This window comes from Euprymna scolopes, chromosome 9 (assembly GCF_053919585.1).
Source record: "Euprymna scolopes isolate OS-2025 chromosome 9, ASM5391958v1, whole genome shotgun sequence".
Classification (NCBI taxonomy): domain Eukaryota; kingdom Metazoa; phylum Mollusca; class Cephalopoda; order Sepiida; family Sepiolidae; genus Euprymna; species Euprymna scolopes.
The window spans coordinates 168,534,020-168,606,108 of record NC_136490.1 but is presented as its reverse complement, the minus strand read 5'-3'; the positions used below and the strand labels follow the sequence as shown (position 1 = coordinate 168,606,108).

General features: G+C 37.8%; 2 protein-coding genes and 1 long non-coding RNA gene across 3 annotated transcripts; 1 reads left to right on the top strand and 2 right to left on the bottom strand.

Moving 5' to 3' along the window:
- Positions 1-13,890: 13,890 nt before the first annotated feature.
- Positions 13,891-45,963, bottom strand: LOC145284978 (uncharacterized). Its single transcript, XR_013868915.1, has 3 exons — positions 45,341-45,963; positions 16,740-16,764; positions 13,891-14,257 (listed from the first exon to the last, which is right to left on the bottom strand). It is a non-coding gene; the product is annotated as an uncharacterized LOC145284978 (long non-coding RNA).
- Positions 45,964-49,884: 3,921 nt separating this feature from the next.
- LOC145284701 (uncharacterized) lies at positions 49,885-50,655 on the bottom strand. The gene has a single exon (XM_080133593.1). The coding sequence runs from the start codon at positions 50,653-50,655 to the stop codon at positions 49,885-49,887; it is 771 nt and encodes a 256-aa protein (XP_079989719.1).
- A 16,660-nt stretch (positions 50,656-67,315) lies between these two features.
- Positions 67,316-67,645, top strand: LOC145284700 (uncharacterized). The gene has a single exon (XM_080133592.1). The coding sequence runs from the start codon at positions 67,316-67,318 to the stop codon at positions 67,643-67,645; it is 330 nt and encodes a 109-aa protein (XP_079989718.1).
- The last annotated feature ends 4,444 nt before the right edge of the window (positions 67,646-72,089 follow it).

The following is a 72,089-nucleotide window of genomic DNA, read 5'->3' as shown; positions in this document are numbered from 1 at the left end:
AGGGTGACTAGCCCTAATTCTCTTGATGTTTGGAGTCCTATTAGTATAGGGTCTCTTGATTTCACCACGTGAAAGGTCGCTTTAACGAACTTGTCGCGGGATCTGACCCCTAAACGACAGGTCCCTTCTTGGTCTATCGTTGAGCCTCCAAACGCAATTAGCCTTATAGCTGATTTTTCCAGTGGTACTCCTTTCAGTTCCTTGAATACCTGTTTAGGTAACAGGTTGCTCATTGCACCTGTGTCGATTTTCGCGTCAACCTCTATTTGGGCTTTGCTGTTGCCTATCTTCAGTTTTGTGAAAGCTTCTGTGGTCGCTAACGGTAATTCCTTTACTGTGTGAAAGTACAGCTCCTCTGTGGAACTGTCGTCGTTGCTACCCATATGTGCTGCTGCCATGTGGATTTTATTCTTATTATATTTCCTCTGTGGCTGGAATGACTGTCTGCGTGTGTGCCCCTCGTCTCCCATTTTAGAGTGGCAAACTTTAGCAAAGTGTCCCTTTTTATTGCATTTTAGGCAGTATTTGCCTTTAGCTGGGCATTTATATTGATGGTGTTTTGTGCCACAATTACCACATGTGGTAGGTCCACTGGGCTGTCTGGCTCTAACTGCGAGTGTAGAGCTGTCTTCTACTGCTGTTGTACGTAATGCTTCCATTTGTTTACACGTGGCTTCTTCTGTCTCGACGATTCCGAGTGCTTTCTCGATCGTGAGATCGCTTCCTTCTCTTATTAGGGACTTTTGTGCAGACTGTAAATAAATACCGAATATGAATAGGTCCAACACAATGGTCTCTTCCACCGTCCGACCGTATTCACACTGTTTGGCTGTCTGACGCAGCCGACTTAGAAATGCGTGTGCCGATTCATCCGCGTTTTGTTTACATTTTAGTAGGTTGTGTCTAGCTACACGAAAGTTCGATCGCGGATTCGCATATTCCTTAAAAAATTGGATATATTTATCCAATGTCCTTTCTTCTCCCTGTCAAAAGGGAAAAGTGTCACTTATTTCCTGGCCCTCGATACCAGACCATATTAGCAAGTAATTTAACTTTGTGTCTGAATCTACGTCTTTCATTGGGCCGTCGAAATATAAATGAACTTGCCTGATAAATCGGTCCATTGATTTGGCCAAATTTGAAGTGTTCCAATCGATTGTTGGAGGTGGTAGTTGCGAATATGTATTCATCGTCGATTGCGAGAAAAATACCGACACCACGTGTGTTTTTGTATTATTTTTTTTTAGATCCCGAAAATGTTCGTTTTTTTTTTTTTTTTTTTTTTTTTTAGGGTAATATTGTTACTATTCCTTTGATTCTTTAGAGGATCCCACTTCAGACACCATGTCGTGATAATACATACTTTGGAAGCATTGATAAACAGACTCGAAGGTGGTGTAAAATGCGTTCTTTATTGTCTAGTAGTAAACGTTGCACTGAGAAACAATGGCGGACGAGATTCATACGTCACGGGCCAAGGGGCATAACTCTAGGCGACTAATAGTCTCTTAGCCTATATTATGACACCCTTTTCTTTAATTTGTTTCTTTCACAAAAGAAATTCCTGTTCGTTTAATTCAATTTAACACGTTCGTTTCTTCCACGAGACAATTCATTTTCCCTAATTTGCACCACCACCACAAAATGGTGACAACCAAACGCGAGACGAACAAGCATTGCCTCCTATACCACAAGTTCACAACAAACTGGCATCCGACTGACGCGAAACGAACAAGCATGGTGACCCTACCTTTTTTTAAATTAATTGTTTTGAGCGAGACGCGCGTTTTATTTCATAAAGAAAAAACGAACTTTTCAACAAAGAAAAACAAGTGAACCACTACCGACAGGAATCACTACTACAAACAACAATGACGAAACCCCTCGTCAGACTCGGCAGAAAAATAAACACGGAGCTGTCGACTTCATAGCGAATTTTTAAAAAACATTTGAGCTCGACAAACATTTTCACGGTTTCCTGACATTACCCTGCAACAAACGCGAGGAGTAAAATCACATGGGCCTATACACATTCTCTCCCGCACAGCAGACGCAACTACAAAGAAACAATTACAGGACATCCCTATCAACACATAGGAAGAAGTTGAATCAACAATACGAGTTGAGATGCACCACGAACGCTGATAAACTCACAACTTGGAAGTTTCGTTGACAGCCGGCAACCACGAACGAATGCTCAACTAGCGCCCATCCAAACAATGCACACATTACCGCAGACTCACTTGCGAAGACACCCTCACCACGAAACAAAAAATTTTCCTTCAAACGAACAATTCACTTCTCTGTCCAAGCAACTCGTTCCACATGTCAGCACACAACAAAAACCAAACAAACAAATGTCAGCCTAAAAAAAAGAAAAAAAACAGTAAACGCATTTTCCACGCGTAAATAAATACTTTTTTTTACGAACACACTCCGTTTTTGACGTTTTGTTTTAAACAACCACACCAACAGCAAAAAACAGGACAAAAAGTCGATTGCCGAAAACATTACTTACATATATATATATATATATATATATATATATATATATATATATATATATATATATATATATATATACTGCATATATTTTTTTTTCCTAGGACGGGGGAGTATTGCGCGAGCCTTTTCTAGTCTCACACAAAAACACACGTTCACATTTCAAGCTATATTACTTGTCATATACATATGCGCACACAAACATACGCGCCCACGTCCACACATGTACATATATTCACGTTCGCGTACATACACTCACATTCACGTGTATATACACGCATGTACTCACATACACGCACGCATGGACAACGTCACTTCCCATTTCAAAGGAAATCCACACATGCGCAAAAGAGACACCGGAAACACATATAAAAGGAAGAGACAAGCTGTTTTCAGCCTTTTTCAGCCCAGCTTTCGACCGCATGCCTCACACCACTTGCTACTATGTGGGGCAAAAAGACCGTACGTACACATTCTCACTCTTTCTCTCTCTATCTACTACTGGTCCCTGAGAACACTTTCGCATAGCTGACTACTAACTGACGTCAACTCTCTATCCTTTTCTTTGTCTACACGATGGACTGCCATTTCTCGTTCTCACTACTCACTTCTCTTCGCACGTGTGAACAAACGATAGTGACCCGAACTTGAGATGAACACACATTTCCTTTTTCTTTCTACACCACCAGTCTCGCAACAAACGATGGTTACACCCGCGCGGACATGAACACATGTTATATCTAAAACATTCATTCTTTCAACAGTAAATAAACGACACGTTTATCTTATCCAACAATTGAGTTTTTGTTTCCTCTAATTCCATTCGTTTCATTATTTTCTTGTGGCGAGTTAGAGTATTATTATATACTGGTCCGCAACAATGTCTACTCATTGAATAAAAACTCCTAAAAAACTCTAGGCCTATGCACTAATGACTGTAACGCAACCAGTCTTTTAACAAAGGATTACCTAGAACCCCATATGAAACTTTTTGCGGTAGAAAGCCAAATTTAAGCAGAATGCATGTATTTGGTTCAACTTGCTTCGCATTTATAGATACGAAAAGCAAGTTATATATCAAAGCTGGTTGAGATTCCTTCAATACGACAAAAAACAGCCCAGGCTACTTTCTATTCTTTCCAGTCAAAACTAAAATAAAAAGAATCCAATGTGTAAAATTCACAGACACATTCAATTTCAAAGACGAAAATTCATGATATGAATGGGATGAATTAATATTTCCTCAAATTCATAAAACATGAAGTCGCCGTTGAGGAGGACAAGAGTATTAATAACGATGACAGCGATGATACTGATGTTAAATTTGAAAATCCACCAGAACATTACTCAAAAAGAAAACGACGACCCAAATTTTTGTGGTAGACAATTTGGAAGATTATTAGGTCAACTATTGCTATACCATGTCAAAAAGCCTTAATGAGGAATTAATTCAGAATGTTGTCAGCAATGGGAAATAGCAATGGAAAGCAAAACAGATGCTTTAACAGAAATTATTATCTATCTGATAGTGCCTCTCCCAAAGGATAAATATGTCATTTCCTCTCAATGGGTCTTTACGTTGGGCAGTACAAGGCAAGGTTTATTGTTAAATGATATTATCAGAATATTTTCCTATATTTACACCAACTACAAATTTAACCACAATCAAAATTTTACTGCAAATCACATCGCAATATGACAACATCCATGAAATCAACATAAAATATGCTTATTTAAATGTCCCGATACACTGTGAAATCTATATGAAAAATAAAAATTGCGCATGGAAACAAGAAATCACTGTACAGTCTAAGACAGAGCGATCGAATTTGGAATAAAGTATTTCATGATCATATGACTGAACAGCAATTCAAACAATGCCTAGTGGACCCCTGTTTGAATATCCAAAACAAAGACAATAAATTACTGATTTTAGTTTTATGGATCGATGACATTTAAAACGCATCAAATTGTGACAGAACAGATTTAATAAAAAATTTAAAAGGACCGATTTTACAAGATATGGTTTCTGGGCATACAATTTACTCATGAAAATGGAATTATTTAAATGGACCAATTGAGGTACATTGATAAAATCCTATTAAAGTTTGAAATGACAGAGTGCAAGAAACGTTCTACACTAGTAAAAAATGATATCAATAAAAATACAGACACAGAATCTGAAATAACTGACAATAAAATATACCGAGAGATAATAGAAAGCCTTACATACTTAATGACTGCTACGAGACCTGACATATCTTATACTGTAATAAAACTATCACAAAAATTAGTAAAACCGACAATGAAGGATTTAAACAAGTCATTTGTAATTGAAAAAGGAACAAAAGAACAGCATTTAGTATCTAGAAAATCAACAAATCCCCTAAAACTAGGGAGGTCTTCAGATTCAAATTGGGGAAACGATGAATATAGAAAACATATAATTGGATATTGTTTCAGACTATCAAAAATAAGGACGGAATTTTGGGTTTGTAACCAAAATCCATTTTTCATGGTAACAAAAATGAATGAAAAAAAAGTAAAACATTTCTGGAGAAGGGAAACTAATGGAAATGAGCAAAAGAAATACAGGCCCGAATGTGTTTAAAATGATCCAAGTTTATTAAAACAAAAAGTTATCAATTGCCTTTATTTCCACAGGCTGGGGTTTAAAAACATTAAGAAACATTTAAAATACATAAAAAAAATAATACAAAAAAGACGACAATCCTTACTTATAAGAAAGGCTGAAAGAAAAGAACATATAAAAAACGGAAAACAGTTCTTGTTTTAAATTCAGTCCTTCTCAAAAAAATGTTCAGTCTTCCATAAAATTTTTTTTGTCTTTTCCGAAAGGAATCATAACAAACAAAATTTCTTTGACCTTAAATTGGGAGAAAGAATTAAAATGGTTTCCCTTTGTGAAGGCTCAGGTATCTTTTAATTCAAAGGGGGGAAACAGGAAACCATAAATCCGCTTTGGTAGGCTTTATGTGTACAAATACGGAATAAATTCTTGTATTATGGAAGATTTCCTTTCTGAAGGAAACGTCGGTCGAATAATCTTTCAAGTTCCTAGAACAAAGAGTGAATTTTCTTTCTAGGGCCGATATTCTGTTCGTCTTGTCGGCGAAATTAATTTTTGTTCTTTACAGAAAAGAACTCCTCAAAACACGGCGATTTCCTTCGTTAGTCCTTTGAGACTAATAATTTACCAGTTGTAAGACTCTTGTTTGCCTTTTAATAACAGGTACTAATTTTCCAGTCGTTAGACCTTGTTGTCTTTTAATGACTGTGAATAAAATAACATTAAAAGTTTAGTAACCCCCAATGGAGTTCTAAACAAACGTCTTTCTCCAAAGGAGGAGAGAAAAAACACGTAAGAATTTAACGTAAAAAATCAGCCTCCTGTTCTTAGGCCGCTAGGCTCGAACTGATGAAAATGAGCAACCCCCCCCCTTCAGAGGATAGGAGAGAGTAGCGGACAGCTGGAAGAGAATTATAACGATGATGATGATGATGATGATGATGATGATGGAGTGACCTGCAAACGGCCGGTCAAAGTGTGCGTTCCTTTCCCTAAATACTGAGATGTTTAATGTGTGTAAATAAAAAAAATATTTCTTTATTAAAATTTCCACAATAAGCCTATTATTTCATGGAAATCTAAAAGGCAGCAGATGGTATCTCTTATATGTGAGACAGAATTCATTGCGCTTACAGCTACTGCACAAGATCCAATATACTTAAAAGTTATTCTAAAGATTGTTTTAGAATCGGAATTAACTGAAAGTAAACGTAGTAATTTATTGTGACAATCAAGCCAGCATAGTCTTAGCGCAAAACACAGTAATTCACCAAAGATGTAAGCATATAGATATTAAATATCACTTCATAAGAAATGAAGTAAAAATGAATCCATTATTGTAAATTACATAGTATCACAACAAAATATCTATTTACAAAACCGGCGACAAATATAAAATTGAAACGTTTTGCCTTTAAACTTGTCGGAATTCACTTTAAATAACTTTTCACAAGCTCTGATATCTATTAAAAATGTTAAACCGTCTTGAGCAAGACATTAAACTGCATCCATTTTGTTTGTATTAAACATTTCAACATACTAATGCATAAGCATTTACTAAAAAATAAAATAAAATAAAAAACAAATGTAAAAACAATATGAAAAAATCATTTTTTGAAAACATTTTCGTTGTATTTTTTACAAATACTTTTTACATGATTATTTTAAGGCTCATGAATTAAAGCTGACATTTTTTAACTTTTATTTTTTGCCCAATACTAATATACTGAGATTTTATTTATAAACGCTGCTGATAAGAACTGACGAATCAAATTCACATTCAGTTAGCAACCAATCAGATAACAGAATTGCCCCATAAAATTGAATTTTTGTGCATTCCAGCACATAATTTTTTCTTGTCAGACCAAGAAGGATTATTTGCTTGCAAAATTATAAAGTTCAGAACCTGTACAGTATAGCAACCCACTGAAAATTCTTCATCTCCAGGACTTGTATAAAATAACTACCCATCATAAACTCTTCCGAAATTAAACATGACTTCAATTCAAGATGATTCTGTTGGTGTACGAAGTGACTAGAGCACTAGTTTCCCAATTGACAGGAAGAATGTACAAGGAAAATATGGGGGTGTCCATTATTAAGATCTGCTTTGTGAATGAGTAGTCCAGTGAGTGGACAATGGTAGAGGCTGTAAAAGAATTACTTGCCAACTGGTTCGTATTTAGGGCTGGCCGGACATCCCTCACATGGCATGGGATACCATCGACTAGCATGGCCTGATCACCGATGATGCCAGTGATTCGTCCTCTTTGAAAACTGGTGGTACATCGGCTATTGGGAGGCCTCACACAGATGGTGTCCTCCAACTCAAATGACCCTCATGTTCCCTGTTGATCAGGCAGATGGGTGTCAACGTCCTTAATGCGCATTGAATAGCAATGGATCGCATTGGCGGGTTGCCTTGCAGCAGTGCAGCAGTCACAGCATCCTTTAATGTTGCATTATATCTATAGACCCATCTCTGTGATTGTGAATTATTTTCTAACCACGATCCTCTTCATGCTCTGGTGGCACCACTTTGCTATACCGTTACCACCCAGCAAATATGCACATCGGTGTCTGAGCTGGTATCTCCCACTCGTCTACAAAACGCCTGAACTCCCAACTGCAAAAGGTCATATCGGTGTCTATGAGGATCTCTTCAAGCGGCCCTCTTGTTATATAGGGGTTTCATTAAAAGAGAGAGAGAGAGTCTTAGTGAGAGATGCTTAGAAAGAGTCTTATTACAGTGAGGGATGTTGTAAGACTCAGAGAGAGAGAGAGAGAGAGAGAGAGAGAGAGATTTTTGTTGTAAGAGACTTAGAGAGATTGTTCATGTTAGGAGAGATTCTTATATATTAAATGTTCATTCCTTAATTGTGTTGAATGGAAGAAGAAGCTCTTTGAGTGAAGACATAGTGTTCACTGTTCAGACATTGTGTTCAGACAGTTCGGACATGATGATGTTGAGACGTGTATGTAAAGACATATAACACAAATATATAATACAATTCCACTTTACCTTTCTGTAAGAATCATTAGACACAAGACGAGCTTTACAAAAACACATAATGGTTTATTTCGTCACACGGCCGTGTTCCATCACCAAGAATTCAAAGTCTCACATTTTTTTCTTGAAGTGACGTCTCGCTCCTAGACGCCTGACAGTCTCTCTCCGAGTTTTCTCACTGACTAACTCTAAAGTTTTTTCTCTATTCCTAGAACTTTCTATTTTTCCGTGACGTCATACACATGTTAAAACATGTGCCTTCTTTCACGTGTCCTGGACATACGTGTCCAAAACTTTTCCTATTTCTCAGTAACCTATTTATCCAATATGTTAAAAACATTATCTTATAAGCTGCATTCTTTCAGTTTAAAATTTCATAACAAACTTGATAGTTAACATTCTTTCCTTGAAATATTTATTTATATTCTAAACAAATGTTTGTTTTACATTTTTAAATTCTCACACGTAATCTATTTCTAAACCTAGATTACGAGGTTCGAATTTCGCCTATGCTATTTCATTTTCATTTTAAACTAAATTCTCCATTTTTATACTTACATGAAAAGGGGACAGCCCTTATCATGTAACACTCTTTTGTAAAATATAAACTCCAATTCACGGATGACACTGGATGGGCGCCAGACTGCGAACCTCGTCGGCCCAGAATCAATCAGGGTGAGGAAGTGCTGGCTGTCATAATAGGTTATGTCCATACCCAGTCGGCTCCAAGTCATGCCTACTCCCAGCCGACCTTTCCACCATCTAGCTGGGGCGGGGTCGATTGACTAAACATGTTTGGCATTCCTTTACCACTGCACTTTTGGACACCGACAGATTGGTCAACAGCACAAAATAATATTGTCCATCTCACTCCAAGGTGCTCACTAACATGATGTATCTCTCTGATTTTGTCTGCTGCCACAATAGAGGCAGCAACTAGTAATGTTACTGGTACAGCATCTTTTTTCATGACGTTATACCATTTCTGCAGCACCTGAGTGAGCCTATCAGCAAGATCGCAATTTGAAGTAACCAATACAGCATCCACAGACAGGTTGTACTCTGTTACCAGCTTTCTTATAGTCTCCAACCTCCATCTGATCAGCATCTCAGTGGCTGCCTTGATATGCACCCTGGTCTTTCCTGCCAGATAGCCAGTGGTACATGCTTAGTGAATCAGCATGAATGTGTAATTTCCTGACTTTTCACTGGAGTGCCAGGTTGATGTCTTTTATCACTGCATCGATCTCTGCCAGGTTGATATGAGCAGTGTCATTCGCTGGTCGCTACCAGCAGGCATCCTCAATTGCAGCTCGTTGCTTCTCCAACAGCAAACCAATCGCCAGAGTTCTCACATCCACCCACACGTTCAGTTCATCTCCCTGCACCCACCAATCTCCTTTTGAAAGGTCATCCTGTGTTACCCTTGTGATGGTCTCTTTCATTATGCAAACCAACAGATAATCTGCTGTTTCATCATCCCAGCCTTTAGTGACTGAGCTTGCCCTCCTTCGTATGGTGCCTATTGCTGCACAAGTCCATCCACACACTGGTAGGTGCCCCACAAGTCTTTCACACAGGGAATATACGGCTTGCCTCATGGAGACACCAGGCACATCAGGAACTGCAGTTTCGCATCCCCACTTCAACATCCCCCACTCCTGTTGAACGTTCAGGCTCAAGACACGGGCACCATCCTCCAAACGTTCTGAGTCCTTGCAAATCAAACCAAACTCAGCCAGTTTGGACCTTACATATGATTATGACACAACATCTTCATTCACATATATATCATCAAGTTATGCCGATGTCCCCACTTTTATTGTTTTTTCCTGTGACAACACAGCTTCATTATTTGGGGGTGCTACGTTCAGCCCAAAGCCCAGTTTGGTAAGGCAATACCTCCTACCGGCAAACATCACTGTCTAAAATTGCCACATCGTCTTGCTGATCCGAACCTGCAGGTATGCTTTTCTTAGATCCAGCATTGGAATATTGGAACCCTGCTGGCGCCAATCTTGTAGCTTACTGGTGCAAACATCAGCATTTGCCGTGAATGCATCAACATGCGTGTTTAGTTTGCAGTAGTCCATCACTGGCCTCATCTTTGCTTTGCTGTGTTGAACAACCGCCACCAGCAGGATCAGGCCTTTGGGAGGTCCAAGTTTCTCATAGGAGTAGGGAATTCATCAGCAATCCTTGATCCATTTGCGCAGTTCCTCTTAATATGCAGGCCTTATTTGATACATGGTACTCAGCTACTCCATTCTGCAGTTTGGCTGGTTTCTGGTTTTCCGACCACTTCCATGAGGTGGTCCAAGCCTTCTGCTACTGGTCAAATTCGGCACTGATCAATCTTCAGTGCAGCGCACACTGGAGCTTCGCATTATCTGAACATCATCTAGGGCTCTGATGGCATCATAGTACCTCAGTTAGCCAAATTTCCAGTTCTTATGCAAATGTTCACAGCACTCACCCCGCAACATGTTCGTGTCTCTCCACTGATGGTGGTAACCCTAACATTCTTCTTCCAAGTGTGGCAGAAGTTCACACCCACTATGGTGTGAGAGCATCCAGAATCAAGGAGTGCTCAGCACAATTCTCAATTGATATAGACCTGAATTGTCAGAAGTGCCTTGTCTAATTTCTGTTTTGTCCCCAACCCTGTTTCCCGTACAATCCTGAGTCTCATTACACCAGTAGCAGCAAACAGCTGTCAGTCACTGCCGGCAGTTCCTCGCAATGTGGCCCTGGTCATTGCACCTATAACACATAACATCACCATGTGGACTAGGCCCCTGAGAAAATTTATCATCACACGGTGTGGATTGCACAGCAGCAACTACTGGTTCTCTCACATAAGTATTCTTCATCATGGTCCTGGCTCAGTATACCAGGTCATTAAGGGACAACGAAGCTATGCTGGAGCTAGCTCGCAGGAGTTGCTTTGTTCCAGTTGGGAGCTCTGACAGAAATTTGCATGCCAAGGCCCACTCAGACAGCCCACCGAACAACATCGTCAACTTTGTCAGCTCGGCCAGATACATGTTGACAGTTGGGTATAAGTTTCTTGCCTCAAATTATTTGACTATTACATTCAACTCCACATTCTACAAAACGTATTCATCAGTTTCTTTCATAACTTAAACTATCATACCGTTGATACCAAGTAGGTTGAATGTTTTTTTGTATATGACATAGATTTTTGCTTTGAATGTTTTAGCATCAAATGACATATTTGAGTAAAATTCCTCTTTAAATTTTAATCTATTTCTAGAAACATACCTGGTAATTTTCTCATTGTTTTGGAGGTTTGGTTGTTGGAATTTTTCCATGTTACTTCATTAATTTTGATGTCTATATATTTTCTTTTTTTTCAAAGTTTTCAGATCTTTTTAAACCGAATTGTATTCTTCCTTTAAGGCTTTCGGTTTTTTCTTTTCTTCACATTTATCACATATTTTATATTTGAAATAACAGTTACTTGTAAAACTGACATTTTCCATCACATGCTTTGCAGTATTTAATTTTAAGTAGACTGGTTGTTTTAATCTTTGCACTTGTGCAGTATTTTCCTCTCCTGTGTTTGAATTAAAGCATTGTTCATCAAGCTTTGATCTGGAGAAGACATATTAATCCTCTTCTGATCATAGTGGAACATTCTTTTTTAGTCAGTCAATAGACTTACTTATTTATATAGTGCTAGGTGAATTCATATAGAAAGTACTTGGCATGATGTTGGTTAGCCCATTCTTTCAGTATTTTGCAATGGAAGTTCTTAGTACATTTTTCCGACTCTTCTCTGATTATTTTCATAGCTAGGTAGTCTTGGTATTCTGCCTTGTTTCTAAAACAATCTTGTCAAAAATACTTGTCCAGTTTCGTGATTCTCTTGCTTTGTTACACTTTATTTGTCATGGCTGGATTGACATATCAAGAGATAGGAAGTTTATATCATGGTTTTCTTTTTCCTGCCTTGAATACAAATATATGGAGGGACTCTTTTTATCCTTGGGGCTGGCATACCAGTATTCCTTTTGTTTAATATTTATATTTTCATAGAAGTTCCTTATTGTCTACAATTTATATTTTTGTTTATTAAAATCTCCGTTTACAACGCAAGGGATGTGTTGATTTGCTTGAGGAGACAACATACCATTCTTAAAATATTTGGTTAGTGTTCATATGTGATGAGAAGTAAACTTTGGTCAGAGTCTCTGACAAACTCCTGTAAAGAGAGACCGAAAACACCTGAGGATGGTGTCTAGATAACATTTAAGTTTTTTCTACATAGCATTCAAGTTCTCTCCAGTAGGTTTTCACATATGCAGCACTACATAAGTCTTAGGTGTAAGATAACCATAGACTATATAATAGTTTCCATCATGCATGTGTTCGTTTGTATTGCAAAAACAAATGAAAACTTTATGAGAATGTATTTTCTCCTTAATATCTGCATATTGGATATCTTTCAAAATGAAGAGCCACCCACTTCACAGTGATATTAATTATATGCTTATGGGTTAGAATGTTTTTAAACATAATGCCATAAAAGGTGAGAGATAAATTTACAAGGAAATAATTTTATTTAAAATATGTTTGGATAAAATATATTTGATTTCTTAAAAAAACACTACTTAACATGCATAAGTTTTATTTCCAGTATGTTTTTGCATATGTCGCAACATACTGTGTCTCTGTGTAAAGGTAGAGTCACATATTTCACAAGAATACGGTTTTTCTCCAGTATGTCTTCGCATATGTTGAAACATATTGTGTTTCATTGTAAAAGAAGAGCCACATATTTCACAAGAATATGGTTTCTCGCCAGTATGCGTTCGCATATGTCGAAACATAGTGTGTTTCTGTGTAAAATGAGAACCACATATTTCACAAGAATATGGTTTCTCTCCAGTATGCGTCCGCATATGAAGTAACATGCTGTTTTTCTGTGTAAAAGATAAGCCACATACTTCACAAGAATATGGTTTTTCTCCTGTATGCGTTCGCATGTGAAGCAACATATTTTGTTTTTGTGTAAAAGAAGAGCCACATACTTCACAAGAATATGGTTTCTCTCCAGTATGTGTTTGTATATGTTGCAACATACTGTGCTTCATTGTAAAAGAAGAGCCACATATTTCACAAGAATATGCTTTCTGCCCAGTATGTGTTCGCATATGTTGCAACATACTGTGTTTCATTGTAAAAGATGAACCACATATTTCACAAGAATATGGTTTGTCTCCAGTATGCGTTCGCATATGAAGAAGAATACTTTGTTTCCTTGTAAAACTAGAGCCACATACTTCACAGGAATATGGTTTCTTCAAAGTATCAGATTTAGTGTTCATTTTTGAAAATGAAACATTTGACATTTTTATTAATATTTGTTTCTGTATTTTTTAGTTAGTTTTTTTTACAAGAAACAAACAAATTAAGAATTATTCAGATATTTTTTCAATTCATTATGAATTTGAAATGGTGTATATCAGGGAAGAAAAAAATCATGACTGACACTTTTTCTCATGCATCAATAAAAACAACGCATTTTTTAAAATCTGTAATTGATAATAATAAATAAGAGAAATGTGGGATCCTGACTATTAGTACTGTGGAATTTTTTATCTATGCAGATTGATGAAAACGATACATGTTTCTTTTATATCTTATTGAGATGATATTTAAACTTTAATAAGATAATGTTAAGAGATTCTCAGAATTAAGGAAAATATTGACACTTTCTAAATATTTTAATGAATAATTCTACAAAACAGGCCATTTTTATTACACATAATTAAACTATAATTTCAGTTTTAACAATGACCAATATGTGTCTCTTTTGTAGTATTTTGACTTCCTGATTTTTTTCATTTCTTAAAGAGCCCATGTGTACATTAAACTTATGCACCGATAAGTGCATTAGTTGTATGAATATAATAAGATCAGTATTCTAGCTAGTGTTCCATTAAATAAAACTAAGAACAGAAGAAAAACATATACAATTGGCAATGAAATGTTTTTCCAACATATCATAAAATTCGATTGGATGTACAAAAAATCCTATACATCACAAGAGTATGATTTTTCTTGTTTCCGGTTTTTAAACTTAGGCAATGTAGATTTGTTTTTCCTTGCATTGATTGCTGTATAGTCTGAAAAATTAAAAAAAATTAAAAGATAAATTTAAAGATACACTGTTTATTTTATACGTTCTTGTAAACTTTTAAAATGTTTAGATGCAGACAATGTTATTTTAAAGTGGATAAATAAGATAGGCTTCAGCATTTTTAGCTAAAGACCGAACTGAATTACTATGTACAATTTTAAGAAATTTCCATATTGACTGAGTAAATTCAAAATATGAGGATATTTGTTGAAATATGTATTCATTAATAAGTTGAATTAATTTCTTCCTTTTAAAACAATATTAAACAATACAAAATGTAATTTTTTATTATTGTTTATAAAATTATGGTTTTCCAAAGGAAGAAACTCTTTCAGATAATATTTGAGAAGCATTAATACTTTATTTATAATTTTCAAAAAAATTATTATAATCCAATTTTGTTTGCAAGCAGTGTCAGAAATTTCGTGAAAATAGTGAATAATTCCACCCCATCTTTCCAAGCTTATAACTCCTCGAAAAATGTAATTCAAGCCCTAATTTTTTTTTTCAATTAAAGGAGTAAGGACCAAGGTTTTATTTAAAAAAAAAACAAAACAAAACAATGTGTTTTTTTTTTTAAAAAAAGGTTTTAAACTTCGGACTTTACAGGTAAATTTCAAAAAAACTGATTTTTTTTTTTGTTTTAAATTTGAATATATTATTTATTGACCTTTTCTCTTCAATTTGTGATATATAAACCTATTAAACATAAATTAATTATTTACTTTTTAATAGACATTTCAAAATGAGAGGCGTAAATTATTCGACCCCCTATCTTTCTAAGCTTATAACTCCTCGAAAAATGTAATTCAAGCCCTAATTTTTTTTTTCAATTAAAGGAGCAAGGACCAAGGTTTCATTAAAAAAAAATAAAAAAAGACAAAAAGAAAAAATGTGTTCTTATAAAATAAGGTTTTAAACTTCGGACTTTACAGGTAAATTTCTAAAAAACTGATTTTTTTTTTTTGTTTTAAATTTGAATATATTATTTATTGACCTTTTCTCTTCAATTTGTGATATATAAACCTATTAAACAAATTAATTATTTACTTTTTAATAGACATTTCAAAATGGGGGGGGCGTGAAAATGGGGGGGCGTGAAAATGGGGGGGCGTGAATTTAAAAAAAAACGTTTGTCTAAAATATTATATTCGGTTTATTGGAAAGAACATAAAATTTCACATTGACCCTGAAAATATCGTAAAAATAGAATCAATAGAAAAATTTTGATAGATTTTTAAAATTTAAAAATTTAAAAATATTGAGTTTAAAAATTGAAAAATATTGAGTTCGGAAAATTCATTACTGTTTTAAAAAAAAAATAAAAATATTTTTATTACTTTTAAAACAACTGTAATAGTTTATTTTGGAAGTATAATCCATAAAGAAAATAAATAACCCACTTTTAACAGAGAAATTACGAGATTTTTATATTGTATTCGCAGTTTCGTGTTAGGGGTGTCAAAAATTCCTACAAAAATTCTGATACTGCTAATGCAACACTGTTTGACAATGTATTTTTAATGTATGCTATGAATTTCCAATTATTTTCATCGCTCAACAAATTAATGTGTACATATTTGAAAATACTAAGAAATTTGATAATATATTAAAATCACCAACATTACTGTTTGATATGCTATAAATCGTGACTAAAATAAAATCATTAATATTTTTCAGAAGTGTCAAAAGTTTCAACTATTTCATATATTTAATTGTACCAAATAACGTTATTGCTTTGAAATTCTTTTCACTGTTTTCACATTATTTAAAAAAAAAACAACAAAAATGTCTCAAATTTTAGGGACAAAAGATGTAAAAGTTATAACTTTATTCACAAAACAACCTTCAGTGGAATGCTGGGAAATGAAAGTATAAAATATTGTAAAAAAATCGAAATATCTAAGGAGTTAAAACGTTGGCTTTTCATCTGCAAGCTAAAAACAACATTTAAATAACATTTAAAAAAATACTTGTATATTACACCTCATGTCTGATAAGAAATATTCTTTCTTTTTAAAAACCATTAGACATATATTTGAAATCTAATGACTCAATTACTTCATTAAAATGTGTTTCATTTGTAGCAATACTCAGCCATTTAATGAGGGGTGTTTTTATTTCTCAATTCGATAAAATTATGTTTCATATATATGAATAATTTGTCATAAAATTTTCAGAATATTACGACTGCTTGTGAATTACTCTTAATGGTAAAGTTATCACTTCCCAATGTAAATAATGCATTTAACAAATTTCAATTTTTTTATATATTTTAATACTTAAAAATCAAATCTCACATCATTTCACAAGATCATAAATATAAATTTGAAGGTAAAATGATATAATTAAAAATGAACAAATTTGAAGATAAAATTACTGATGCTAAATTTAAGTGAAAACTACTGAATTACATCAAAACAAAATGGTTCTCAAAATGGACAGTATTATTTGGAGATTATACTTACATTTTTATGTATTCTTGTTATTTATCTGAGGGAAAAAGAAAAGCGAGTATATATTTAATAAATAATAAAAATAATCCAACATAATGTTTTAAAGCTTCATAAATTGTATTGGTTTGCAATCAGAAAAGAAATTTCACAAAGGAAATAATCCATGAAAATATAATGAACTATTGTTAATGAACAGCTTATTGCAGGTCTTTTAATATAATTGCATGTTTGTTAGTAAATGTAAAGCTTAGATTACATTTAAATAAAAGAATAACAAAAACAATTTTACCAGAATTTAAATTTGAAAATCAGCCATCAGATTTAAATTTGTCTGATATTAGCAGTTATAGCATCTTAAATGAATAATAATGAAATGCATATGCATGCAGAATAAATAGAATTTTATTTCATATTACTTAACAAAACTGTAAGCAAAGTATGATCATATCTTATGTAAATACTGGGTCTATTGTTTGGCATCAAGGCTGCAGTCCATTCACTCTTGGTCAATATAAGTTTGTCCATCACTACAGTCACTAAGAATGTGTTCCTTGTTTGGGATTTTTACATAGGCAGTTGCTTGTACAGGTTTGCGGCTTTCCTTCCGAGCTTCATCTTTAGGTTATGTAGTCCTTCGTTGTAAATAGTGTTCTCTGGATTCTTGATTAACTTTGTTGTCAGTATAGTATTTTAAATGATGTAAATGCTTTCTTGTCATATCACAGTGTCTTAATTTCAATCTGCCTCTTTGTTGTCTATCATCAGATAGGGGGTATCTTCTGTTGTTTTTCTGTTTGGTTTTGAGTTCTCATATTGAAAACTTTTTGAAAGTTTAGGAAATGCCATCTCAAGCAATCTGTAAATCATTGGTGATAGGATTTATATTAGTATCCCAGCAATACCCCAGTGTGTATTACATATCATGGTTGATTGATTTGACATAGCAGAATCTAGCAAAACTACAATAGATTATTCAGTATCAGAGTAGCAAAATGTTAATGCTGTTTTACACAAGGTTTTAGGATATGCTAAAATGTTTAAATTGTGAATCTAGTCAGCAATTTTCCTTGTAGCAATATTCTTGCACTGCTCCTGGTTCAGTCTGACAGGAAAATAGACAGTTTGTAGTCTATTGTTATTCCAGTCATTGAGTTTTCTTGTTGTTCATTGATGGAATGAAATGCATACACTTTTCTTTCCTCTGTCAGAGTATTGAGAAAAGTCATAGCTCCTTCTGAAGTCCTGTTTCAAGATCATTTGCATATATTATCTCTGTATTTCATCAAATTTAGGCTAGTCATTGATATATATGTTGAAAATGATATGCAAAAGGGCTGATCCTTGGAGGTGTTCACTTTTATTAGGTCTTCAATAGCTCTACTTTCCACCAATTTCAATGCAAAATCTCCAAGTTGGTGAGGAGTGATTGAATAATCTTGGCAACTGCTACATTCTTGGTCATTCGGACTACCTTCAGTAGGAGTGACTTGTGGTTCACCATATCATATCCAATTTATTGAGTAAGATTGAGAAGTTAATTATAAGGAGGAAAACCAGCCTCACAAAACGATGATTTCAATTCTATAAGTACATCAAATTGCTTCTTACAAAATATGGGAAAAAGAATAGAAAAAGTGCCAGGATATTTACTTATTCAAAATGCTAGCATCATTAAGAACAATATAATCAGTTGTACTTTGTTGCTCCCACATAAAGGAGGAGCAAGATACTAGGTCATTTTTTTATGTGACGGATTTTAAGTTTACCTAAAACACTCGAGAGGAAAGCATTTCTTATTATCTGATTGAGAACAAAGTAAATATACTTTTATATTGGTCTGAATGCCTAGAATTATGTCTTAAAACTCACCACAAATAATAATAAAACATTAGAAGTGTGGCAATTTTCTATCAACAAAAATGCAGCACAAAACAATGAGTTGAGAGAGAGAAGTAAAATAAAAAAAATAGTGACTTTGGGTATATGGACTATATGGATATCAGGTGGGAAAACTTGGCTTGTTTTGTGTTAAATATTAAAATTTCAAAAAAAGTTTTCCTAATTTCATTTCATTACATCACTAAGAGAGAATGCTAATCTTACAGAAGAATTCGTGAAGTATTTGTGACAAAAAGTGAATGGATGGTATTTTCTGAAGATAGTGGATGAAACAATTGGATTTTTTGAAATTAACAAAGGCAAAACATTCCTTCATTTTATTGGAAAATAAACCTAAAAGCAGGATGGTGGTTTCAAATATGAGAATCTGAGTTAATACCCAAGTTTGACATCACTTTATAATTCATACATAGCAGGCCAAATTCTAAAACTTCCATCAAATTGAATTAATAAAATGTTTATATGTTCTAACTTTAAAATAAATCACCTTTTTATTAGAAATACACATTGCAAATTATTTAAATAAAAAACAACAAAAAAAAAACCCCAGAAAATTTAATTCAAATGAAAACAGACGACTGGGGTGACTGCCCCCTTTCAACTTACTTCTGGCTATGGTTATGAGGTTTCTCTTTATGGTAATGTCTATTAATAAATCGAATACATTTTCAAAAAACTAAAACAGGCTATTATACCACTAATAAGCACGCTTAAAAGATAAATTAGATAACTGAGAAAGGCAGAAAAAACAATATTTAGCTGATTTTTCCTGATTCTTTATCTCAAATGAAAGAAAACGACTCCCCAACTAAATGAGGAGCAAATTAAAAGATGTATTTGAATAAAATGAAAGGGAATGGTAACAGTGGTTTCTACGTAAAAGGATACCCCCCCCCCCCAGCACATGTAGTGTAGTTTGATGTAATTTGCATATCAATGAGGCTACACACTGGAATGAGGTAATATAAGGCTGGTAGTCAAGATGGCGTGAGTTGAGTTTGGGAGAACTGGACTGAACGGCTAAGACCTCAGAATGTTCAAATGCTGACAAGAATCTTTTTTTTTTTTAATTAGAAGATTTTAATAGTTTCCATTTAAATGATGATTGTGTTTTAAAGATAAAAGATCAAGTTAATCTCTTAAAGGGAAAACATATTTGTATATGCAAAAAATGTTTAAAAAATACAGGTAAATAAATTTGAATAAATGAATTGTAAAAAATCTCTCAAAAATTAAATATTAGTTTTCTGGAACTAATTATAAAATAATTAGTAAATTAAAATCTTAAGATACTGAATAAAAGATGCAGCTACTTTTTATTAAAAATTGTATAATTATCCAAAAATTAAGAGTTTAGTAAAAAAAAAGTTCTTTGGTCAAATAGTAAACAAACAAACTATCGACATACAGAGCAGAACAAAAGGCAATCAATACAAAAAAAAAAAAAAAAACAAACAAACAAAAAACAATGCGTAATTCAATGTCTTTCATATTGATTTTATTTACACAAACGTTATTTTATATAAGAAATATTTTAAAACAAAATTTAAATTATTAACATTAACGATGTATTATTTTCATAAAAATAAATCTGTTTTAAAGAGATACTTTTTGTAAAATGCTTTTTTTTTTACTTAATAAATACTGTAAATTAATTTAAAATGGGTTGATTTCCTGTATTTTGATTAATTTTTAAGTGGCAGAAGTGTTTTTTTTTTTACATTATGGAGATTAGCCATACATTTCGCACACACCTATGAATAATCTTGAGGGTGGAGTAATCGCACACTTGGCAAGAAAATAAGTTGATAATAGAAGGAACATGGTAATAATGGCATTCTTTTTTCCTTCCAAACAATGCCGTCTGCTGGCTCTTCATGACTTGCTATATACAAGCTATTAACCCACGCACATGCCTGAGGTTCATTGCTTTAGATACTTCTGATTGTTTTATTTATTTACTAGCGGGGTACCCGGTGTTGCCCGGGTGTGTGGAGGTGTAGTAAGGACCCCAGTGGGGGCGTAAAGAAAGGTGTTAAAACAAAATAGAAGACTCATGGGGTTTCCCGGCATTGCCTGGCTCGAGTAAGGAACCTGGGGGGGGAGAATAAATTGGTAGTAGCGAGGGGAGGGGAGAGGTGAAACAACAGTAGGCAGTTTGGGTGGAGAGAGAAAAAAATGTGGTAGTAGGCAGGCAGACTCGAACCCATAATGCAAAGGAGGGGGAAAAAAAGAAAAGTCTGTGGTGTCTTTGCTGATGTCTCTATCGTCCGACTAGACGTTTGGAACGTTGAAATTAAGTGAAGTCAATCCAACTAATACAATGACTTGCAAAAATGGTGATGCAAAAACAAAACCTTGTGGAAAACTGCTTGTGTAGACTGGTGATAGTTTTAACCAATGCATTTCTGGTGAAAACATTACATACTTATGTCAGAAGCTAGCAGAAGTACTCAGCATTTCCAGGTTGTATATGACATATTCAAATATTTTTTCCACAGCTATTATAATAAAATAGCTCAAAACAAAACATAAATTCATAATGGCTTCTTTTTCCACACATTGCATATGGTGAGAGCAGTAGTGCGTTTTATTTTATAGAGGTCTCACCAGTAGATCTAATCGTTTTTTATAGTTTAATCTTTTATCTTCTATTCCTTCTGTCAAAATATGATGTAATATTTGCAATTATTATTTTATATCATAGTGCATACGTGAGAACTGATAAATCTACTTTTGTTTTAACTATTTAATGTACAATATATATAAAAATGGCACGGTTAATGAAATAATAAAAATTGAGTTTCCACCAGTGCATATCTGAAAACTGGTAAATGAACAACTAGCATTAATTTTGAAGAACCTCTACATAAACAAAGTTTTTGGTGTGACCTCTAACAAGTGTGTAAATGTAGAGGTTTTCAGGACTTCCAATGCAAGAGCAAGCAACATATAACTGGCCATGAGAAAAGCAAGGTGTCTGAAGATTAAGTCCAACAACTTTTAGGCTTTGTCTTTGTTTTTTTTTTACACAGTGATCACCACTTATCAAGGCCCGGTTATTTATAGACATGGCGAAACTAAGTTTTATTGGGAATTGTAAGCGCTTAAACTGAAATGGCATGCCAGAAGGAATAAGGGGAATTCGAGGAATCAACACAGTTTCATCCTTAAAATTTTCTGTTATCATAATGACTTCTAGAACATTGTTTTCAAAGATTTTATTGCTAACTGTGTGCCATTACACAATTTAGGTGAATCAATATTTCTTAATAATATAACTGGGGCTCCTTCCTTCAATATCAGGTTATGATGTGGCATTCCAGGCGGTTGTAGTGAATTTAGAAATTCTACTACCTGATCTTCATCAATAACACAATCAATGGATTGATAACAATGCTCTAACCCAGGTAACTCTTGCAAAAGATTATAATTGATCATATCAACAGCATCACTTCTAGGGGTCAAGATTGCTTTTTCACAAAGTCATCCAACATTGTGGAAATTTTGAGCAATATCTGGAAAAACCTTAGTCATCAAGTCACCAATTGAATTTACCATCTGGTCGCATGGTAATTTATGCAATAAAAGATCTCTATTCAATATTATTGAACCATTGCTAATAGAAAGATGATTTAAGAAAAGTGCTGCAGACTGTTCATGAAATAAATGTGTCCTCATACTGACAGTAAGAGTGAATTTTTAAACTTTAGGCCAAAGAGGTGATGCCTTAAGATATGCATTTAGCTCATCTGCTTTAGTGCCTTTGGGAATTACAGGTAAGGTTTGACGAAAATCACCAGATAGCAAAACAGTGACACCTCTCATTAAAGTGTTGTTTTCTTTCAAGTCTCTAAAACTACAATCTAATGTCTGGAATGCACCTTGATGAGACATCGTACATTCATCCCAAACTATTAATCTAGTTCGTTGTAATAAATTGGCCATGCTGGAACCTTGCGGGATGTTGCAAATACATTCATTTTCAGATTTCTTGGCCAAATCAAGAGGCAACTTGAAAGTAGAGTGCGCAGTACGACCCCCCAGCTAGAAGTGTTGCTGCTATACCTGAAGAAGCAACTGCCAATGCAATGTTATCATTAGATTTCATTTTGGCAAGAAGATTAAAAGGAATGTTTTCCCTGTACCGCCTGGAGCATCAAGGAAAAAAAAGCCCACATGTATCATCATTTACCCTAATAACAATATAGTCATATACTGTCTGTTGTTCATCAAGAAGTTTTGACTCATTTTCAGACACATGCTTGCTCATCCCATGTAAGTTGTATGAAGTTTCACAAACAATGTCATGGTAAATAGCATGTTCCTCACTGGAAGGTGATTGCAAGCCATATTCTGAAAGATGTTTTCCACCTAAATGGAGAAGCTTCTCCTGAAGATCCCACAAAACTTCATCTGAAAGAGTGATATTGGCATGAGGATTATTTTGCTGGACTCTGTACAGAATATCTTCGCTGAGATGGGTCTTATACTTCTCCCACAGATCTGTTGGGTTAGAAATATTGCAGTTATGAAGCATGATGGCAAATAAGCTTCGTAACTGCTTTGGTGACTGGAAAAGTGATGCTCCATCCATAGTTTGGTCCCAGTGTGAGTCATCCTGTAATAGACTGAGGGAGAGACATGTATGTCTAAATGTTTAAAAAAGTTAGCCCATCAACTGTTTTTAGGTCCTGGAAACTCTTTGGTCCTTTAACTTTATGCAGAAGGATGAGGAGGAAGTAGCATTCAAAATTAGTTGGATATAAAGTGTACACGCTTCCAAGTGCATAGGAACTGAAAACATTTAACTGACTGAATTCGTTTCACAACTATGGCAGTCGATTAACACACACGTCAAACTTCTAAAGCTTGAATTCGTTTCACAACTACGGCAGTTGATTGACACACACTTCGAACTTCTAATCACACTGATGCAGTTGATACACACTGTCCTCGATCTTCTGAACATACTCCTTTTATTGTCCAAGCGTTTGTCATCAGCCAATCGGCGGCCAGAAAAACAGTCACGTGAGGGGTGACGTCATTGCTCAATAATCTTACAAAAACCACAGCCGCAATTTTTAATTTCTGCTCTCGCTGTGATCCTCCCAGCAGGTAAGACAACACACGCAGACACGTGGTCACTTTCTTCCTTCATTCTGTTTGACTTTACACCCTCCCCTGGTCTCAAGATCACACATGGGGCATTGCGGCCGCTTGTTACGAGCACTCCTATGGAGGGGGATTAGCTGGACTTCTTCATCTTCATCAGGGCTACTTGGGTCAGTGTCCACAGTCCTACTATTCGAGCTCTCAGAAGGGGTAACAGACCTGTCGCCATTAACGTTGCCAGCAGTCCTTCCATCAAGCTGGGCTCCATCGTCATTGGGGCTCTCAGAAGAGGCGCTGGAACTATCGCCATCTCTGCTGAGGTTCTCAGCCATGTCATCACGGCAATGGGGCATAGGTCGGATCCACATTTCATCATTGGATGATTCATCACTTTCGATGTTCGCCATTTGGATTGTATCAAGGGCGGGCCGGACATCCCTCACATGCCGTGGAGTACCAACAACCAGCACAGCCTGCTCACTAATTATGCCGGTGATCCATCCTCTTCTGAAACTGGTCGTACATCGGTCATTGGGAGGCCTTACCCAGACGGTGTCCCCTAACTTGTACCGTCCTTGCGTCCTCTTCTGATTAGGCAGGCAGGCGTCAATGCCCTTAACACGCACTCGATAGCAATGTATCGCATGTTGAGTCATTTCTCCTTGTAAACACCCCGGATATCTTAGGATTAAGTGAAACTAACCTTCACTCCTCCATTCCCTCTAACCACTTTAACATGCCTGGTTATCTCCCACTCTACCGTAAGGACTCGGACAGACATATGCATGGGCTTGGAGTCTATATTCGAAACACCCTCCCCCTGACTAGAGAAATAAAACTAGAATCAGAGGACCAGGCCTTTATGTGCTTCAGACTAAATATGCAACACAATATTAGTCACTTGCATTTTCTCTACCGCTCTCCCTCAAACCAAGACTGTACCCTAATAAACAAAGTCTCAGACAGCATAGATATAGCACTCTCCCTCGATACTAGCGCACAAATACATGTATTTGGTGACTTCAATATCCACCACAGTAACTTGCTAGGATTCTCTAATCACACAGATGTAGCTGGTAGCGCAACACATAGCTTCTCTATATCACATTCCCTATCTCAGTTGGTTACATTTCCGACACGTTTTCCAGACCAGCAAGATCAACATGCCTCACTTCTAGATCTCTTTCTGACAACGGTTCCCAATGACTGTACAACAAATACCCACAGCCCACTCAGGAATGCTGATCACGCTGTGATAATGGAAGAAATCAGCCTAAATTCTCGCCCTAAAACTGAAGACCCACTACCCAAAACAACGAGGTATTACAAAAAGGCTAATTGGGAAGCCATCAGGGAGCTAATAAGAGATGCCCCATGGCAAAATATCTTTACTCTTTCAGCGGAACAGTGTGCAAACGAGACCACAGTATGGTTCAAAACTGCAATTGAAGCACATGTTCCCGCGCGGAAATTCTATCGCAAGTCCCACTCTCCCCAATGGTTTACTACTGCTTGTGCAGCTGCCATTTGTCAAAGGCAGCATGCATTCCGCAGATTTAACTGACATAAGTCCAGCTCAAATAAACAGAAGTTTATAGAAGCTAGAAATAATTGTAAGAGAGTGATAGAGACAGCAAAGACAGATTACTCTGAAACCACCAGAAAACGCATCGAAGCACAGAAATTAGGAACCCGGGATTTTTGGAAAATCTACAACAGCGTAGTAAATAATAGACAGTCAACTATTTCCCCACTAACAAACAATAATGAGGTTGCTTGCACGGCAACTGACAAGGCTAATCTGCTTGCCAGTCAGTTTGCCTCAAACTCCACACTGAACTCGGTACACCACTCACTCCCTGATTTTCCTCTGCGAACAGACGCCACACTAGACGATTTGAAAATCACCCCTTCTCAGGTACATGCTATTATAAAAAACCTAGACACCTCAAAAGCACGTGGACCAGATCTCATCCCGGCTGTGCTATTAAAAAAATGCTCTGCCGAGGTAGCTCCAGTTCTCTCCAAACTTTGCAATAAATGCCTTAACGAATCTTGCTTTCCCGACTGCTGGAAAACCGCTTCTGTGGTACCAGTCTTCAAGAATTCTGGTGAAAGAACTGACCCACTAAATTATCGCCCCATTAGCCTCCTCCAGCTTTTCGCCAAAATATTTGAGTCCTTAGTTAATCAAGCCCTAGTCCAGCACCTAACAGCTGCTAAACTCCTGACTGACAAACAATATGGATTCAGGCAAGCCCGTTAAACAGCAGATATTTTAACTATAGTTTCTGAACGTATATACCGTTCATTGGACAAAACAGGGGAGGGTAGAGCGATGGCCCTTGATATATCTAAGGCTTTTGACAGGGTATGGCATGATGGTCTTCTAAGGAAAATTAGACAATATGGAATCACTGGAAGAATACATAATGTAATTAAATCCTTCTTAAGTAATAGAAAAATCAAAGTTGTCCTCGACGGTCGTACATCTAAACAAGATGACATAAATGCAGGAGTACCTCAGGGGTCTATGCTTGGACCTTTATTATTCCTGATATTCATAAATGACCTCCCTGATAAAATTGTTTCGGAGATGGGTATATTTGCCGATGACACTACTCTCTATAACAGATATGAGGGGAAAACAAATGAACACATATCCAAGGAAATGGCAGAAACACTAGAGGATGACCTCCAATCTGTAGTGGAATGGGGACAAAAATGGTTGGTCACATTCAATGCTGCTAAGACTAAGCTTGTATCCTTCAATAACTACAAGAAACCTTCTCTACCACCAGTAGCAATGGCCAAGAACACATTGCCTGAAAATACTTCTTTTAAACTCCTCAGCCTAATGTTTACAGGGAACATGAACTGGAATAGATACATTGAAACCATTGCCAAGGCTGCTGCAAAGGAGCTGGACTCTCGCTACCATGCTAGAAAACTACTTACGCCTCAAAGTATCCTGTACTTCTATAAGGCCACCATTCGCCCATGTATGGAGTACTGTTGTCACATCTGGGCTGGTGCATCTGCTGCTTGTCTCTCGCTCCTGGACAGGGTTCAAAAGAGAGTCGCCAACCTGATAGGTCCTGAACTGTCATCTAGGCTTCAGCCTCTGTCCCATCGACGAGCTGTTGCATCCCTCTGCCTGTTCTACAAATACTTTAATGAATGCTCTGACGAACTGCAAACACTTGTACCTCCCCGACGTAACTACCCCCGACAAGCTACTAAGTCTCATCCCTTTACAGTAGAGATCCCTAGGTGCAAGAAAGCCTTTTACTCCAACAGTTTCTTCCCCAGAACTGCGGGTCCTTGGAACTCCCTTCTGGGATTCTGCTTTCCCAACTGCACTGATATGCAGAAGTTCAAGTGTAATGTTAACAAACATCTTTCTACTTATCTCCCTTCATAATGACCGCGCAAATTAAGTCCCTGATAGTAGCCCCCTGCTTCAAAGTGGCACTGTGCCTTGTTTGGGGTGAAAATTGAATTTAAAAAAAAAAAAAAATGTTGCACTTTCAGCAGTCGCGTCATCCTTTGGTGTTGTATTGTACCTATATACTGCCTCTGCAATCGTACATTGCTTCCTTGCTGCTATCCTCTTCACACTTCGGTGGCACCGCTCCGCTATGCTATACCACTCGGTACATACGCACACCTGTGTCTAAGCCGGATCCCCCACTCATCTACGAAACGCCTGAATTCTCCACTGCAAAAGGCTGTGTCGTTGTCAGTGGGAATCTCTTCAGGTGGCCCCCGCTCATAAAATATGGACTCTAATTGACGAATGACACTAGCCGAGTCCTGTCTTGTTAATAGTCACTAGATCGCAAACCTCGTTGGTCCGCAATCAATCAGTGTGAGGAAGTACTGACCACCATAATGGGTTATGTCCATGCCTAGTCGGCTCCAATTCTCGTCGACTTCCAGCCGACCTTTCTGCTATTTGGTGGGAGCAAGCTCGATTGACTGGCATATGTGGCATTCCTTGACCACTGCTTCTACTTTGCTTTTGGACACTGACGGGTTGGTTAAGTGTACGAAATAATATGTCCGTCTCATTCTGGGGTGTCCACTGTCATAGTGTACCTTCTTGATTTTATCCGTCTCCTCAACAGAGGCAGCACATAAAGACCCTGGTTCGGCTTCTTTCTTCATTGCGTCGAACCATCTCTGGGGCACACGGGTAAGTCTATCAGCAAGATTGCAGGTTGAAGTGACAAGCACCGCATTCACCGATAGGTCGTACTCTTCCACCAACTTCCTTATTGTCTCCAACCTTCGTCTGATTAGCATTTCGGTAGCCGCCTTGGTGTGCACTCTCGTTTTGCCTGTTAGTGTGTCAACTATCCAGTGGTGTACGCACAGCAAATCTGTGCGTATGCATAATTCTTTGACTTTCCACTGGAGTGCCAAGTTTATTCCTTTTATTGCCGCATCCAACTCTACCAGGTTGATGTGAGCAGCATCATCCACTGGTCGCAACCAGCAGGTGTCCTCAATCACAGACCCGTTCATCTCCAATAGCGCCCCAATCGCAAGGCAGCTCGCATCCACCCACACATTTAGCCTGTCTCCCTGGACGCACCAATCTCCTTTAGCAGGGTCCTCCTGCTTGACTCTTGTGATGGTCTCCTTCACCATGCGCAGCAACAGATTGTCCGCCGTTTCGTCATCCCAGCCTTTGGTAACTGCACACGCCCTCCTCTTCATGATGGCTGTCGCGGCCCGAGTCCATCCACATACTGGTAAGTGTCCCACCAGTTTTCCACACAGGGAAAATATAGCCCGCCTCGTGAGGACATGGGGCACTTCAGGAACTGCAATTCCACGCCCCCACTTCAAGGTCCCTCGCTCCTGTTGAACGCTCAACCCCAAGACACGAACGCCATCCTCCAAGCGTTCTGGATCCTTACACATCAGTCCAAGTCCGGCTAGCTTGGCCCTCACACGTGATGACGGCACAATGTCTTCATTCACGTATATGTCGTCAAGGTATGCTGATGTCTCCTCTTTTACGGTCTTATCCTGTGACAATACAGCATTGACGATCGTCTTCATTATTTGGGGCGCAACGTTCAGGCCAAAGCCCAGTTTTGTGAGGCAATACCTCCTACCGGCAAACACTACCATCTGAAATGGCCACATTGTCTCGCTAACCTGGACCTGCATATATGCTCTTCTCAGATCCAACAGGGACACATTAGAACCCAGCTGGCGCCACTCTCATAGTTTGCTAGCGCACACGTCAGCATCAGCTGTGAACGCATCAACATATGAGTTCAGTTCTCGGTAGTCCATTACCGGCCTGACTTTGGCTTTGTTATGCTGAGACCCTTAGGAGGTCCAAGTTTCTTGTAGGGGTAGGGAATCAGCCAGCCATCCTCGATCCATTTGCGAAGTTCTTCTAATCACACTGATGCAGTTGATACACATTGTCCTCGATCTTCTGAACATACTCCTTTTATTGTCCAAGCGTTTGTCATCAGCCAATCGGCGGCCAGAAAAACAGTCACGTGAGGGGTGACGTCATCGCTCAATAATCTTACAAAAACCACAGCCGCCATTTTTAATTTCTGCCCTCCCTGTGATCCTCCCAGCAGGTAAGACAACACACGCAGACACGTGGTCGCTTTCTTCCTTCATTCTGTTCGACTTTACACTGACCTTCAACTCTATTTCCATTTTTGTCTATGTTTCCATTTCCTATGGGCATTGTCCCATGTATAATATTTGGGTAGTTGATTATAAAAAAGAGTATATGCAAAATCATCCTCCCTGCAAAGTTCAAAAAAAGATATAAGGGTAGTTGACCTGGCAGCATGAAGTTGTTGTTCAACATTCTGTGGGTTTTCTGGATTAAAGTAGATCCTTTACTCATTTCCCAAGTGTACATCAAGATGGATTACCAGGAGGTATTATTTGTGAATAGGGAAGCTCAATAACCTCATAACCTCCACACAGCCTCATTGCTGCTAATGTATCTGGCTTTCCTGTAACATTGTATTTCATCATTCTCATTAGCAATACCACACATAGCCATGTCATTTCCTTTGTTAATATACTTTTAACACTGTTGTAAAATTCAACATTAATGTGTGCATTAAATGTCTTTGCTAAGATGGGAGAATATGGCATAATCCATGAATTATTTAATTGAAATGCTAAATTTCCATGCTTGATGTTAACCTGGAAACCACCATTACCTGGTTGTCGGCGTCGGTACTTGGGGTAACCATCATGACCTGTCTCAGTATCCGAGAGAAACTGCTTTGGATATCTTTTAGTACATTTGCCATCAACCATCCAAGGAGATTTGGGGTTAAGGAGACCACATGGACCATGGACCATCTAGGTTTTAACAATCAGAAAGAGAAAAGGATCATTCTCAGGATCAGGGAGCTCAGCACTGATAATTTTGTCAATGTCATTAGGCCTGATCTTATCAAAAAGCCACAGTAAGATATGAGCATGGGGTAGGCCCCTTTTCTGCTATTCAATGGTGTATATGTAGCATTGGGTATGACCATAAATTTGGTGATTATTTAACAAAACAATCAATTTCTTTAATTTTTGATGAAAAACTCTAGCAATCAAGTCCTTCCTGTGATGTGGTTCTTGCCCTGCAAACAAATGAAATTTGATTTCTTCCCATTTGGGATTACATGTGAAGGTGATAAATAAATCTTGTTTGCTATATTCCCTTACACAATACATGGCATCTTGTGTCCGTTCATGCATATAATATGGCCCTCCAGTAAAAGCAGAAGGGAGAATAACTAATTTACCGTTATTAATAGTCATTAGCTATAGCATCCCTTAGATGAACATAAGAATCTACTCTGAGTTTTGCTTGACTTTTTCCTATGTAAAGAAGTCTCTCAGTCTCCACTTTTGCATACATGTCCACCAGAAACTGCAGGAAAAGCTCTCTGTAATATAAGAGATGATTAGCCTTGGCCTTCTCTGAACATGATCCTGTATGCATAAAAGTCCTTGTGTTAAAGAGCATCTCTCCTCTCTCTCTCTCTGGCTCTTTCATACTCTCTCTATTTTCTCTCTCTGTGTCTCTATTAGATAGTAGATCGAGAGAGAGAGGGAGAGGGTGGGAGGAGGTCAGAGAGATATTTTTGTAGTAAATCCACGTTGCAGGAAGTGACGTTTCATCTAACCGGATGTCATGTGATGCTACGTGGCAAGGTTGGTGAAACGTTGAGTCTCTCAGAAAAAGCCGAGCCGAGCAGAAGTCTAAAATGGTTCTCTCCTAAGTAAGGGGGGAGATGCGCGCCCCAGACGTGGGACGTGGTAGGTACCCACAGTGGAGACCATCGATGACGACATCTGCAGATCATGCCTGGGAGAATAAAAGGTTGAAAACCCAACATCTGTCTTCATCTTGTGTATTCCGGCGAAAACAGCAAGAGAGCTCCACCCAGATGAAGACTCTCCCAGAGCAGCAGAACCAGGTATGAACTTCTATATATAAACACATACATCCACAACCAGTGTCCTAACCAGTAGACTAACGGTTTAAGAGATCTTGGGTCCCGTTCTCTCGTCTCTTAACACTTGTAATATCTCTCTCTCTCATCGTCGTAAACTTCTTCTCTTCATTAGTAAAATGGACACGTCATCACCAGGGTACCAGTATCCCTCAAGTAAAGTGTCCAAACCCAAATCCGTTTCTTCTCCCTCCCTTATGTAACATATATGTTATTTGGTGCCGTTGACCTCCTTGCCCCCGCATGGGGCATATATCGAAACCTGGATTGCCACGGACATAACGAGAAAAAGAGATAACGAGGAAAAATAAAGACAAGAAGAGAAATTGAGGAAAAAGGAGGGAGAAAAAAACGGAGAAGAGACAGTGGAATAAAAAAGAAAGAATAGTGAAAATGAAGAGAAAAAGAGAATAAATGAAGAACAGTGAAAAACGGGTAGAGAGAGAGAAAGATAGAGAGAGAGGAAGGAAGAAGAAGAAAAAATGATTCAGTTATGTGTTGAAAAAGATAGCAAAGGCATGAAGAATACCATACGCATTTAGAAGAAAATTAAACTCCAAAATTAAAAATACGCTGTGAATTTTGAAAACGACTGAAAAACAAAAGAGAAAAGACAATTAATTTACCATATTAAAAATAAAATTGAAAAACACAGAGAAAGAAAAAAAAAACGTATATATATATATATATATATATTTAAATAGACAAGACAACCCAAACGAACATTTGTTGAGGCAAAGTGACATCGATGTTGTCCACAGTTTATAAACCTGTCAGTCATTTGACATTGTTGAATTTAGCAAAGCGTTACAAAAATAAGGGACAGTGAACTTTTAAATGCATTCGGAATAGCAAGATGTCATTTTAGATTTGAAAAAAAAAAAGAAAGAAGAAATTACACTATTGTCGAAAGTATTAGGTGATAAATAAAAATCAGGTTGGTGATGTGGCATCCCTCCGGATTAATTTTAAGTAAATTATAATTATATGAATAGAATAGAAGCGGAACTTTTTAATTTAATTCTGTGGTTAATTGTAAAAGAATAATGATTTTTTTTTAGTTTCAGAAAACCCTTGAACTTTGCTTACGTGGACAATTTGATCTGTGATAATTTTGTTGAACTTTGCTGAAAGTTGTTAGTTATAAGTGAATTAATTAAGTATATATTAATTAAGTATTATTGAATATTGTTAAGTATTGTTGAGTTGCCATGTGTATTTTTCTGTATTTCTTTTTCTGTACTTTTGTTATCTTGTATTTGTATAGCAGATGGGGGCATCGATGGTCTTGCCACGTGGTGTCAATGTAATTTAATTTTTTAAAAATAAGATGATGACAGGATAGGGGTATAACAATTATCAATAATAATTTTTGAGATAACGGGATTATGCAAGGAAAACATAAATGAGAATTTTTAAAATGGGATGATGTCGGAAGACAAAAGAATAAGGAATAAGGATTTTTTTTGTAAATCGAAATACAGTAGTTGGACAGGCAGACGGTTTGCTGGATTATGAGTAATGAGGTCAGGAAGTCAGTCGGTATTTATTCTAGTTTCGAGGTGGTCATGTTTACATATTTTTTTGTTTGTTGTTTTGTTCTTGTAGTTTCGACAGATTTTTTTTGTTCCGGATGCGTAAGTCGGTGGAGGACGGTACAGAACGTCCTCGTAATAAATTTAAAAAAAAAATCCATATTTTGGTAGGTGCTCAGGGAAGCACGAGATAGTTATAGAGAAATGGGCGATCTCTGTAACTAATATGGACAGTCGGAGAACATGTCCATTGTGTGTTGACCACACGGGGGGTAAATGGAGTAGAATAAATAAAACCGACTTGATTACTCTTGGACCAATTAAGTATAGTCATAGAAGAGGTAAATTAATTAAGAACATTTGATGTGAAATGGTGAAGGTTTGGGATGGGATTTTTTTTTTTGTTTTTGTGCTACCTAGGAGCAAAGAAGATTGTCCGTAAATCCTGAGATGTAAGTAGGAGGCAGATGGACCTCGATTTTGTGTTTTATTGTTGTTCGGGTAGGAGCCGTGAAATTATCGACCACGAGTAGTGTCGACCGGGAGCAAAGGATGCTCTGGAAGTCCCGAGATGGGTACGAAGAAGCCATGGGGTCATAAAGGAGTTTGACCTTGAAGAGCGCAGGGTAGCGCTACATGGCAATTTTATTGTTGTATTTATTTAATTTTGAGTTTATCGATTTATCGTAGGACAGTCTTCTTGCCAGCGGGTAGCGTATGTATTCCCTCCTTAGTTTAGTTAGTTAGTTATTAAAAATGTATGGCTTTGCCATACATTTTGATAAAAAAGGGGTGGAGGAAGAATTTTAGAAGTAAAATGTTACCCTATTGTGAATTAAAGGTACCAAATTAAAAAAAAAAACCATGCTGGGTGAATTTAATTGGTATTATTAAATTAAATTATTTTGGAATAGATTTGGTTGGTTTAGTTATATTTTAGGGACGTTTAGCGCGTAGTTGCATTTTTTTCATGAGAATTACAAGGCGATTAGGCTGTAGAAAGCAGTTTTTTCTGTTGTTTTATTTTTTTTATAAGCCACGGTATTGTCACAAATTAGAAAATTTGGCAGGGGAAATACTATTTTAGAGTAATGAGAACCCTGTTAAAACAATACTAGTGGTTCCAGTGAGTTGGAAGATGCCACGTAGGCCCAAGCAATGGCAATAAGTCTTGTCCAACAAAAGTCTGGCGTGCGAGGTTGCGATAATTCCTCAGGGTACGGAGCGACTGGACAGTCGGTACCAAGCCTAATCACAGGGAGATAGAAGAAAGGGAAAGATGAAGATTACGTAAGGGACAAGATAGAGCCTTATTATTATTTTTTTTTTTTTAGAGGAATGTGTGAGGGATATCTGGGTTGGAATCTTGGGACTTGCTGGGAATACGGAAAAATCACAAAGGGAAAGCTACTTAGTTAGAAATCGATGCGCAAGTAAGCTTTGGCGCATTAGTTAGGGAGTGATGATTCCGTATCTTGTCGGGTTCCAGGAGCTCAAACAGGCTCCGAGTGAATCAGTGTGAAGGCGTATCTTGGCTTAGACCAACCAAGGGAGTTAGTAGAAGAGCTTTGTGAAGTCCCGAAGTAGTAGATTGAATAGAACAAAGCTCCAGTAATAGGACCACTCAGAGAAAGACGTCAGGGCATTACAGTAAAGGAAAAAAAAACTGGGACTTAGGCCTATGCTGAAAGTCGAGAACGCGAGTGGGATGGTTGGGTCGGTAGAGCATCAGACTTTTAATCTAAGGGTCTGGGGTTCGAGTCCCCATGCGATAAAGCTACCACCAACATGGAGCATCCGACGTTCTGGTCGTAATTGCGATATGCTGGCCCCATTTCGAAAAAGTGATCGAAAATGGAGTCTCCATTTGTTTGGCCAAGTGGTCCAAATAAAGAGCAGAGTCAGTGGAAAATATCCAACAATGCGACCGCCTAGACAAGATGTATATCTGCAAAGCTGTATCTTTGTCTAACTTGGAAGCAAGTTAATGTCGAGGAGGGACTTTCGAGAAGCAGCAGAAGGGTTGATAGTGTTGTAGAAGAGTACTGGTGCCTGATCTTTCTTGGAAAAGGGGTGAGTCCGGAAAGTGAAAGAATAAAGATGTACTTCGGACATAATTATTTTTTTTTAGTTAGTTAGTTATTAAAAATGTATGGCTTGCCATACATTTTGATAAAAAAGGGGTGGAGGAATGTTAAAGAGCATCTCTCCTCTCTCTCTCTCTCTGGCTCTTTCATACTCTCTCTATTTTCTCTCTCTGTGTCTCTATTAGATAGTAGATCGAGAGAGAGAGGGAGAGGGTGGGAGGAGGTCAGAGAGATATTTTTGTAGTAAATCCACGTTGCAGGAAGTGACGTTTCATCTAACCGGATGTCATGTGATGCTACGTGGCAAGGTTGGTGAAACGTTGAGTCTCTCAGAAAAAGCCGAGCCGAGCAGAAGTCTAAAATGGTTCTCTCCTAAGTAAGGGGGGAGATGCGCGCCCCAGACGTGGGACGTGGTAGGTACCCACAGTGGAGACCATCGATGACGACATCTGCAGATCATGCCTGGGAGAATAAAAGGTTGAAAACCCAACATCTGTCTTCATTTTGTGTATTCCGGCGAAAACAGCAAGAGAGCTCCACCCAGATGAAGACTCTCCCAGAGCAGCAGAACCAGGTATGAACTTCTATATATAAACACATACATCCACAACCAGTGTCCTAACCAGTAGACTAACGGTTTAAGAGATCTTGGGTCCCGTTCTCTCGTCTCTTAACACTTGTAATATCTCTCTCTCTCATCGTCGTAAACTTCTTCTCTTCATTAGTAAAATGGACACGTCATCACCAGGGTACCAGTATCCCTCAAGTAAAGTGTCCAAACCCAAATCCGTTTCTTCTCCCTCCCTTATGTAACACTTGGCAGATAATTTTTTTATTGAAGCTGATCTGACCATTATCAGGGACCACCTGCATTATGTTAAAAGTATATCCATCTTGTCCTTCCCAGAAGATAAAGGGATACTGAAGGACATCGTAAGACCTGTGAATTTCTGCTATACATTGATTTCCTTTTCCTGTAGGATTTAAGACAATATCTATACAGTTTTGTGGATTAATAACAATATCTCTATTGTAAGATGCTTCACCAACCATTAGTATGGCAACTTCATTGGTAGTAGGTGCATTGTAGTGGTGTACATGCTCCCCTGCTGGTCTTATTTCTGAACAAATGACTACACAAAAATCTCCACATTGAGGTTGCTGCTCTAAAGCTGTTTTAAAAGAACAAATCAGGTGATTACACTCAGTAAGCATATACTGAAGATCACTAACAATTTGATAATCAAGCTGCTGGCAAGTTTGACTATGTCGGTTGCTTTGATCCTGATAATCGCTCATGAAATAAATCTGCAAGAAATTGGGTTGGTCATTAGGCAATGGAGCTATTGAACCAATCAGGTGATAAACTTGACCTTGTACTCTAAAGGTCGGCATAAAGCCTTCGTCAGCAACAATTTTGTCAGCACTAAAAGAAGTCATTTGAAATGCACAATTATATTGTCTTATATTCTTAAGAAACAATTTGGATTGATTAGTTGTACCCTGAAGGAGTACCCAGAGTAGTTGAGGAGGGCGCTCCAAATGTGCAATTTTACCTTTCCTCCTGAGCAACAAATTCCTTTTGTTTCACTATTAAACTTCAATGCTTGTCAAAAATTACACTAGTATGACATAGTACCAATAATGATAACAGGATCCTTAGCATAATCCTGGTTGGGAGAATATGAAAAAGCTGTCCCAGAATTATTAAAAATTGAACCAGTGCATACTTGTTGCCTCATAATAACATATCTACCATCCTGTCCTTGCAGAGATTCTTGTTCTTGAGCAGCAGCATTTCTTGTCCTGTTCTGAAGCAATCTAGAATTTCGATTTGCTTGAAATTCTTGATTGTGATCAGCAGTGGTTCTTGTCCTGTTTTCAAAATGTCTTGTCTCCCAAGCTTTTTGGGATTCTTGTCTGCGAGCAGCAGCATTTAATGTCCTGATTTGAAGCAGTCTAGCTTCCTGATCTTCTTGGGACTCTCCTTCAACTGCAGCAGCATTCCTTGCTTGATTAAGGGAAAGTCTATGATTCTGTTCTTCTTTGGATTCATTTTACAGATGAGCTGTGAATCTCTGTGACAACCTTGATCTTCTGCCGATACTTTGCTTTAGCCATGGCATTGTATATCGAACCACTTTTTACTGTACCCTTGATAATAAAGATAGATGTAAAATTTTTGATTAGGAACATTAGGTAAAATAAAGAAGATATATATAGGGTGTCTCGTGAGGTGAACTACATAGTAAATAATTTAAGATGTATGCATAAATTAAGTTTAAGATTAAATATGTATTGTGTATGTGTGTGTGTGTGTGTGTCTCTCTCTCTCTCTCTCTCTATATATATATATATATATATACTAGCAAAAGTACCCGTAGTTGACTGGGTTCAAAGAAAGCTTACAGAAAACGGACTCTGATTTATGAAAGAATGATAGATTATGAAAAGGAAGGGTTGTAAAGAGATAGCTTCGAATTTGGGTGTATCAAAACCAAAGCAAAATATGATGAAAGTAAAAATAAAATAGATAAACCCCATAATTTATTATACCATACCTGTTCACACTGAAACACTTATCACAATATTCTGTGGATCTATATTAAAAACCTTGTTAAACTTTGTGACATCTTTCCATTCTATGGAGGTCAGGCGTGAACAAACACCCCATAATTTAATTATACCATATTTCTTCAAACTGAAACATAATTATCAAAGTATACTTATGCAGATAAATATGAAAAGTCTTTATTAAAGTTTGTGCCTATTTCCATTCTATGGAGGCCAGGCGCGAACGCAGACCCCACAATTTTATTATACCATCCCTATTTAAGTTAAAACATACTTATCAAATTATTATTATGTACATCTGTATCAAAAACACTTGTAAACGTTTTTTTTTTTAAATTTTTAAATTGTTTATTTCCATACTTTGTGGACCAGGCGCGAATGCAGACCCCACAATTTTAATGAACCACCGTTTTGACAGATCACACATACCCATTCCTGTGTCTCGATACATCTTCTATCATTATATGTAATCAGTTTTTTAAAGTAGTCAACCATAGAGGAGCTTATTCGTGACCAGACACACACACACGCATTCAGCTTTATATATATATATATATATAATTTAAAGGAGATTAGAATAATAGTCTAAAGAGCTAAGTGTATTTTAATGTAATAGTGAAATTACTAGTTTAATTAAAATACAGGAAATGCTCGTTGTAATTTAGATATATAATAAGCTCGATAGTACTAACGATCGTACAGATAATTGACTTTGTTGTTGTTCTTTCTTATGAAACTGATTTTTAATTTAATTAAATTTTGATTTTTAAATTTTAAAAATTTTAAAACTTTTAAATTATAAATCACATTACTTAATATATATATATATATATATATATATATATAGAGAGAGAGAGAGAGAGAGAGAGAGTCTCTGTGCATGAAAGACATTTGAGAATAAAATAGGTTTTATGTTTTTGTTAAATTGTGGGGTTTGCAATCATGCTAGACATTTGTAAGCATGAAATAGGTTTTACTCATACAACTGATTATTTGTATTTATATCAAATTTATGTTAGAATTCAGATTGTTTTTATTATTGTGACGAAAACTGAAAATTTCATTTTGACAACTTTCATTCATACATGAATTTATTACAAACAATAAATTTTGTTATGAAAATTGAAAAATCTGAAAAAAGTGAAATTGTTTTCTTAGAATTTAATGATTATTTTTCAGTTACGAAAATTTGTATTTTCTATTTAAGTAAACCTCTGTCTTGTGCTGTCATAACTTTATTACAATTATTTGAAGTCGGTAAATATGTTAGGAAAATTTTCTCAAAAGAAAAAACAAAAACACACATATACAAAAATCTAAGGATTTTGGAAGCTTCTACCTTATTATTCCGGAATTCAATAGTTATGAAACATTCTATTTTGTATGAAAAACGTATATTCTGAGTTATAATTGTCTCAAAATTAATTGACTGCAGTAAAAAATAAAAACAAAAACAACAAAACAGAACACGACACGCATGCAAAAATTTGTAAGGAAATTTTATCAGAAAATAAAAAATAAAGACGCAAGCATTTGAAAAATTTACATTTTTATGTTTGAAATTAATGGAAAAATAGGTAATATTATCTATGTATATAGGTGTAGGCAAATGTGTATTTCAGTGGCGTAAATTATTTGACAGACAAAAATTTATAAAAATTATTTTTTATAGAAAACACATTATTAGACACTAAGACTGAAATATAACCCGAAAAAATTTAATTTTTATTAATTTGTCAACATTTTTTATTAGACTAAATGTAAAACAATCAAGGCTGCTATCTTGTTTTGAAAATTTGGCCATTCTAAGTCTTGCCAGATTGGCCTTTTTGAGGCCAAATTTGGCCTTTTTTATGCTTTTGCATGGAACCATGATTTTTGCCGCCTTTTTTTGGTTTCTTTTTCTAAATATGCACTTACTTTTGGAAATAACCATGGCAATATGAAAAAAAATCGTCACTAATGTCTTAACAATAATTCATGCACTTGAAGTGCACATTTAGAAAAAGGGCAAATGTGTAGTTTAGAGGCATAAATTATTTGACAGACAAAAAATTATAAAAACTATTTATTTTTATATAAAAAATATCATTAGACCCTAAGGCTGAAATAAAACTCGAGAAAATTTCATTTTTATTATTTTTTCAACATTTTTTTTATTAGACTAAATGTATGACAATCAAGGCCTTTAAAATTTGGCCTGTCTAAGGTTTGACAAATTGGCCTTCTTAAGGCAAAATTTGGTCTTTTTTACATTCTTTCATGAACTGTTTTGGCCGCCATATTGTTTTTTTTTCTTTAAAATTCAATTTTCAACCCAAACAAGGCACAGTGCCACTTTGAAGTAGGGGGCTACTATCAGGGACATAATTTGCAGGGGCATTATGAAGGGAGATAAGTAGAAAGATGTTTTTTCACATTACACTTGAACTTCTGCATATCAGTACGGTTGGGAAAGCAGAACCCCAGAAGGGAGTTTCAAAGACTTGCAGTTCTGGGGAAGAAACAATTGGAGTAAAAGGCTTTCTTACACCTAGGGATCTCTACTGTAAAGGGGTGGGACTTAGTTGCTTGTCAGGTTTGTCAGGGGTAGTCACATCGAGGGGGTACAAGTGCTTGTAGTTTGGCAGAGCATTCACCATTAAAGTATTTGTGGAACAGGCAGAGGGATGCAACATTTCATCGATGGGACAGAGGCTGAAGCCTAGATGACAGTTCAGGACCTATCAGGTTGGCGACTCTCTTTTGAACCCTGTCCAGGAGTGAGAGACAAGCAGCAGATGCACCAGCCAAGATGTGACAACAGTACTCCATACATGGGCGAATGGTGGCCTTATAGAGGTACAGGATACTTTGAGGCGTAAGTAGTTTTCTAGCATGGTAGCGAGAGTCCAGCTCCTTTGCAGCAGCCTTGGCAATGGTTTCAATGTATCTATTCCAGTTCATGTTCCCTGTAAACATTAGGCTGAGGAGTTTAAAAGAAGTACTTTCAGGCAATGTGTTCTTGGCCATTGCTACTGGTGGTAGAGGTTTCTTGTAGTTATTGAAGGAAACAAGCTTAGTCTTAGCAGCATTGAATGTGACCAACCATTTTTGTCCTCATTCCACTACAGATTGATGGTCATCCTCTAATGATTCTGCCATTTCCTTAGATATGTGTTCATTTGTTTTCCCCTCATGCCTGTCATAGAGAGTAGTGTCATCGGCAAATATACCCATCTCCGAAACAATTTTATCAGGGAGGTCATTTATGAATATCAGGAATAATAAAGGTCCAAGGATAGACCCCTGAGGTACTCCCGCATTTATGTCATCTTGTTTAGATGTACGACCGTCGAGGACAACTTTGATTTTTCTATTACTTAAGAAGGATTTAATTACATTATGAATTCTTCCAGTGATTCCATATTGTCTAATTTTCCTTAGAAGACCATCATGCCATACCCTGTCAAAAGCCTTAGATATATCAAGAGCCATCGCTCTACCCTCCCCTGTTTTGTCCAATGAACGGTATATACGTTCAGAAACTATAGTTAAAATATCTGCTGTTTAACGGGCTTGCCTGAATCCATATTGTTTGTCAGTCAGGAGTTTAGCAGCTGTTAGGTGCTGGACTAGGGCTTGATTAACTAAGGACTCAAATATTTTGGCGAAAAGCTGGAGGAGGCTAATGGGGCGATAATTTAGTGGGTCAGTTCTTTCACCAGAATTCTTGAAGACTGGTACCACAGAAGCGGTTTTCCAGCAGTCGGGAAAGCAAGATTCGTTAAGGCATTTATTGCAAAGTTTGGAGAGAACTGGAGCAACCTCCGCAGAGCATTTTTTTTAATAGCACAGTTGGGATGAGATCGGGTCCACATACTTTTGAGGTGTCTAGGTTTTTTATGATACCATGTACCTGAGAACGGGTGATTTTCAAATCGTCTAGTCTGTCCGCAAAGGAAAATCGGAGAGGGAGTTTCATTTAATTTGGAAATCCTATCTGAAATGTAACACAGTGCGTACAATGCAAAAACACCAAATATTTCTTTGAAATTAATAATTGTGTATCTAATCGGGCAAAAAATAATAATAAAAGAAATATAGGTATATCCTCATATATTTTAATATCTGGAATGCTAATTTTTATAAAAACAACAAAAAAAGCTTTAATTGGAAGCGTTAAAATCTGTTTTCTTACAAAGTAGTATTTGTGTGTCTAATCGATTAATGAAAAAGATATAATCGTACATAAAATGTAACGTCAGGAAAAAACCGCATGCATTCAAAACATAATATTTTGTTATGAAACTAATATTTGTTTATCTAATTGGTTAAAGAATAAAGAAGATATATAGATAGCTCTACCTACGTATTGAGCACTGTTGAAGTAAATACTTTAAGTTTATGCATAAATTTATACTTTCGTATATTAATTTATGTGAGTAAATGAAGTAGTTATAGTGATATGTATTCGTATGGTTGAGTTAACGTCAGAATTTTTTATGTCTATAAATAAAGGGGAAAAACAATGTTAGAAATTCTTAGTACTTTAAAAATGAAAGAAAAAGCATGCAGACTGGAGTTTAGGTGGCAAAAAGTCCTGTAGTCACCGTTATGTTACCATGTAAACAATTTTTCTATAATGTTAAACAATGAATACCTTTGTTAATGCTAAACAATATAAATGTAAATAATAAATTATCAGAACTTATAAAAAATGTAAATAATATAAATAGAAGTTTTTGTAATTGTAAACTATGAAAACGTTTAAGTTTAAACAATATAAATAGAACTGTGGGGTATATGGAAAAAAAATGTACCGCTTAAGGCTAGGTTATGGTTAGAAAAAAAAGTAATATATGACATACCGGGCATATCTGCATCGCTCTTTGGGAAAGAAGAATGACATTTAAATGCCATATTTGATTTCAACATAATAAAAACAAAGATATCGTGAATCTTGAATTTAACCTAGAAAAACCATTTGAAAATAGTGCGGTCCCTAAAATACAAAAGCACCAAACTTCTAGTTAAATTGTGTAAAACTACAAAAAAAAAAAAAATACAAAAAGTTCTGGTTATATTGTTAAAAAAAAAAAACTACTAATAAAAAAGAATTATATTGTTAAAAAAAAGTATTTATCTTTTTTTTGAAGTTTTTTTCACATTGTTTAATTTATATATAAAAAAAAAGAAGTTCTGATTACTCAAAAGTGTTAACATCTGAAATACCGATGCTATTGTTTATGTATTGTTGGAATAGTAATGTAACAGTGATTAGTTAGCTTGTTTCATGTCTGGAATGCTCATTTGTTATAAAAAAAAATGTAAATGCATTATTAAAACACATGCAGAAGCGTTAGAATTATTTACTTGAAAGTAATATCTGTGTTTAATCGGTAAATGAGTAATAAGATATATAGGTTTCTCTGCGTATTTACAAATTCCGAACTCTGAGTGAAAATTACATATTATTTCGATATTTTTTCATTAATGCAAAGTCATAATAAAAATATGTAGCATACCAGCCTGATGTTTTTTTTGGTAATAAGTGTGCGCATGTGCAAAGAAAATTTCGGCTAGTTGTCAATGTACAAATTACATGTAAATTTGCCGATGTCTGTACGCATTACTCATGTATGTAAACAATAGGTACGGGAAAAAATGGGCGGGAAAAATAGGGGGACCTAGTTTTGAAAGCCAATTTATAATTTTTTTGTAGGTTTCCGACTACTTTTTGATTGTATTTGACAGATTAGAGACTAAACTTAATTTTCTAAAGGAAAAAAATATTTGTACACATGAAAAAAAAAAGTTATGAAAATGTTTTCACGGTGAACTAACCAATTCAGCTAAATTTTGAAGTTAAATAAATTCATTATAAAAATCCTTTAAAAAATAAATATTCATTTTCTGGGTGTATTTCAAAAATAATTAGTAAAGTCCTAAGATATTCAATTAAATAAAAAAAAACTCATATTTATACAAAATACAGCTTAATTAGCCATCAAAAAGCAAGTAATTATGCCATTTGGAAAAACACAACCGATAAAAGTTTCTAAACACGAATATACGGAAGCCCAAAATTTCAGCAAATCAAAACACTGTTTCAAGTCAGGAGTGCCAATCGATAGACCTCGGACCATCAGGGCAGAAGCTGCATGGGTGATCGGAGGGGTCATCGAAGAAATACTTTTGGAAAGAGGGCCGGTTGAGGAACTGTTAATGGACAATGGCTCTGCTTTCCGATCAGAAGAGGTGTGTGATAGGTGGGGAGTAAGGCAATTTTTTAGGGCAGCGTATTAGCCCAGTGGTAATGGAATAGTGGAGAGGAATCATCGCACCATCAAGGCTGCTGTGGAATAAAGCAACATTTTACCCATGGAGGCGGTGTTTTGGTACAACATCTCACCGAAAACCAGACAAGATGCGACAACTGTGGCTCATAAAGCCATCTTTGCATATAAGTGGCGGCATCTGTACAACAAAACGGTAGGAATTGAGGGTGAAGAACCTACCATCACAGTGGGCGAGGAGGTGTGGGTAAAGCCCCCAAATGCAAAATGTACTACTCGCAGGGGGAGGGGGGTCATAACGGGAACACAGTCGAAGAACAATGTAATGGTGAATGGTGTTCCCCTGGCATATCCTAGACCTGCGTCGTGTAACCCTGCCGGTGCGCAGTGATGGCAGTGAAGAGGAGGAAGTTGGTATCCACCAAGAAGCTAACGATGCACCCCAATTTGACTTAGCCCCACATTGTGGTTCTTTACAACTGGACGAGAATGTCTGTAGTGAACCTGAAAATGTCAACCGCCAAGAAGTTGTCCCCCAGAGGCCTCAATGTGAGAAGAGGAGGCCTGTTTGAATGAAAGATTATGAAGTGTCTTATTGATTTCGAAGATCAGGGGGGCGTGTGGGGTATATGGTTAGAAAAGAAGAAAAAAAAAAAAAAAAAGAAAGAAACGTACCGGGCGTATCTGCATCGTTCTTTAGGAAAGAAGGAAAGGATGGCCAGCACATTTGTATACGGGAAGGGCATCTTGGGAAATCAGAGCATGATGGGAGAAGATATATTTTTTCCTGTCTCTTCCTTTTTTTTTTCTAAATAGGAGGATATAAAAGCAGGGAAAAATTCCCTGGGGCAGCAGAGAGTAAAGAGTCGTGAACATCTTCTCTTGAAAAGAATTTCGTATCGCTGACGTTCGGATTGTGTGGTGTGACCTTGGTGGCGAGAGGCCAGGTGTGGTCGATTGGAAAAGAAGAGGGTAGAAACGTGCTGTTGTCGAGAGAGTGACTCACTCCTTCCCGAACCCCAGAACCGAATCCTGATTATAATTCTAGAGTTACATTAAATAAAAGCACTAGAAAACTATCCAGTTAGGTAGAAAAGTAACTTATCTTGCCTTGATAACATGTTATATATTTGTTTTTTGACAACTTTTTCGAATCTATGTGTACAGTAATACAAACCCTGGCTTTCTAAATAATAACGTTATTATTTTAGCACGGTAACATAAGTAACTACGAAAATAATTTTTTTCTATAAATAATGAAATTTTCTTAACATCCAGTAAAGTATTTATTTTTTGTATGAATGCAATGTTTTAAGTAGCACGAACGAAAAAGGGTGTATATTAACTGAATCACTCTTGTCTGTCAGCGTTTTATTATTTTTGTTTTTTAATGAATTTTTGAGTCAGAAGAGTTCACGTGTCTGTACGTCAATATTCAAACAGCATATTTGTGACGTTCCCCCCACCCCCATATTCTATAAAATTACCATTCTTTGCTTATACGCAAATTCGGAACTTTGTCCGATTTATATATAAAAACAAAAATGAAACAATGGTTTAGACACACTCCTCTAGTAAAAGAACCCAAGCAGAAATTAATTCAATACTTACTTTTTGTTTAATAATCAGTTTGCAACATAGACACGATTATAAGGTATGTTAAATAAAATGAGATACGTTTGATGGGCGGAATTCAACATTTAAGATGCCGACCGGAAACGCAAGTTCGCATAAAATAAAAATAATTATTTTCATTCATTGTGGTTTTAGGTTTTGTTTTGATTTTTTGTTGTTGCATATTGTTTTTTGTTTTTTTTGTTAAAAATTAATTAATAAGTTTTGATAAAAAACAATTTTTTAATGTAAAAAAGTCGAACCACTTTTAATATGATTGAGGATAAAAAAATGTTTGTTTACTTCAAGTTTCATCACTGACTTTATGCGGATCTGTTGGCAACAAAATGAAGCTATTTTTTTTCAAATTGCATTTTTTAAAGAAGCAAACCAACAAAAAAAGAGTTCATTTGTTTATATCAAAAAATAATTTGAAAAGGTAATCTCCAAAAATACCGTTAGGGCTTACAACATGGCCGCCAGAAGAGTCAACAAAAAACTGCGAATAAAATATATAAAACTCGTAATTTCTGTTTTTAAAGTGGGTTGTCAATTTTCTTTATGAAATATACTTCCAAAATAAACTATTACAGTCGTTTAAAACATAATAGAAGTATTATTTTTTATTTTTTAAAAACAATGTTTACAAAATGTCTACGCACGTTCGTAGACATTTTGTAAACATTGTTTTTAAAAAATAATACTTCTATTATGTTTTAAACGACTGTGAACGCATCAACATGCGCATTCAACTCGCGGTAGTCCATTACCGGCCTCACCTTTGACTTGTTAGGTTGGGCAACTGCCATCAGCGGTATCAGGCCCTTGGGGGGTCCAAGTTTGTCGTAGGGGTATGGAATCAGCCAACCGTTCTTAATCCATTCACGGAGCTCGCTTTCGTATGCAGGCCTTATCTGGTCGGGCATACGGTATTCTGCCACTTTGTTTTGTAGTTTGGCCGGTTCCTTGTCTTCTGACCACCTCCAAGTGGCGGTCCACGCCTTCTGTTGGTTGTCGAATTCTGCACTGAAGTCCGGCTGGTCGACTCTTAGTGCTGCGCACACCGCCAAACTCTACAACGCCAGCGTGCGTTATGCGCACGCCGCCCAGGGCTTTGATGGCATCGTAGCCTAGCAACAGGTCGAAACTCAGCGGCTTTTCGCGTGTCACCAGCGCTTCGACGTTGGCCGAGTTCCCAGTTCTTGTGCGAATGTGTACCACACCCACGCCGCAACACATTCGTATTTTTCCAGTGATGGTAGTTATCCTGACGTTCTTCTTTTTCCACGCCCGACAGAAGTCCGCACACACTATGGTGCGGGAGCAACCGGAATCAAGGAGGGCTGAACATAACGTGTCATTAACTCGGACCTGAATGACAGGGAGCGCCTTGTTTATTTTCTGTTCGGGGAAGAGGTCGGCACTGGCACCTTGTCCCCGTCCCCGTTTCCCGCACAGTCTCGGGCCATGTGCCCAGTCTTGTTACAGCGGTAGCAGCGAACAGCCGTCGACCGCCTTCTACAATTTCTTGCCATGTGGCCCCGCCCGTTGCATCTATAGCAGATGACATCACCTTGCGGGCTGGGTCCCTGAGACGGTCTTTCGCCACTTGGTGGGGCCTGTGCGACGGCGACTACCGGTTCCTGCACCGTCGAGTCATCCTTCATTATTGTCCTGGCTCTGTCCACTAGGTCATTCAGCGGTAGTGAGGATATGGTAGATGTTGCTCGCAGGAGCTGCTTTGCTCCAGCGGAGAGTCCTGACAGGAATTTGTAGGCTAGGGCCCTCTCGGGAAGACCGCCGAACAACACCGTCAGCTTCTTAAGTTCGGCGAGATACACGTCCACAGTTTCGCCCAAGCGTATAGACCTCGTCTCAAACTGCTCCCATGCAGTGGCGGGGTCAGTGGCGAACACCCTGTACAACGCCGCCTTGATACTCGAGTAGTCACACTTCTCCTCAGCGCTGAGTTGCTGATATACAGCGAAGGCCCTGCCGGTCAGCCGCAGAGGAATCACGCGCTCGACATTTTTCACGCCGGACAACTGACAATGTAACTCGACCTTCTCAACCCAGCTGAGTACCGGGTCGGATCCGTCGAATTCCGGTATCAACTTTAGATCGAACCTATCCGCCATTGAAGAAAAGAAAACCAAGTTCGGAGTGGGGGGGGGCCGAAATAGCTTGTATGAGTATCTTGTGTAGGAGACGGGGAGTCTCGTCGTGGGCGACGAAGCGTTTCACTGAAGAACCACGGCAACACACAGCGAACCAACAACCAATGACAGCCATGGCGCAAAGGTAACTAACAAAGCTCAGCTGACTGCACGAATAGAAACGGAACCCAACGGTCACTGTACTGATCGCCACGAACGTCAGAACCCGACTGCCTCGCACCTCCAATGGACCGATTTTTATTCCTCAAGATGGCCTAGCTAATTTGCATCCCCGCGAGATCTCGCGCGATCCTGTGAGATTCCGTCTCTAATAAAAGCAGGCAGGCGCCATCTTGAAACTCTTTCGTCCGCTGCCCCGACCACAGGATCAGCCACCACCCCACACGCCAGGCACACACGGACCCTCTTGCGCCGAGGGCTACGGTTAGTCTCACAAATACAAAAGAACATAACGCTCCTGAGACATATTGTAAAGACAGTGATATATGAACAATGTACATATACAACAATAAATAAATAGTGAGGTAAAGTAAGTAATGAAAGCGAGACACGCATATGTCTGCACCGATGCTGAACTTGTTTCCCGCCAGTCTCCAAAACATAAACAAATATGAAAACGCTCGCTAGCGAAGTATGAAAATGTCACAGTAACAACAAAGTTAACCTACAAAACCAATATAACATTCTTCCCTCCTAGAAAGAAAATGATAGCACTGTAGGTATGCGCTGACACAGCAGACCTTAGACAAACTAGAACAGAATTAATAATATACACAAACACATGTACACATCACCCCTCCTCTCAGCCAAAGACATCTATACACCTGATTTAGTCCCAGTCATAGCGTATAGGAGGTTTTGAGATACGAGTAGATTTCCTTGTTTCACATGGAGTGTCATTTTCACAGTTCAAGTACCTCCTCAGCAGCAGTCTCCTCCTGCACTGAGGCTGTCTGATCCTCTACGTTAGGTACCACAGGTGTTAGATGAGTCTGTCCAGGTTCCTTAAGGTAAGTTCCTTGAATAGTTGAGGTGTCAGGACACCGGGCTAGATCACGGACAGATACTGTAGACTCTCACCCGTCAGAGTACCTGATGGTGGCATAGGTGGGATTGCAGTCAAGAAGTTCAACCTGATCCACAAGAGGGTCATTCTTGCTGCTTCTTACAAACCGTCGCAGCAACACAGTACCAGGTGTCATTAACCAAGAGGGCAGAGAGTTTCCATGAGTCGAACGTCATTGAAATGTAAAGAACCTTTCATGTGGCGTGAAGCCAATGGTTGCCTATGCCAGTCTTGCAGGGTGCCGTTTGGAGTCACAAATGGTGTAGCCATTTTTCAGCGGGCTATGGACAAGTTAATCAAGGATGAACACTTGCAAGATACCTTCCCATACCTTGATAATATTGCTATTGCTGACACAAGCAAGAGGAGCACGACCAAAATGTGCAACGCTTTTTGAAGGTTGTCAGTCAGAGGAACATAACCCTTAATGAGTCAAAAATTATAAAATCTGTGAACTCCATCAATGTTCTTGGGTACTGTGTGGGGGAGGGAGTCATAAGGCCAGATCCTGAGAGACTTCGTCCTTTACAGGAGCTTCCAGCATCATCATCATCAGCTGGATCTTTAAAAAGGACACTAGGAATGTTTGCTTACTATGCTAAATGGATTCAAAACTTCTCGCAGAAAATACAACCGTTGGTGAAAGTAAGAAAGTTTCCACTTGATGAAAAAGCACTACAAGCATTTAATGAGCTCAAAGGTGAACTAGAGGCGGCCACTCTTGACTCTGTGGATGAAAACCTGCCCTTTGAGGTTGAGTGTGATGCATCTGATGTTGCTGTTTCTGCAGTACTCAACCAGGGAGGCAGACCTGTTGCTTTTATGTCCAGGAGACTACAAGGGAGTGAGCTGCATTACCACATAGGCCTGGGTCCTCCATACTCAAACTTTACACTCAAATGCATCTGTTGGAAATCCTGACCAAGGATTAAGGCTGAACAAAGATCTTTCATTATTCCTAGTTGTATACCTGAATAGTATTGGTTAATATGGTTGAGTTGAAGGTCTGCTATTACAAATCCTGGAGAACTAGTTGTCAGAGATTTCGGGGCCAAAGAGATACCCCTACTGGTTTTGTGCACTTTCAGCCCTAACTCCCGGGCAACCCGCTCATCAATGTAGCTGTCCGTGCTGCAAGAATCCACGAGAGCACTCACCCTCTGACCACCAATGGTTGCCGAGGCAGCAGCCTTCGAGAGACCCTAGGGAACATTAGTGGCCAAAATATGAGAGGTGGAGCCGAAAGTTGTGGCCATTAAGCCTAAGGACACCCTTGACTTGAACTCGCCCGACTTACACTACCAGGCAAAATGCCCCTTTTTGGCACATTTGTTATAAGTAGCCTCACGTGCTGGGCAGCGATTCTGTCCATGGTAAGGACCACCACAAAAGAAGCACTTTTTGCTATTACTACAGGTTGCAGCCACTGCTGATTTCTCAGATGCCAGCACTTCCTGAGCTCCACCCTCCTCAGTAGTAGTCGCTGAAGAACCTTCCGATGTCCGTGAAGCAACTACAGCAGCAGTGTGAACAGTCCATGGAGTATAGGCATCAGCATTACGCTGAGCAAGGTCTAGTGTATAGGCTCTGTTGTAAGCAGCCTGCAGATCAAGAGTGTCACTTTCAAGGAGGCGTTGACGTATCAGGGGTGAGGCAATGCCATTGATAAAAGCATCGTGAATTGATTCCTCATGGTACTTTTCCGCACTCACAGCCTTAAAGTTACAATCCTTGCTTAACTTACAGAGTTCTCTGAGAAACTCGTCAAGGGATTCACCCGGCTTCTGCTGTCTAGTTGCTAAGAGGTGTCTAGCAAAGATTTCATTGGGAGTTTTTACATATAATTTTTGCAGAGTAGAGATAGCAGAATCATAGTCTTCACAGTCTTCAATGTACTCAAATACATTATGGGTCACACAGTTGACCAACGTCCGTAACGTATCTGGAGCCTTGTCCCTGCACTCCTCAATGAAGTTCTTGAAGGTTCTGTACCAGTGGCGCCACTCCTTCGCTGCTGTCGGAGCGCTGGGGTCGATGTCTAAGCGCGTGGGCTGGAGCACTTTCTCCATGGTTGGTCGTAAGTTGAGTAAATTGTTGTAGGGTAAGGAAACTTGGTTGTGCAGACCAAGCTTTACTCAACTTAAGCCCAAGGTACAGCCTACAATACAAAAGAACATAACGCTCCTGAGACATATTGTAAAGACAGTAACATATGAACAATGTACATATACAACAATAAATAAATAGTGAGGTAAAGTAAGTAATGAAAGCGAGACACCCATATGTCTGCACCGATGCTGAACTTGTTTCCCGCCAGTCTCCAAAACATAAACAAATATGAAAACGCTCGATAGCAAAGTATGAAAATGTCACAGTAACAACAAAGTTAACCTACAAAACCAATATAACAGCCCTCTTTTTGTGTGATTTGTAGCAACTGCTATGGCCAGCTAACAGACAGGAACATTTCACAGCTGTCACCATTTTGAAATGCCCACACGTATGAAAATGTGCAGGAACATGACGTTGTGATACGACCACCAAACATATAAAACAAAAGAAACTATGTTGTACTCCCTCGTGTATGAATACAGTAAACAGGCTGGAACGTTCAGGAAAGCCTGTATATAAAGATTTACCATCTGCGGGAGATGTTAAAACCCCGATCATGATTTTATGTGTGATAGGCATGAACTTTAATACCCAGAATGAAAAATTTACCTCATCGAGTGAGTATTAAAATCTCCTTTTAAACAATTTCATTTCAAACTACTGTTCTTATGATACGAACATGCACTCATATATTCACTTGTAGAGATTTATGGATCATTTTCCTCAAAAATAACCACATGGACTTCAAGTCCTCATGCGCCACTCTTATCATAAAAAATCAGTAATTTCAAGCCTCGTACTATTCTCACAAAACCCTCACTTCATTAATTCTTAATTATGAACATTCAACACAAGAAAACACTTATATTGGAATAATTTAAGTCAATATTTCTCACATGCAAACCAAATGTTCATTATTTTATATAAATTCATGGCGATCTTAAAGACTGTATATGATTTAGGTTTGTACGGTGGGGACAGTTTGTTTGTTTCTCTTGCCTACCAGAACTTCGTCGCCTAGGCAGAGGGGTGTGATTTTGTATTTGTGTTTTTATCAGCATACACTGTCATTTTCTCTTTACTTTGGAATAATTTTTTCTATGCTGCCATGTATCGACCCTAATGCTGTGTGATGAGTAACCAAACCCTGATCACTGCTCTCCTAGTTCTCTTCTCCATCTAGATAACTCTTCTCTAAAATAGGAGAATTACTTATTGTAAAATGGCCACTTAACAAAGTTGCTATTACACTCAGCTCCATGTCATCCATATTCCTATACTAATGCATGAACTTTACATTGTAGCAGCAGTGGTCATAGAATTTGTACCATCCCCAATAAATGACAGATTGTTAAATAACGTGTAAGTATTATTACTTTTAGTTTTAACTTCTTTATGTTTTTTTCTTCTACCCGGTCACTTCAACATGGATATATCAATAACACATCCTCGCCTCATGGCCTGTAACAGAGTGTGTATGGGCGCATATGAGAAAACTAGAGGCAGTCGAAGGATAGCTGGCTAGCAGAAAATATTAGCAGCAGCAGCCGTTAAAGCATGTATGCAAATTAGCATGTGTATGCAAGCTTGTGTCACAAGAAAAAAAGAGAAAAATACAGTACGTGATCAAGAGAAAAACAAATTGCAAGCAGGCCAACAAGATGGATATGTGAAAGTCAAAAGCGAGAAAGCGCTGGCTAGAACTAGCATCAGGTAGTGAGCAGACAGAGATTTTAAAAAGCACATGTGTGAGTGAAAAAAATTTGGAAATATAATGACATGCACTGTTTTGGAAGAACCACAAATTGATGCATTTCATTTGCACTTAAAAAATGCTAAGTCGGATTTGTATTTCTTTTGTTTTATTTATTTTTTTCTTATTTCATAGGACCATGGAAAAAGTTATAATAACTAGTTTAGTGAAAGATTTTAACAGAAAATTTTAACAAAAAAAGCAAACTATTTGAGCAGTTAGAATAAAAATCTATCATACAGACGAGGAGAGATATAATTGTTATGACTGATAGTATGATGAGAGGGAATCGAGGGTTGATGTAAGAGAATAAGAAAAAAGCTGCAAAAAAAAAAGAAAAACTTGCAAGGAAAAATATATATGCATAAATTTATCTTGGAACACAATTAACAGTATAACATATGTGTTATGAAGCACTGAATCTGTTACTAAAATAAGAATATCCTGTTTGAGTTTGGTGAATTTACAGAATCAGGACCAATAAACATCAAAGACTATTCACACTATAATTTGGTTTTGCATGATTTAGCTGGCTTTGTAAAATATCTTTAATATTTAAAATTATTTCTGCACAACCAAACTGAAACACTTCAAAACTGCTTCAGTTAAATTTTTAAAGTACAAAAAACATGCATTCTTGCTATTTAAACGATTAACTGAGTTTTCCCTTTCAACCAATTAAAATGTCGCCTTTAAATATTTAGAAAAATATGTTGGAATTACTTTTTTTACAAATAAAAAAGAAAGAATAAATAAGGAAATGAATCATGTTTTATTATGTGAACTTTTGAGTTTTCTTTCTTGTTTTCTTTTATTACCTCAGGTAGGTTTATTTAAAATTAATTAAAATCTTGTACAGAATTGTTTGAAGAAAAGTTTTGTAACAGAGCGTGTATGGGCGCATATGAGAAAATCAACAGCAGCCAAAGGATAGCTGCCTAGCAAAAATATTAGCAGATGCAGCCGTTAAAGCATGCATGCAAATTAACAAATGTATGAGAGCTTGCATCACAATAAAAGGAGAGAAAATACACCATGTCGTCGAGAAAAGAAGACAAGCATCGAATGGCAGGGAAACAGAGACTTTTTAAAAGCGCATGTGCATGCAAAACGACTTTGGAAATATAATAAAATGCACTGTTTTGGAAGAACCACAAATAAATGCATTTCATTTGCACTTAAATAATGTCGTCGGATTTGTACTTGTTTCCTTTATTTATTGGTTCCTGCGATGATACCTATGTTACAATATGTTTTTTACTCCAGTGATATATCTGAGGAGGTTGTAGCAGAACATGCACTGAAATAAGCAATGCTTGCTAAATTCATAATATTTACAACCCGTATGATTTGTATTTGTTACGATAAATAGCACAACAACAAAACATTAGTGATTATGTTTTAAAGCTTATATGGGTGTTATTGTGCTCTTATATTAGTAAGGCTTATGCAAAATCTCGAGAGCGAAAAATGGTCTGTATTCAAGGAGATACAATAATGAAACTGATAAAGGAATATACACCGTCGATGGATGTAGTCTTGGTCAAATCTAAACAAAACAAGGCGGATCAATTGATGAGAGTGCCTCGGCAGTGACTTGATGCGATTAAGAGGAACACTGAAACCGTGCAACCTATCTGCACTGCATCTGTAAACTAAGTCGGGTTGGACAAGATCAAAATTGTTCATCAACAAAGTGGTCATCCTGGTGTGAAGCGGACACTCTACTTTATGCAGCGAATTAGCCCTGGGGTTTCCAAGGTATCTGAGAACCGTCATCAAAGAATGCAAAGAGTGTCAGTCAATTGATCCATCACCCATGCACTGGTCAAAGGGGACTTTAAATGCTAAACAAACATGGCATAGGATAACGATGGATATCACTCATTACGATAGGGACCCGTTTTTTGACATTGATTGACTGTGACTGCACTCTAAAACCTCTTTTCTATGAATGTGGGCCCCCGTCAGAGATTCTAACGGATAATGACACTGCCTTTTGAAGCAGCTTGTTTAAAGCCTTCATGAACGAATGGAGAATCAGACTTTGATTTCGTTGTGCATATGTTCCCTCCAGTAACGGCATCATCGAGCGATGTCATAGAAGTGTCAAAAGGATTGCAGACAGGAAATGGTGTACCATGCCAGAGGCAGTATATTGGTACAACAAAGTATGACTTGCCCTCTGCTACAGCACTTGCCAATATGCTCCACCGGTACTGCATACTGCTTCAAGGAATTGACAGAATAACGGCACCGATAGACAATCAACAGCAAACTATCTAAAAAACGGGTGGCTGAGTGTGGATAAAAGCTCCACATGGACGATATACTACAGCGTATTGAGTGGGACGTGTGACTGGGAATACCAGTACGCAAAATATATCAGTCGATGGAATGCCACGCTATGTGAGAGACATGCGACTTATAGTAGGACTGGGCACACAAATGGCCTGCTCTGACACACCTTCGGAAAGTGGTAGTGAAAGATTTGTGACCATCAATGAGATGCTGGATGAGTGGACACCCAGTGTGGGTAAAAATGACGACTTAGTCGATGACATTTCAGATGAAGGCACAGTAAGTGTTGGAACTATTCCTGACAAAGACACAATGATTGTTCTGCCATGAAGAAGCACAAGGCACAAAACACCATCCCTTGAGTGTTTCATATGTGATCATAGGATCAGGGGGAGTGTAGTAGTAATTCTTCTAATGCACTCACCTCCAAAAGACAGAAAGTCTGTTCTGTTTGCTGTCAATACACAGGGTCTGAGAGAAGAAGAAGAGGAGGAAGAAGAAGAAGAAGAAGAAGAAGAAGCAGTAGACGTGGTTGGTTTTATGAGAAAGGGGGTGAGACTAATCGCGAAAATTCCCGAGATTTGAGAAGAATAAAAGACTGAACTAGGATGGATAGGCGACTGTGCTTTTGCTCAAGCAGAGAAAACGGTGAGAAGAGGGGAAAGTCTCTCCCTAAAGAATGTTCTGGCTCAAGGTGAGAAAGAAAGTGAGACTGAAGGACCCAGCAGTTTTCAGTCTCCAGCCCCCCTCCGATTTCTTGGGTATCATGTAGAGAATGACTGTAGGCTACTTGAGGGTCGTATGATCCCGAGATCTATCATGTGCTGAAATTCTGAGTGGACCAGAGATAACTGAATCTATTTTATTGCTGAAAGCTGCTAACGAATTGTGTCTGTGTGTACGGTATGCACACGGTTATGCTTGCTAGAAGTCTGTCGAGTGTATCTCCACAATCCTCCCTTTCTAGTTAACCGGAGGCTAAGAAAAATCCAGTGAAATTAAGGCATGGATGTAGATGATGGTAAAATCAAGGAAAACAAAAGTTCAGGAACTGTCAAAGTCTGCATAAAAAGTATATGACGGCCACTACGATTATTGCGAGGAGTGGGTATAATTAAAGGAGCAAGAAAGTGTACATTACGGTCACTATGAGGTATGTGAGAAGCAGGTTCAAGCGCAACAGCAGATGTAGATTCTAAAGCATGTACAATGACAAGTTCTGGATCGGGCGCAATTAAAGGTTTTAGATTAAACGCAATGACAGGCTCTGGATCAGAAAAATCGGTTGAAGTAGGTGCTTAATCTGATGAGCTCTTGATCATGGCTACTTTGACATGACCTTTCGCAACCGAGTCACTTTTTCTGGTTCGGTTGATAATGAAATATTTGTCAGAGCGTTCCAATACTAGATATGGTTCATCATAAAGTGGTCGTAGTGGTTTGCATCCCGTGTCAATACGGAAACGAACTTTCAAGATGGGTAATAAGGTCTAAAGTAACAAAATGGGGGAGAGTATACCTTACTTGAAACATTGCGAGCTTTAAACAAGCTGCACAGCCGGAGGTGTTTTCAGGTATGGACTATGAAAATCTATTCCATAAACCATTTCGGCTGGTGTGGCATTCAAGGTTTCTTTAATAACGGACAAAAGTCATTAAAGAACGAATGCTAAATGTTCACTCCTGCTATACGATTCGGGCTGGGCAGATAGGTCAGTCTTGAAAGCGTTCTACCACGCCATTAGCGAAAGGATGGTAGGCAGTAATCGCAATGTGATAATTTAAAAAAATTGACAAAGTTTTCGGAAAGTATGTGATGAAAACTGTACGAATTCACAGGTTACAGATTGCGAGGAAATGTCGAGTAAGGAAATTAGGATGGATGTAGTGTGACAGTTTATTTTGGTAGTTTGGCAAGAAATAAATGACTGAATCTGATGGCGTATGTCTACGTTCATACTAGGCCATAAAATCGGGCTGTTATCAGCTTGATTGTTGCGCACTTGCCAGGGTGTGTTAAATTATGAAAATGTAAGAAAAAATTCTTCCTGCAAAAAGGAGGCAGGTAAAGTCTTGGATCTTCAATAGACGTATCGTACAAGATGAGCTAGTCTGAAAATGGAATCGGCGTTTTTGCACCAGAATAGTTAAAGTAGAGAAAAATTCAGTCAATGATGTATCTCTTGCCTGTTCAATGGTAATGCAATCAAGGTTCAGTGGTTTTTCAATGCTGTTAAAATCACAAAAAAAAACGGGAAAACCTTGCACTGCTTGCACTTTCGAATGCAAGTCCAAATTTATCGATCCGGTGTCCAACAAAGTCAAGAGAATCAACACTGAGTTCGCACTTTGCAATATTAATTTTTATCCAAAGGACTGTAGACGTTGGAAGACTTCAGTTTCATGAACCAAATATTCTTCCTGTAAGAAGATGTGATCAGTATGTTGTTGATGTACACGAAGACAGAGAGTACTCCATGAAGTACCTCATCGATGAATCTTTGGAAAGCGTGGGCTACATTGTGCAATCAAAAAATGGGCGAATTTGTACAGTCTGAAGAGAGTACAGATCGCAGTTTTAGGAATTTATTCCTCGACAATGTGTATTTGGTTATAGACACAAACTAAATCGACCTAAGAAAAAACGTTAGAGCCGGATAGTGAAGAGGAAAAATCGTGCAGATATTTGTTTTTGTTTTTAATCATAACCTTTAACGGTACTGTTGAAAGTCCGATAACTCTTGTATCCCTATTACCTCCCTTTTCCCTGTACATATCCCATAACCCCTTTTTGTTCTTCCCCTTTTTTACAATAAAGAGTTCTCCTCATCAGTCAACACGTGTATCTATTTTCCTCCTTTGAATTCCTGTCCATTTTTGTCTCTATTTCACTAAAATGCACCACTCAACAGGTTATGGGCCCAGAAGTAATGGAAACAGATGGAGCAGATTATCTTTCGACGGAGATGAAGCCAAATACGAAATTTGGGAAGTAAAATTCTTAGGCCATTTACGTACGCTCGGTCTAAAAGACGCCATCTTAGGCGTAAACTCTACAAATGAACTCAACGATGAAAGAAATGAGGAAGCGTATGCCGAACTGGTACAGTTTCTAGACGATAAAAGCTTATCCCTGATAATGAGAGAAGCTGCAGACAATGGAAGAAAAGCTCTAAAAATATTACGCGAACATTACACAGGAAAAGGGAAGCCTAAAGTCATTTCTTTATACACCCAACTAACGTCTCTCAAAAAGAATAGCGATGAAAGTGTCACGGACTACGTTATAAGAACAGAAACCGTTCTAACAGCCCTCAGAAATGCCGGACAGACAGTGGACGATGCTTTAATCATCGCGATGATATTAAAGGGATTACCTAGCCAGTTCGACCCATTTTCTATATATGTGACTCACAGCAACAAAGAACTAACGTTCCCGGTATTTAAAACCGAGCTTCACAGCTTTGAAGAGACTCTGAAGCACAAAAACGAGTCTAGCAGCGACGACGTGATGAAACTAACTTCTTCCTTTTCGAGAACTGCTATAAGCAACAACGACCGCGACGAGCGAGACACTACATGCTACATGTGCGGCGGAAAAGGGCATACATCTACAGACTGTGCCAACAACAAACGAAAAATGTGGTGCAACTACTGCAAAGCCACCACTCATAAAAGAGAGTCTTGCCGCTACAAACGTAGGGACACTATGAAAAAGGCAGCGGACATTGAAGAAGAACACACGTTCACATTCAAAATGGAGGACTACCACGTGCGGAAGACGACGTCACCCACGGGTTTGCTTGTCGACGCTGGTGCCACTTCTCACATCATTAGAGATGAGAAGAAATTCAAAAATTTCGACCAAACATTCCAACCAGAAAACCACTACATGGAGTTAGCGGACGGAACAAAAACCAGCGGCGTTGCATTAAAAAGAGGAGACGCAGAAATACACTTAGTAGACGAAAATGGAAACGGCGCGCCACAGTTACTTTAAAAATGGCGTCCTAACCACAAGACATTTTCTCCGTAAAAACTGCTACTAAAAACGGAGCAACAGTTATTTTTAAAGAAAATAAAAATGAACTCGTACATAAAAACGGCAGCGTCACATCACGTGACCGCCTTGTTTACCTTAAATACCCTCTTCATATGAAGAGCCGAGTTCGACTAACAACTCGCTACACTTCGACGTCTCGTCTCTGACATAAACTGTTCTCCTGTGAATTATTGTTGAAACCTGCCTTATCCCCGGAAAGGCATCTGACCACATACATACGTGGTGGCAGCGGCCAACAATTCAAAAGAATTCAGCCTCCCTCAATAATACGTTTTACAAACGGAAGCAAATAAGTGCCCATTGACTAGGGGTCGGTGTACGGTAAGACTTTCTACAAAAAAAAACAAAAAAACAAAAAAAAAACACACCACATTTCTATTAGTAGCATAACATACATACGTATGTTCTTGTCGCACGAATCTTACCTTAAAGCTTAAAGAGTTAATTTAATCAGACTGTTTCTTCACTTTTATTTTCTTTCAGATATTGATAGAAAATAACGGATGCCATTTGTTAATTCAAAAGTTTCTTTGCTAAACTTTTAAACTACTGAAAGGACGAAAGTAACAAAAAAAAAAAAAACAATTTTTACTCTCACTCATATTACAGCAAAGATTATTAGAAATCTGAACTTTTATTTTCGTTTATTTTTCTAAAAGAAATTGAATTTTTACACTTTTCCCCCCTTGACATTTCTACAAAAAAAAAAAAAAACCACACCACATTTCTATTAGTAACATAACATACATACGTATGTTCTTGCCGAACGAGTCTTACCTTAAAGCTTAAAGAATTAATTTAATCAGACTGTTTCTTCATTTTTATTTTCTTTCAGATATTGATAGAAAATAACGGATGCCATTTGTTAATTCAAAAGTTTTCTTTACTAAACTTTTAAACTATTGAAAGGACGAAAGTAACAAAAAAAAAAAAAATCTCCACCCTGTTCTTTGATTAAAGTTTTCTACGGCTATTTTTTCAACTTGTTCAATTTCACGGTGATTAATTTGGAAACTTTTAAATTAAAATTAAAATAAAAGGATGTCTGCCTTCAGCACTAAACAAAGAATCCTCACCGAACACGAATCAAGAGGCTCGCTCGAAGCCTGGTGTGAGCAGTTATTATACCATATCTCAAATGAAGATAAATTCGAACGCTATTTGGAGGACCTTAAAACCTGGCGCAGTGTCGCAAGTGGCATCCCCCACAGAGGCTTCATAACCGATGAACAAGAGGTTAATGGGAAAAGATTCTCGGCGGAAAAAAAGCCATTAACCTAAAAGTACTACTCGGCTTTATAAGCATCCATGCCCCTGTTGTTAGTAGTACCTTCGTAAAAGAAGAGGCGCACAGTATTGACGAAATCTTTGATAGACTCCGTCAATACTATGATTGTCGTAAATCCGGTACGACCATAATGAACATGTTTAAATTTAAATGTGGCGCCAATGAAACAAGACAGGCTCTCTGGGAAAGATGCTACTCATTTATGGAAGACAGCTTGATTACAAAATCTTCAGCCATTAAACATTGCGGATCAAAATTAGAAAACGATGAATGCCTAACCCCTACATTACAGAACATCACGGTGATGATCTGGCTTGATGCAATCCATCGAGAACTACCATCCATTGTTAAACAAAGATTCGCGATCACTCTAAGGGACTCCACTCTATATTCTATTAGGGCGGAGATCAGTGATGCTATACCATCCCTATTACAAGAAATAGGGGACAGAGAAGGGAATATAGCATACTCTTCCATCAACAGAAGTAGAAGATCTGGAAACCAGAGAGGTCGCCCGACAAAAAGACCAAAATGTTGCCTCTGCGATGCAGCAAACAGACCAGGTGCAGAGACTCACTACTTCCAAAACTGCCCTTTTATGCCAACATCAGATAGAAGATTTCTTCGATCTAAAATTACTGATATTGAAATCTTATCGGAATCTGAAGAAGAAGACGAAGACTTCGAGTACCACGAACCCAACAGTAGGATGGTCCGAGTTAAACAACCTCAGAACCCCAAAATCAACAAGGTAGATATTGTATCATCACCGTGTATGGAAGTAGAAACAAACAAAGAAAACTCGATCATTATACTGGACACCGGTGCGGAAACTAATTTAATTAGGAAAAGCGAGGCGAGACGTCTAAAACTAAATATCCTGCCCACCATCCACAAAGCTAACATGGCGGACGGTGTCTCCCCCATGGAAATAGAAGGGGAAGTACACTTCAATGTTTCGAGAAGGTGTCCAATCACAAATCAAGCCCACTGCTTTCGCTTCGACGGACTTGTAGTTAAGGACCTGAACTGTGCCATTCTGGGTGGCATGCCATTTATGGACAGGAATGACGTTTACCTTCGCGCAAACACCAACCACGTTTACCTCGGTGATTGCTGTGATTTCAAATACCTCAATATAAAAAGACACGCTAATGTTAAAGCAGCAACTATATTGCGCGTCCCACGACAGACCTGCCTACTACCTGGTTCCAGCGTTGCCTTATCGATACCACCTGAATACCAGGATAAAATAGTTTCAGTAGAACCTAGATGCAATAACAATCAGGATGAATGGATCCAATGTGAGCTAGTGAAACCGGATCATGATATAATAACGTTCACCAACAAGTCCACCATACCCATACTCATCAAACGCCATGAGCAAGTATGTCAGATACGCCACACGACCCAATTATCACTATCCAGTGATACTTTGAACCCGACTCCAATAATTCTTACCAATGATTCCAAACAAACGGACAGGTCAGCAGAAATTTCTGTGGACCCCTCGAACATCCTTAGCCAGGAAGAAAAGACCATCTTCTTCACGACAAATAAGAAATATAATCAGGTATTTTCACCGGTAATCGGATGCTACAATGGAAGATCAGGAAATTTCCAACACAGGATTAATGTTGCCGTATCTCTACCACCACAAAGAAAGGGACGCATTCCATTATATAACCGGACAAATCTAGAGCGACTCCAAACCAAGATTGATGAACTATACGAACAAGGTGTCGTCGTACGCCCAGAAGACATAAACATCACAGCGGAATATGTAAACCCTTCATTCCTTGTTACCAAACCTTCAGGAGGCTTTCGGTTAGTGACTGCATTAACTGAACTGAGCCAGTACACCAAACCACAACCTGCTCTCATGCCCAAAGTAGATGACATCATAAGACATATTGCTCAGTTTAAATTCTTAATTAAAACTGACTTAAGTCAAGCATACTTTCAAATACCCTTGGCCAAATCATCAATGAAATATGTCGGCATCTGTACACCATTCCGTGGTGTATATGTTTATACCAGAGCGGTGATGGGTCTTCCAGGCTCTGAATCAGCTTTAGAACAATTAATGTCCAAAGTCCTAGGCGATCTAATGATAAAAGGATCGGTGGTAAAATTGGCTGATGACCTATATGTCGGGGCCAACACACCCCGGGAACTTAACAACGTATGGGAAGAAGTATTACAAACACTACATAAGAATAACTTGAAGTTATCCCCATCTAAAACGGTTTGCTGTCCAACATCGACAGAAATTCTGGGTTGGCGATGGACCAATGGAACCCTCAAAGCTACAAGTCATCGTCTAAATACCTTGGCTGCCTGCAATCTCCCTGAAACCATCAAAGAAATGAGATCATTCATAGGATCTTACAAATTCCTAAGTAAAGTTATACCTAAGCATTCAGCTTTTTTAGCACCTCTAGATAAAGTCTGCGCAATGGGCTCGTCAAACGACAGAATCAAATGGACATCAGATCTGGAAGACACATTCCTCAAAGCCAAAGAACACCTTAAACAAGCCAAAATCCTAACCTTACCTAGAAGAGAGGACCGACTACAGATAATCACGGACGCAGCTACAACCTCTGCCGGCTTAGCGGCATCCCTTTTCGTATTAAGAGGAAACAAACCCCACCTCGCAGGTCTATTCAACGCTCGTAAAACATCCAACCAAGCAGGTTGGCTAGCTTGTGAGTTGGAAGCTCTGGGCATAGCGTCGGCTATCAAACATTTCAGCCCATATATAATTCAATCAGAAAACATCACCGAAGTACTCACGGATAGCCGACCCTGTGTACAAGCATATGAAAAACTCCAACGCGGCGCATTCTCCGCAAGCTCCAGAGTCACGACGTTCCTCAGTGTCATATCTCGATATCCTGTCAAATTATCCCATTTACCAGGTAAAAATAATATATCGGATTACGCCAGCCGAAATCCTATCCATTGCGAAGGAAAATGCCAAATCTGTAAATTCATCAGTGCGCTAGAGGAATCCGTGGTTAGAGAAGTCACCGTAAAAGACATACTAGCTGCTCACTGTCCTATCCCATACATGACTCGCAATACGTAGATTCAAGCTCAACAAGACCGTCCAGACTTACAACAAGTATATCGGCTACTACGCGATGGCAGAACTCCATCTAAAAAGAAGAAAGGGTTAACCACAATTAAAAGGTATTTACAACATTGTAAACTCTCATCAGCCCCTGCAGATGGGTTAATCATAGTTATGCGGGAAGAAGCCTTACGGCCTGCTAGACAAAGAATCGTCATTCCCCAAGGGGTATTAGATGGACTTTTGGTCGCTCTACATTTACAACTCCAACACGCCAGTAAACATCAGTTAAAACAAATCTTTAATATGGGATTCTATGCACTGGATACAGATAAAGCCATCAATCGAACCGTAGATAGTTGCCACACTTGCGTATCACTAAAGCAGGTACCAAGTCAGTTCAAAAATCAATCGTCAACAAAACCACCTGACAAAATTGGGAGCTGGTATGCTAGTGATGTCATCAAACGTGAAGGACAACTGATATTATTAGTTCGAGAAAATGTTTCTTCCTTGACACAGGCAACATTATTACTATCGGAGAGCAGTCAATCTCTTAAGGATGGCCTAATCACCACCATATCAAGATTCCGTCCCCCGTCAGGAGATGAAGTAAAAACCAGGGTCGATGGCGCTTCGGGATTTCAAGCCCTACTCACCGATAGTTCACTGGAATCGTTCCATATTAAAATAGAGGTTGGAGAAATAAAGAACATTAACAAAAACCCTATTAGTGAACGTTCAATATCAGAATTCCATACAGAACTATGCAAATTGAAACCAACTGGTGGCAAAATAACAGACACTGAATTGGCCATAATAATTTCCAATATGAACAGCAGATTCAGAGAAAATGGCTACTCTTCACTAGAAATTTGGACAATGAGAGACCAAATCACAGGAGAAAAACTACCAATAGAATACAAAAGGCTGATTGAAGAGAAACACCGAAATAGATTAAAAAGACATGAATCCTCAGCTAAATATAAGGGCCGAGGCAGAACTACCGAAATAAAAACCGATACTAAAGTTGGAGAGATCGTCTATCTATACCAAGATAGAGTTAAAACCAATGCTCGCAACAAATATATGGTGATGGAAGTTGAAGATCAGTATTGTACTGTACAAAAGTTTACAGATAAACAATTTCGGGGAAAAAGATATAAAGTGAAGAAGTCTGACATTATCAAAGTTGAACAACACCCTAACTACCACACCATTGATCAAAACAATACCGAAAGTGAATACGAAATAGATAGTCCCATACATGTCGAATCCGAATCATCAATAGATGAACAATCGGACTCTTCCAAGCACAGTGACACAGAAAACACACAAGATGACAGTATAGACCATAAAGATCCAACCGAAGAACCCCCCCTGGAAGTAACTCCCGAGGAAATTACTTATACGCGTCGTCCGTCACGGATCCGAAGACGTCCGAAGTTCTTGGAAGAAAATTATATATTATAAATTAGCTCAAACAAGTGCGTAAATTCGGATCATACCCGTACAACACAGAGGAAGAGGAAAGAAGGAAATAAAAGGACTCCGTCACATCACGTGACCTCCTTGTTTACCTTAATTACCCTCTTCATATGAAGAGCCGAGTTCGACTAACAACTCGCTACACTTCGACGTCTCGTCTCTGACATAAACTGTTCTCCTGTGAATTATTGTTGAAACCTGCCTTATCCCCGGAAAGGCATCTGACCACATAAATACACTTAGTAGACGAAAATGGAAACGGCGCGTCACAGTTACTTTAAAAATGGCGTTATTGATACCGTCCTAACCACAAGACATTTTCTCCGTAAAAAACTGCTACTAAAAACGGAGCAACAGTCATTTTTAAAGAAAATAAAAATGAACTCGTACATAAAAACGGCAGAAGGTTCAAAATATATGTACATAAAAGACTGTAGTATTTAACGACTACACAGAATGAAACCACCGAAGACAGCTGCCATCAATGCTATGACGTCGACACGTGGCATAAAATACTCGGCCACTGTAACTACGACGACGTAACGAAACTACCCGCCGTAGTTCGCGGAATGCAAATAAAACCAAAAAATGCAAACAATAGAAATTGCAATATTTGCATTCAAGGAAAATTCCCTCAAAGCAGAAACAAACACCCGGACGAACGAGCAACCAGCATACTACATCTAGTTCACTCGGACTTAGCCGGCCCCATAAACCCGGCAGACCTAAACGGAAACCGATACGCTGTCTCGTTCACCGATGATTTCTCCGGTGCTGTATTTGTATATTTTATTAAAAATAAAAATGACACCACACTCGCCGCCGAAAAATTCATTGCGGATATCTCACCCTACGGCGAAATAAAAATACTGAGGACATATAACGGCTCAGAATTTAAGTCGAACGATTTCCAGAAATTAGTCCGCAAAAACAAAATTAAACATGAGACCTCAGCACCGTACTCACCTCACCAGAATGAAACAGCCGAAAGAAATTGGCGGACACTGTTCGAAATGGCGAGATGTATGATCATAGAGAGTGGATTACCCAAAACCCTGTGGACCTATGCTGTCATGACATCCGCAGTTATACGAAACAGGTGTTTCAACAACCGCCTGAAACAAACTCCATATTACGAAATAACCAGGAGGAAACCCGACCTCTCGAAAATGCACATCTTCGGTTCGGTGTGCTACACCTACTCCAACACAAGAGGGAAACTGGACCCAAAATGTCAGAGAGGGATATTTATCGGATACGACAGAAACAGCCCAGCATACCTAATCTACCACCCTGAAAGTGGGAAAGTGTATAAACACAGACAAGTAAAATTCATCAACAACTCTGACGTACAACAAAACCAAACTTCTCCACCAAGCAATAATGAGGACTTCCTCCAAAGAGATTTGACAAAAAATCTAAAACCGAAAGAAGACAGAGAACAGCCTATTGTTGATGAACTACTCAATATCATAGAAGAAAGCAGTTATACACGCAGATACCCAGAGCGGGAACACAAGATGCCCAGCTACTTAGAGGACTATGTAACGGCAGTTCAAGACGAGAGTGGTCACACACTTGTCAATCTCGACTACTGCTACAAAGTCGCACATGGTGTACCACACACCTATAAAGCATCTACGACCTCCCCAGTAGCACACCATTGGATCAAAGCAATGCAGGAGGAAATCAATTCCTTGAAAGAAAACGACGTGTACAAGCTGACACTTCTACCCAAAGGCAAAACAACAATCAGCGGTAGATGGGTATACAAAATTAAAGAAAACTCTGACGGATCCCCGAAATACAAAGCAAGATTTGTTGCAAAGGGTTACAACCAAACACAGGGGGTAGATTATACAGAGACTTTCTCCCCAACATCTGACATCACATCAATCCGCATACTAATGCAAGTAGCTATCCAATACGATCTCATCGTACACCAAATGGACGCCAAAACGGTGTACCTCCATGCCCCAATTGACCACGAGATTTACATGGAGAAACCAGAGGGATTTGAAGTGAGATGGAAAACGGGCGAGAAACCAGTCTGTATGTTAAACAAATCCCTATATGGACTGAAACAATCGGGCCGAAATTGGAATCAAACCCTGCACGACCACCTTACCAAAAATGGTTTCATTCAGAATAGAGTGGACCATTGTGTCTACATGCGACACAACAGTGAGGAACGAATCACCATCATCTCATGGGTCGACGATTTAATTATCGCAGCCAATAATAATGATTCGCTCAACACCACCAAGCAGATGTTGATGTCCGAATTTCAGATGACGGACCTTGGAAAACTCCGGCATTTCTTAGGGATAGACTTCGACATAACTCAAAGTCGTATACTGATGAGCCAGGAACGGTACGTCACAAAAATACTGGAAAGGTTTGATATGACCAATTGAAAACCCAGGACAACTCCATGTGAACTAAAGTGTGATCTAACCGAAAATGACTCTGACCTCATCGACCCCAGAAAGTACCGTGAAGTCGTCGGCAGCCTAATCTATCTGATGATCTGTACCAGACCAGATATAAGCTATATCGTTGGCAAGTTGTCCCAACACTTATCAAAACCGCATGAGCAGCACTGGACGGCAGCCAAACATGTACTTAGGTACATAAAAGGTACTATGCAACACCAACTATGCTATACAAAGTCAAACGACCAACTCCAGTTATTCGCATACAGCGATGCCGATTGGGCGTCAAACCAATACGACAGACACAGTATATCTGGATACTGTTTCAGTCTAACAAAAGGCGGTCCACCCATTTCCTGGAAGTCAAAAAGACAACCCACGGTAGCGTTATCCACATGCGAAGCCGAATATGTGGCATTAGCAAAAACAACTCAAGAAGGTATGTACCTCACACAATTACTAAAAGAAATGGATTGGTATAAGGAATACACACCCATTAAAATATTCGAGGACAGTCAAAGCGCTATAGCACTTTCTTGAGACCCAGTGCATCGACAAAGATGCAAACACATAGACATAAAATACCATTTTATCAGGAACGCTTTGAACAACGGCAACATAAAAATTATCTATTGCCCCACAACAAACATGCTCGCAGACATCATGACCAAACCCCCAACCCGAGCAAAACTAGAAAAATTCAAACCACTTTTATTCGGGCTTTAAATTCGTTTTTTGCCGATATGATGCTCTTATATATATGCGTATTCTTTCTTTATAAACACACACAAAAAAATAATAATAATAAATAAATAAGTAAATAAATTAAAAAAAAATACGCTCACACTCTAAGAGCAAGCGGGGGTGTTGAAAGTCCGATAACTCTTGTATCCCTATTACCTCCCTTTTCCCTGTACATATCCCATAACCCCTTTTTGTTCTTCCCCTTTTTTACAATAAAGAGTTCTCCTCATCAGTCAACACGTGTATCTATTTTCCTCCTTTGAATTCCTGTCCATTTTTGTCTCTATTTCACTAAAATGCACCACTCAACAGGTACCTTTTTTTCCCTTTCGCATATACCACACAAAAACGTTGACAAAGTCTAAGCTTTAGTGTAAGCGATAAGGTACCATATGTATGAATGAAATGCCGTTCACGGTCTGTAGTGAAAAAAGTCAACTGCTGCATTGTAATATCACGTGGGAGGAATCAAGCTTACAGCAGTATCCATTATCCAGGAGAAATTTCCGATGAGAGAGTGTATCGGATATGTAAAATAGATGACACGGCTGGAGAGATGAGGTGGAATTTGTTGCACAATCCCACCAATTTATTTGTTTAAATAGTCCGGAATTTTGTTTGAGCATGGTTGTTCAAATGTGCATATCTTCTCTGCGAATCTTTGGTGATAGTAACACCAGGCGGATCGTTAGATTGACTTGCATCGTTGTGATGGACGTCTGTTCTGAAGGTTACGCCTCTGGCTGGGATGTGAAGGTATGTTCGTCAAGAGAGCTTCTATCGCCTTGGCCAGGGCGACGATTTCTACTGATTCCAGGTTGGAATTGGATGCAGAAGCTGAAGGAGTAGCTGCAGTCACCACATTAGGCATTGTCGACACACAGTGATAATTATCAGCAATGCGGCCCGTGATTACTATTAATTGAGCAAGGTTCTTATCACGACGAACATAGACAGCGTGTGAGACAACAGTTGTGGCAATTTGTCCAAACACAATTGCAGAAGTATGTGATCATCCATCGTACGGTGTTCAAGAAGGCTTCTCATCTGAATAAAAAAGCTGAGAAGGTTTACGATCTCCTAGACACAAATCATTGAAAAGCTGATTGAGCCGGATTGTTTCCGACGTGCCAGTGTATTCCAGAACAACTTGTTTCAAAGCATCGTACGGATTTTCACTGGGTGGGGATGTCAAGATATCTTCGACTTCTTCAGCGACCTATGTGAGCAAAACTGTCAGAAATTACGAGTACTTCTAGTTGTTGCTGCAAAAATAGCTTCCATCTAAAAAAAATATATGTGACTTTTGTACATTGTACGGGTGAATCTTGAATTCAATAAAGGTTTCTTCGGGGCGTGGAGTTGCTGTGTTCTCTTCCTTGAGGTTTATGTTTATTTTATTTATTTGTTTATTATATAATTTTTGTATTATGTATTATGTATTATTATTATTATTATTATTATTATTATTTTTTTTTTTTTTTACTGCATGCACATGGATATGAGGGAACGTGAAAAAACGAACGTTGGTTTACAAGTTGTTTTAAAATTGGGCATTGTCAGAAATGGCATGACTTGAAAAGCGAACTTTCATTGGTTGATGAATTTATGCCATGTTCTATGACAGCCCTTTTTTGATTTATGGATAGACTTTGGAGCACAAGGGCGCGCCCTAATATTCAAATCATAACTTCATTCATGTATATCTCTCTAAGAGGTAAGACGCATTTGCTGCGTCTCTCCTTTCTTCCATGGATTCATTAATTTAAGGCGGTTGGCGCCTTTTCTTCCTTCCACAGTGAGACTCTATACTTAATCAATTAGGTTTCTTTTAATGACGTTTTATCGTCTCCTTTCATCTGTCATAATGATGACTCTTCTCAGTAGAGACCTAATTCTTCTTTCGAAGACAACTAAAGAACTCAACAGAGTAGCAAAAGAAGCAACGACTTTTGCAATCTAAATGATCCTACGGAAGGATGACTGGTTTTTCATCATACCAGGTAAGTTCGCATTTTCTTTCATTGTGTAATTTTGCACTCTGTCAAGTTCTGAATTATGTAAGATCAGAATTCCTACAGCATTGCTTCCACGATATACGAGTACTTCTGGAATGAGGAAGAAATCTTTTACGCCGCAAAAATAGCTTTCATCTGAAAAAAAATATGTAGTTCTTGTACATTGCACAGAGGAATCTTGAAGTGGATGAAGTTTTATTCGGGGCGTAAAGTTGCTGTGTTTTTTTTCCATGACGTTTAATTGTTATATTTTTTAATTCGTTTATTTTTACATTTTTTGGATTGGATATTATTATTTTTTGTATTATTATTTTTTTACTGCACGCACATGACATGAGGAAACATATGAATGGGCGGACATTGGGTAAAAAAAGTTATTTGAAAATCGTGGGTGACACCATTTTGTTGCAGCACGTTAGTGTCGCCATTTTGTCAAAGAAATTACGACGAGTGTTCATTCAAAGTTGTAAGTTAATCGCGTGGATGGCCATCAATTAGTAGCGGAACATGCAATGGAAATAAACAACGCTCGCTTGGTTCATTATATTTACAACCGCATGATTTTTATTTGTGACGAAAAATAGTACAATAACAATGAATTGATGATTGTGTATCAAAATTTATATGCATGTTGTCGTGTTCTTACCTTAGTAAGTAGGTACGGGCAAAATGAATGCCGACGCAAAATGTATAAACATTTTACCCCCCCCCTTTACTTAAAAATTCACCAAAAATCAGCAAATTAACCAATTTTAATAAAATTTTCAGTCTTTCTCAAATAATGATCGCGGAATATAATGAAGTAATTATCTTTATTTAAATCGTAGTGGAAATGTATTATTTTGTTTAAACAAAAAATACCATTACTAAAGTTATGGTGTTCAGTAGTAAATAAAAAACGTAAGAATTTATTTTTGCTTTTTTATATAAATAAAGCATCGTAATTTGTAACAATAAAAATAAGATAAAATAATTTTTGCAGGAACATTACGACAAAATCCCCTAATGTCCGTATTAATGAATTTCTCGAACTACCGATATTACCATTAAATTAAGCATTGTTTATTTAATATTTTCACACAAAAAAATTATTATAGCAAAAATATTTCTACTTTTTTTTTTTAAATTACAGATTTCGCATAATTTGTATATGCAAGATTTTAATATATTCCTTGCTCGCAAGAATGTCAAACTTTCGGCGTAATATAATTTTTATATAATATTGGCGAATAATAATAAAAAAATAATTTAAATACAGGAACATAGAAAAATAATTAAATTAAAAAATGGTAAAATTTATACAAAAGTTTACAATAGAAATGTACAGATGCCCGTCTTGGGGGGGATAAAGAATCCCAGCACCTCTTCTTCCTTTTAATTACATGACGTCATTCTCAGACAGCTTTTCGACTGTTTCAGTTTTGTGCTCCCGTATATTCCGTATTTCCATAAGTATGGTTTGTTGTGGTTTTGTGAACGACAAAAATACTCGGTTTTGGGTCTAATTCAGCTATTTTTTGTGCAAACAAGGGATTTTGTTTTATTTAATCTTGTTATATAATTTCATTATTATTATTATTATTATTATTATTATTATTATTGTTGTTGTTGTTGTTATGTTATCGTTGTTTGTTATTGTTCGTTGTTAGGACTTATTAAAAGTGAGTCTTAGAGTCTTAGAGAGTCTTATTAAGAGAGATGTTGCGTTCTGTGTTCGTGTTATGAAGAGATTCATATAAAGACATTTTAAAACACATGATGGGTTTATATCTTCTCCGACCGGTCGTGGTTTTCTTAGTCAAGAATTCAAAGTTTTACATTCTATGTTTCAAAGGTGACCGTCTCGCTTCCAGACGTTCGACTCCCATCGCTCGACTCCAGACTGTCGTCTCTCGTCCTCAGGCTCTTTCTCAGACTCCTTCAGACTCTCTGACTCTCTCCGCTTAACTCTAAAGTTTCTAACTATATCGAGAACTTCCCATTTTCCATGACGTCATACACATGTTAAAACATGTGTCTTCTTTCACGTGTTCTGGAAATGCGTGTCTAAAACTTTTTCCTTTGTTTACAAAAGGAATTTTAACATATATTCCCAGTAACCTATATTTCCAATATGTTAAAAACATGTTTATTAAATTATCTTATAGTTGCATTCTTCAATTGAATTTCATAACAGAATTGACAATGCACATTCTTTTCTTAAATCTATCTTAAGATTTTAC

Coding starts and splice junctions, on each gene's coding strand:
- LOC145284700 (XM_080133592.1), top strand. CDS start 67,316: ATGCAACACCAACTATGCTATACAAAGTCAAACGACCAACTCCAGTTA.
- LOC145284701 (XM_080133593.1), bottom strand. CDS start 50,655: ATGGAGAAAGTGCTCCAGCCCACGCGCTTAGACATCGACCCCAGCGCT.